Source organism: Ochotona curzoniae, unplaced genomic scaffold, assembly GCF_017591425.1.
Source record: "Ochotona curzoniae isolate NIBS_2020 unplaced genomic scaffold, NIBS_Ocur_1.0 scaffold_461, whole genome shotgun sequence".
Taxonomy (NCBI): domain Eukaryota; kingdom Metazoa; phylum Chordata; class Mammalia; order Lagomorpha; family Ochotonidae; genus Ochotona; species Ochotona curzoniae.
This window is the reverse complement of record NW_024467120.1, coordinates 6,384,403-6,456,491: the sequence shown is the minus strand read 5'-3', so window position 1 is coordinate 6,456,491 and position 72,089 is coordinate 6,384,403. Positions and strand designations below refer to the sequence as shown.

The following is a 72,089-nucleotide window of genomic DNA, read 5'->3' as shown; positions in this document are numbered from 1 at the left end:
CCACGTGGGTGCAGGGTCCCAAGGTTTTGGGCAGTCCTCACCTGCTTTCCCAGGCCACAAACAGGGAGCTGGATGGGAAGCGGGGCTGCCAGGATTAGAACCAGTGCCCAAATGGGAACGCAGCGCGTGCAACGGGAAGACTTTAGCTGCTAGGTTACCGTGCCGGACCCATCAATACTGTATTTTACAGCTCAAATTTGCTTAAAAGGGTGAATCATATCTTTTCTCTCTACTCCTCAACACACAAAGAGTAACCTCATGAGATACTGGCTATGTTAATTTGCTTCATTATGGTAATTATTTCAGAGTGTACACATATATCAAAATCAAGTTGCACAGCGTAATGCACACAATTCTTATGTCAATTGTGTCTTGATGAAGCTGAAAAGTTGGGAAAAAGAGTGAGTGCCAAGTCTGATCCCTTCTTTGCCGCTGTATCCAGTGAGTGCTGCTTTCTCTGCAGAACAGCAGATGAGCAAGCTGCATTTAAAGTGGGTGGGGGTTAGCCTTCTGTTCCAGCAAGGTGGGCCAAGAGCTTGATGCTGGTCCTCAGCAGGCAGAGGTTGTCAGCAGGCAGTGGGCTCTATGCCTCCGTGCAGTGTGCCCTGAAATTCAAAAGAGGGCAGCAGTAACTTGCACTGCTGGTGGGACCAGGCAAGCGCCGGAACCTCAAGTATGTCAGCCTATCATTTGCTGGTGTTTCAAAACTCGGGCCATGCGCAAGTTCACTGTGAAGCAAATGTGTGATTCTAGAACTGAGTGTTTCAAAGGTGAAGCACGTATTTGCTCCATGAGATCCCGTGAGCTTTGGTGGCAGTAGAGGACAAGGGTGGGCGTTTTGCCCATCATGGCAGCCTCACGGCATGCCGTTTAGTGGCATACGAGTCAGAATAAATGGCCTGGAGCAGGGTGGGGAGGCTGTCTGGTGCTGTTAGCAGCTTGGCATTGCTTCTGCAGTACACTGTACTAGCAGGACCCTTCTCACGGTGCGTGCCTCCAGGCTGTGGAGGCAGCAGTTTTCGTGGTGATTTTGGAATGCTTCCAGGAGGAAGGCTGTGACAGCAAGGTGCAGGGGGAGGACAGGTTTGCCGAAGAAGAGGCCTGAAGATTTCTGCTTGAGAACACGACCAGATACTACAGAGTGCGGGAATTCAGAGTTCATCCTTGGCACCATCTGGCTGACTACACGACTATTCTGTTTCCCGGAAAGATAATGTTGGGATGTGAACTCCAAGCACCGTTTCATGGACAAGTTCTTCTGTGTCATTTGGTAGGTGAGGGAAAAGTGAACAAAAGGAGACCTTATTTTTTTTTAAATACTTGATTATTTGACTGACACAGAGAGAAGATTTTTCCATCCATTGCTTCACTCCGCAGCTGGCCACAATGGTTCGGGTTGGACGATATGGAAATCAAGAACCTAGAACTCATTTCAAATCTCGAAAATACACAGTACTTGAGCCATAACCTGCTGTCCCTGAGGCTGTGTGTTCGCAAGAAACTTGATCAAATGTGGAGCTGGGACTTGAACCCTGGGGTTCTAGTATGGAAACGTAGGTATCTAGCTGACTTCTGAACCACTACACTCAACAGCTGCCCTGAAATCTCATTTTTAACATAACTTAAATTGGAATCACATCCAAGATTCTTGATTTTCTTTTTTATTTGACCTGATTTTTCTACAGTTGTTTTCATTGGTGATATATATATATATATATATATATATATATATATCACCAACAAAATGTCTATAAAATATCACCAATGAAATATTTTCTAGATATATTTTATATATAGTTCATTGGTGATATATATATATCCTTTCTTAAAAACACAAAGCAGTTTTAAAATAATGTAAACCCATTAAGAAGCATCAAACTGTGTAGTAATCTAGAGATATTGACTCTGAAAGTTGAACTCTTTGTTTATAATGCACACATTATTGATATCTAGAAATAATCGGACCTGATTTTTTTAACCCCATTAACAAGTAATACTATTAAAAAGTAAAGAGCTTCCATGAAGACTTGGAAAGATGCACTTTCTCTTTTTGTAGCCCTGAAATTAACAGATGCTCTACTGTCTAGATACACACCTGATTCTAAATAAAGGGTTTCTGAGAAACCTGCCTTGAAATTCTGGGCTGATTTAATCTTAAACAATTACTGCGGAGCTGAGTTAATCAGCCCCTTTATGGGTACTGGTGAACAGACGAAGCTGTTCACATGTAATAGTAAAAACCTGACTTGGCAAGAGTTCATAGGCCTGCCGTGATTGTGCAGTGCATCTTTGTATTCTCTACAATATTGAGACGGGAGATTATTTTTACTGGTGTTTTACATGTCATGAAATTAAAACTGCCAATTGATAAACAAATTGATCGGTTGTCTGGTGCCAGAGAAGAACATTGGGGCATTCTGGGGCTTTTGCAAAATTTCCTGGGAGTCCACTTGTAGAATAACATTGACCGGAGTGATCACAAGATCTTTGGTCTCCAAAGAGCTCCAGACAAAAGCTGAATCTCTCTCTCTCTTTTTTTTTCCAGAGCAATCAGCTCTAGAGTTTCAAAAAAAAGCGTTTTTGTTCTCCTAGGAGCAGAGCCTTCTCGGGGACAAGTTCACGGAGTCCTCAGATTACCAATGCAAAAAGGAATGGTTGTGCTTACCCGGGGTTTCTAAGAGGAAAGTGATCTGGGAGAAAAGAAAAAGGGAGATAAATCCATCAGAGTAAACAGGAATGTTCAGAAAGAAACAACTCCAAAGATAACAGTTTCAGAAAGAGAACAACCTGATACTATAAATCTTTGTGCTAAATATCGAAATTAATACATTCTTCTGGACCGTACGTGGGAAGGCTCAGATTTGGCCAGTAGCTTTGCCCCCTCCGACATGATTTTCCGAAGGTATATCTAAAAATCTCACAACCCCAAATATGCAAATAAATAAAATCTCACAGCGTCCGTTTCCTTATTAGTGAAAGGAGCAAATTGTATTTTACTCTAAAATTCTTCCACTGAAATCTCCTAAAGGTCACTCCAAAGAAACTCTCCAGTATTGGTGTGTGTCTACCCTGTAAATTTAAAACTAGCTTTGGTTTATCGGGAAGCACGTGATCAGAAATTTCATTAAGCAGAAATTACAAAAGTTTTCATTTCTTAAACCACCAAGAAATAAACAGACGTCACAGTGTGTTCAACCTCAGTCTCTTCAATAGCACTCAGTGTAACTGTAGTGAGTTCTGATGTTTGCAGAATCACTTCTCAACCAGGCAACAATGGTTCAGGGACCTAGTGCTGCGTGTGCGAGTTCATGGGCAGGGTTCTTCCCTGCGCACGCCCCCTCAGCACCTCTCAGTCCTGCACCACCTAGCTGTGTATCAGAAAGGTATCAAAATACTGCCAGGAGCATTCCTCCCAACCACTTAGAACAATCAACAGACAGCGGCCTCCTTTTCAATGTCCTGCAGCATCCATTACCTGGTGTGGTGTGGTGTGGTGTGGTGTGTGTGTGTGTGTGTGTGTGTTCTGCCTTCCCTCCACTGTAGTTGTTTCCTGCTGCTCAGAACCTTATGTTCCCTCAAAACTTTTATTCCGTAAACACAGATGTCATGCATGCATTGTGTGTACAGGGAAAGTTGGGGTTACGTTGTTTTGAAACAAAACAACTCCTGCACCAAGAAAGCTTAAGAAGTTTGATTTCCCTGAAACGTGACGTGCACGCCTGGAACCTAGGAGCTCGATATTGAGTGAGCACACACGCTTAGACGTATGCCCCTGCAGCCCACACGTACACGTCTCTGCCTCCTTTTTCATCACATCATCCTGGAAGAGAGGCTCACCTGTGCTCAGCATGCCTTTTCTAGGCAGCAAGCAGGTGACATGCTAATAACTCCCCTGAAGCAGTAAGATGGATAGGCATGGGAATCATGAGAGGAAAGGACCTAACAAACCTTAAGTACCCATGGGCCTGTGCGCATGACCCTTATGAGAAGTCATGGAGCTGAGACTTGCTTCTTGGTTACAAACCAAAGCATAGGGAAGGCTCAGAAAGGATCGGTAACTTGCCCAAAGCCACACAGTAACTGTCAGAGCTCAGAACCTAACTTCACAGACTTTTTTTCCGATGATCAAAAATCTTACATGATTTTGGAAAATTTACAGCTATCATTTTCTCATAAGGATTCCATGCAATTCTATCAAGAAGGTATCTATGACAAGAGATTAGATGCAATTTATCATATTCCAGTTTTATGTGCATGCTGCGTTTCATAACCATGACCATGACTTAAGGCAGTTCTTGAGGCAAGCACAGCAATGGGAGACCATTTAGTCCATGTTTCTACATGATGTTGTACGTTACCGGTTCAGATGACATCGGGGAAAATGAAGAAGTGTTCTAAATCTATTGTTTTGGAAGAATTTCATTACCGTTAAAGCAGTTTAACAGGTCTAGGTGTACAGATCTATCTTCTCCAAAAATCAAGCACTTTTTAGGCTGTTACAAAGACATGTAATGGGAGAAGGTAAGAGAAGGTAATGATTTGGAATAGCATACAAGAGGGTGGAAATTTCCTTTCTTTTGGGATTTTCTCTAGAAAATGGTATGAGTCAATGTGAAAACAAAGTTCATCATGATGACTGTTTTGACTGCGACTCCTGATGATTCTCCTGCCCCGGGCCACCCCACTGCACAGTCTCAGTGTGGAAGTAAGCCCTTCCCCGGTAGTCACCTTGACCGAGTTCCCTTCCCTAACCAGCCACTGTTTCTTTGATCTTCTCTTGATTGTATATCAATTTTTCATTTGAATATGATTAGAATTCTTGGAAATCGGAACTTGCTGTTAAATTGTAGCAGGAATTCCCTCAGTAGGTCCTAGCAACAATGTCTTAGCCTTCATACCCTGTGATCTCATATGGGTACCCATACAACCAGTTACTCTATTTCCTTTTTTTTTTTTAAAGATTTATTTTTATTATTTTTTCATTGGAAAGGCGGATATACAGAGAGGAGAGACAGAGAGGAAGATCTTCCGTCCGATGATTCACTCCCCAAGTGAGCGCAACGGGCCGATACTATGCCGGTCCGAAGCCAGGAGCCTCTTCCGGGTCTCCCATGCGGGTGCAGGTTCCCAAAGCTTTGGGCTGTCCTCCACTGCTTTCCTGGGCCACAGGCAGGGAGCTGGAAAGGAAGCGGGGCTGCCCGCTGCCCATATGGGATCCCGGGCGTGCAAGGCGAGGACCTTTAACCACTTGCGCCACCTCGCCGGGCCCGAGTTACTCTATTTCTCATCCAGCTCCCTTGCTGTGGCCTGAGAAAGCAGTAGAGGACAGCCCAAAGTCCTGCATCCACGTGGGAGACCTGGAAGAAGCACCTGGCTTCTGATTTTGGATCAGCTCAGTTCTGACTGTTGTGGCCACTTGGGGAGTAAACCAGCAGATGAAAATTTTTTCTCTCTATATCTCCTTCTCTTGGTAAATCTGCCTTTCCAATAAAAGCAAATAATAAAACAGAATAAATAAATAGACTTATCTTTTAAAAAGAGACTAAATCCCTGTCTTGCAGTTGACGGATCCCATACGGGTGCTGGTTCACATCCCAGTTGCCCTGCTTCCCATCCAACTCCCTGCTTGTGGCCTGGGAAAGCAATTGAGGACAGCCCAAAGCCTTAGGCCCCTGTGCTCACATTGAACACCTGGAAGAAGCTCCTGGCTTTGGATTGGCTCAGCTCCAATCATTGTAGCCACTTGGGGAGTGAGCCAGAGGACAAAAAAAATCTTCCTCTCTGTTTCTCCTCCTCTCTGTATATCTGACTTTTCAATAAAAATAAATAAATCTTTTAAAAAACTAAAAAGAAAAGAGAGACTGAAATGGCATATGAATATATATATATGTATATATATAAATGGATACAGATCTGTATATTTGCATTCATTTGCTAATGAACCTGTAATGGCTGCTAAGATAGGAGAACTGGGAAGTCCATCTTGGTCTCACATATGGGTAGCAGGAACCTGACTCCTTGAGTCATCCACACCGCCTACCAGAGTCCTCATGAACAGGAATCTGGGTCAGAAGAGAGTGCGGCCCCTGTGGGACATGGGTGCCTTAAACTGTGTTAACTGCTAGGTCAAGCATTGTCCCCATAAATTTTTTCCATTTCCCATCAACTTTTGAAGTGCCTTTGTGGAATTGCCCTTTACAGTCAGGTCTATAATCCATTTTGAGGTCACCTTTGTGAAAGGTGTGAGGTCTTTATCTTTTGTTCTTTTTGTGCATGGCTGTCAATTGTTCCAGTATCAGGGTGAAAGTAATCCTTTCTCAATTGAATTGCTATTGTGCCTTTGTCAAAGAGCTTCAAATCTCTTGATCCTTGGAGTAAGAATACTTTGTCCCTGCTTCTGTTGTTTAAAAGGCCAGCAGAGACCATTCCAGCATTTAATAAATTATTTGCTTAAGGTCTGAACCCCACCTTCTCAGGCAAGAACACAAAACACGTTGTGGATTAGGATAGAGAACAAGATAAACCGCTGAAGCATAAAGAAACACAGAATTTATCCTGGCCAAGTTTTGAGGTCAAAGTTGAGAGAGAAGCCAGGCTCTAGACCTGACTCTGCCATTTCACCTTTTGAACTTTTGCATCCTGCATTTGAAAATCAGAAGGCTATTAAAAGATATAGCACGGTAGCCTAGTGGCTAAAGTCCTTGCCTTGCTGGCGCCAGGATCCCATGTGGGTGCTGGTTTTAATCCCGGCAGCTCTGCTTCTTATCCAGCTCCCTGCTTGTGGCCTTGGAAAGCAATCGAGGACGGCCCAAAGCCTTGGGACCCTGTACCTGCGTGGGAGACCCAGAAGAAGCACCTGGCTCCTGGCTTCGAATTGGTGCAGCTCTGGCCACTTAGGGAGTGAATCATCAGATGGAAAATCTTGTCTCTCCTCCTCTCTGTATATCTGCCTTTCCAATAAAAATAAGCACCTTAAAAAAATAAAAGATAGGGCCCGGCGCGGTGGCGCAAGTGGTTAAAGGTCCTCGCCTTGCACGCCCGGGATCCCATATGGGCGCCGGTTCTAATCCCGGCAGCCCCACTTCCCTTCCAGCTCCCTGCCTGTGGCCTGGGAAAGCAGTCGAGGACGGCCCAAAGCTTTGGGAACCTGCACCCGCGTGGGAGACCCGGAAGAGGCTCCTGGCTTCGGATCGGCATAGTATCGGCCCATTGCGCTCACTTGGGGAGTGAATCATCGGACGGAAGATCTTCCTCTCTGTCTCTCCTCTCTGTATATCCGCCTTTCCAATGAAAAAAATAATAAAAATAAATCTTTAAAAAAAAAATAAAAAAAATAAAAGATACATTCTAGGATTCTACTTCTCAGGTCCCAGGGCTGTGAAATGTCTATGTACAAGAGGCTTTCCTGTGGATGCAGCCAGCTTGTTCTTCCAGGTCTGACCTATGAAAATTCCTTGCATTTAATATTGGCTGCCTTATCCCATATCACTTCACCAACTTAGGAAAACTAAAGTTTTGGATGCAGAGATTTGGCTGCTTGATTTCTCCCAATGCTCCCTTCCTCCCCAACCCCACAACTCCTCACACCCCAGTGGCTGAAGGCATCCCTCATCATCCTATATTTTCGTCTCAGGCACCGATGTGTCTTCATGTTCCTTTCTTTCCTGCAGACACAGGATCTGCTCGGCCTCTCTGCTGTCTCTCCTTTCAACTCTCTTTGCCTGCGGCTGATCACATTCCCTCATTCTCAAGAACGCATCGCTTATCTATTTTCCACGTTTGAGGCAGCCAAAGGCTTTCAAAGATAATGAAAATCTCTCCACTGAAGTTTCAAGCTGCAAAGAATTTGCTGGATGTGCTGGCACACAGAATTACAGGAATGCGCTTCTAGTGCTTGTGGTCTGGGATCCTCCTGAGGTCAGGAATCTACCAGAAATAGAGTCATGTGAAAATAATTCTCATAGAATACGGACTTGCGTGCATTTGGGTGTGAGTGTGTGTTCGGCTTAGTTGAGGAGTGAGGAGGAGAGCCATCAAATAATTTTTCAAAAGAGGTCACAGGTGAGTCTTCAGGTAGTGTTATTGTAACAACAGCCAAAAACAGGATTTGGGGGGATTCAGGTAGGAAAAATGGAAGGTTGCATAAATAGCATTATATTTTGGATGTGGCTAGGTTAGCTCTTACTCACAAGTGGGCAAGGTTAACTTAGCTGGTTCGGTTGACTGGACAGGTGCTCCACCCTCCATCCTCTGACCCCTTACTCTATTATTCTGCAGCCCACAAGTATCCCAACGCTGTTCCATTCTTAATGCCCTGGCAATTGATCATACTCCGTCAAGGCAGAATGCATGTTTGAGAGCTACTGCTGTGGTGCAGCTGGTTACACGCCTTTTGAGACACTGGTATTCCATACCTCTGTGCCAATTCAAGTCTCAGTCTCTCAACTTCTGATCCAACTTCTTACTAATACCTGGAAAGGCAGCAGAAGATGGGCCAAATGGTGGGTCCCTGCCACCCACATGGGAGAGAAGGACTCCTGGACTTTGTCCCAGCTGTGGCTGTTAGCAAGCATTTGTGGCTCTTTCTTTCAAAATGTGTGTGTGTGTGTGTGTGTGTGTGTGTGTGTGTGTGTGTGTGTGCATGTGCGTGTGTGTGAGAGAGAAAGAGAGAGAGGTTCAATGGCATTGTTTTACAAATATTTGTGTTTGGCGGCAAGCAGAAGAAAGGATTAGAGAGGAGAGACTCTTGATGGGTTCTTAAATCCAGTTTGTAAGGGGCTTTGATGGCTGTTCATAGTGATGTGGTTAGACTCATGTCGAAGACAGAAAAGAGGGAGGAAGGAAGATTGAGACAAGGAGACTAGGAGATGACCTTGAATCCAAGTGCAAATGAGAGAGACAATATCCTGATGAAGAAGCAGTGATGCTCGGAGGCCGAAAGGATTTGAAGGAGCTTCAGCAAGCGTTTCTGGACACAACTGAGTACAGTGAAACAAGAGCCAGTTAGGCCAATTCCGGCGATTCTGACCTATGTGTCCACAGGGGCCATTCTTTCCGTATAAATAATCCAGAAAGAGAAGTGTTTATGGTGAAGACCAGCAACAAGTCTCTTTTTTATTTGTATTTTATTTTGTACTACCTGACTTCATTTTTTTTTTAATATATAAAGAGAACCAACTTTATGTGTTCCATCAGTGTGGTTCCTAGAAGACAATTATACTTCCTACATTCTCCTACTATCCCACAATATCCCACTCCCCAAACCCCCAGCCCTGTTTCAAGTCTACTGATTTTCAGAGGTAGATGGGACAAGGAGGCAGTTAGATGGACTAGTCTGGAATTTGAGACCAGCACAGACGGAGAGCAAATTTTTTTTGCTTATTTTTTTCATCAGCAAACATACAAAGATACACACAGAGAGCCCATGGGCTGACTCGCTCCCAAAGGCTGATAAGGACAGAGCCGTGCCAGGCTGAAGGCAGGAGTAAGAACACCATGTAGGTTTCTCCCTCAGGTCACTGGAATCCCATGACTCTGCTTCCCAAAGTCTGCACTGGCCAGAGTTAGGTGTGGAGCCAGAGTTTCAGCCCAGTCATTCCCTTAGGGGATGCCGGATGTCTCAGGTCCTAGGCCAAACACCTGCCCCGGTGTACAAAAAAAAATGTGTTCCGTGCCTTTATGTCTGTTTCCCTGGTTGTCTCTAAGATTTGACAAATAAGTATATTCTTTCTTTCTTTTTTAAAATTAACCATAAGGTGAACATCAAATTCTAGGGTATGATAAATATGACAATTTGTATTTACCTGTTGCTTACTTTCAATCCTTCCGTGTGCTTAAACATAACATGGTTGGTTATAGCAGTACAGAAAATTATATAAGGTGCCTTTTCATGGAGACCCCCGATCTTGGGATTGAAGGAGAAAATGGAGAAAAGTTAACTCAGTTTACTTACTTTTTAGAATAAAAATCTCTTTTGAAGGCTTTTTCCCTGTATGCTGGTTATTTTTATTCTACAGACACACACACACACACACATCAGCAGATGCCTAATGCTTGTGAAGCAAATAATGACAACTTAAACATTTTGAACATTTAAAGTGTTTAAGTGATATTTAAAACATTTAAGACTCATTCTTTCAACTTGCATAAGGAATTAAAGAACTGAAATAATTTCCTTTGGAACCAAAAAATTAAAAAACATTAATATGCTTGTTGAAAATGCCAACACACAATTTATATTATAAAGAAACAACTGAAAAATAATAATGTCCTGTTTCTCCAGAAATTCACACATTTTGCCAATACCTATGCAATCTGTTAGAAGATCCCCTTATAAAGCATGAGATTTCTTACTAGAAAAAGAGGTTTTTGGACAGTGGTGGATTCATGTAGAAAATCACATCTTTCCCCCCCTACCCCCGTTTTAGGTTCCAAAACTCTTCAGCCATATTTAGGCAATGAATATAAAGAACATATTCTATTTCTTTTTTCCCAGAAACTGATGTGTTTACTCAGTGATGGACTCAGAGGAGCTTTTCAAATTAACTTCCATTTTTACAGCTCTCTATTCAGATCCCATGTGTGAATTTACTGTGGAGACTCACGCACGATGGAACCGACATCAACCGGCCCACTGCTGAACTACCTTGCTGTGGTGACCATAGCAACCCTTCGCTATGTGGTTCAGACCCAAGTTTCAGCACCTAGGTCAAACTTTTCAGCAGGAGCCAGGAAATGAATAAGTTCCAAAAAGGTCTTTGAGTGCAAACCATGCTTCAAAAAATAAAAACCGTTTCACTAAACATTTGGAGAACTTTTTCCATGAGTGGTCTGTGACATCAGGTTGTCTCCCTTGAACACATTGGTTCCCTTTTGTAAGAGTTTTCAAATAGTCATTGAATCGATGCTCAAGGTAGAAGTGCATGTAAAATTACAAATTCTAAAACCTTTTGGGCAACAGTTCCAATGAATAAAAGTAATATTTTAGTGACATGTTCTGAATTGTGATTGAGAGAATTCATCCAAGATTGAAGAAGGCCTACTGAAGACAGCCCTATTAAGATTCACTCTGAGTCAGGTACATCAATTCCCGGACCATGGGAAGTTGTTGCATCATCCTAAGCCTGGAGAGTTCAAGCAGATTAATATATATATATATATATACTTATATGTATATATATTCATATTTATAAAATTATCTGTACTAGCCAAAGTGACAGTTTTATTTGGCTCTGAACTTCTGTGAAAACACGTCTATTTTGCATTTTGCTCCTTTTTTCTTTAGGTTTAGTTTTCCCTGATCTTGCCATCTTCCTTAGAATGATTGCTTCCTGCACTAAAAGAGAAGTTTTCCTTGGCATTCAAACTAGACTCTCTTCCCATTCATATCACCATTTTTAAAGGCACATTTTTCTTCCCATGGTAAGAAACACTGTAAATAATTGAGGTGATCCATCAAGAGACCCGTTGTTGATCATGAAAAATTACACAATTCAGGAAAAGTCAATTAAAAACCACAAACTTCAGAACCTGTTGCTCAGTGAAGATTTATTGTTATAGAAGGCATCTCATACAAGATACAGGAAGGGGGTCAAAAACTGTTCCAAGTTCTATAAATGCAGTTAAAGCTTTGACAGGAAACTTGAGTATGATTTACACAGTATCAAAGTCTATTCGTTCTTTGAGATGGAGAGATTTTGTTTTTCTTTCTAACAGGAGATACCTACATTCTGAGGCTTTTTCCGGGAATCTTAGGAACAACACCCACTGTAGGTGGTCTTCCCTTTCAGCAGTTTTACATGAGACTCACTCTTTGGTTTTGCTCACACAAGGAAAGCCCACAAATCAGATGAGAGAAGTCAGGACATTTTCCTTTGCTGAACCAAATATCTGAAAAATTCAAACTACCTCGATAAAGATTCAAAAAGTCAGGTTTCTTTTTTTGTTATCTAGTTGCTTGCTTAAGAGACAATCAGCATTTTTAACAACCTGTAGTATATCTTACACAGCTACGTGCACTTTTTCATGTTAATAAATGACATAAAATGCTGCTTGAGTGACCAAGGGGACAGTGCCAATTCTCTGTCCTTTTCTTTCAGGGGATTTTTGTGATCAAAATTTCTCTCTCACAAAAGGACATCTATCCCGCAAAACTTCTCTTCATCTGTTTGTTTGCGGTTGCTAGCCCATCAGTGCTAAGTGTTAAACTCCATCCAAAGGTACAGGTAGGGGTGAGCAGGCCAGGGCACGAGTGACCTGCTTCCCTCTGAAATTAAACTGTCAAATAAAAAGGAGGCATCAGGCCCTTTTTAATAACAAAGAATGCAGTCAGATTTGGAATTCCAGCAGTGTTCTAGTGTTTTCTTCCTGAAGTGTGACATGAATGAATAAAAATACAAATAAACCTCAGCTAAACACGCCACGCTTTGACACCGTAGGGCTCAATATCAAATATGTCAAGCTCTAAAAAATACCCAAGAACAGTAAACTAGCCGAGCTGGGCTTACAGCAAGTGGGGATGGAGCTACGTCCCACTGACTTTAATCTAGCATTACGTTTGTTCAGTTCTGTTGAGACACTGCCACTTCAACTACCACGGACGACGGTATCTCATATTCACATAAATATTTGAATTTTGACCTCATAAAAAGTCCCCCGGGGTCTATAACACTTTATTCTGGTATAATCTGAAACAAATCCTTCCCTTTTAAAAATCAAACAGACCATGTTACCCACACAGCTGACTATTTACAAAGCACCCAATTAAATCCCACTTAATTCTCTCTAAAAATTCCATCTAACTGGTGGGTACAGTACTCCACACATTAAATGCATAATGTTCGCAAAGCCCTGATAGGTCAATCTAAGCGAGAAAACAACGCCTTCGCTTAAAAAGTCTTTAAAAAACTGCAAGGTTTTAAATAAACGAGACCGGAAAGCACAATAGAAGACAGATACATCTACTTTAATATTCACATGTAAAAGTTACACATCACAAGACACGGGACAGCAGCTTAGCAGTGACTAACATAACTCTAGTGAAAATCGGTTTTTTTATAAAAAAATAATCTAGATGCAGTCATCAGAATTTTTGGTCTAATGTTTGAAGATCGACTTTTAGCCCTGCTTAAAGGATTTGCCATTATGCCTTTTTTTCAATCTTTTCTCTCCCACTGTTGCCTATTAATATTCTTTGGAGGAAGGAAGGCAAAAAAAAAAAAAAAGTGTTCATTTCCAAGAGTCTGTCCTTTGGTAGCAAGCAGAGAACACTTTCCATTTCCAGGAGTTAAAGGATCTGTACAGACATGAAACACGTGACAGGAAGCCATCAGTGTAAAATGAAGAGTGATAGCATTTTTTTTTTTTTCACTTTGCAGACAGATTTTGTAAACTCCACGAGGTCCAGGCATTTCCCCATACCGTATGCAAAATCCTCCAGAATCCATTCGGACCTCGCTGAAGAAACAAAACACAAACACGTACTCAGGTTTTTCCACTATAAAACCTTAGGTTAAAAAGGAAAGAGCACCTGACAATGTGCATGTTCCACACGTATGCTTCAAACACAAAGACTTCAATCTAAGCAAATGGACTCAGAACGAATTTATTTTGTGATTAAATATCTCATGCAAGTCATGCAAGACCTCGATCTAGAACTGTTAATGGCGAGTCTACCACACGGGGTGAAACAAAAACGAATTAATAGCCAGGCCAAACAAACAAACAGAAAAAGACATTCGAGGTACAAAAGCTCTGCGGCTGGGCTGAAAAAATTATTTTCCAAAAGAAACAGTCCCATAGGTTTAAAAAAAAAACACACAACATAATATTTACAAAAAATATTTAATTAAAAATATCTTATAATTACAGTAGTCTATTAAAGCATATACTTTCTCACACTCATAGAACATCTCTATATATACAAGGTATGAAATGTCACTGGGTTATCTATACAATATGTAACATTCTTGCAGGGAAAAGGAAGTTCCTTGCCCGTTATAATCATCTATTTTAAACAATAGATGCAAAAAAAAATTATCTACAATGCTCTGGTATATTAGTAAAGCTTCACAACAAAAACTGAGCTCCTTGGTCACAAAGTAGGCTTCTAAAGTCGGGTTTACTCGAATCTTCTATTTATCAGTCCTGTCGTAACTTTAAGCTTCAAAGTTTAACTGCACCTCCAAAACACACAGAACTGTACAATTCACAGCGGTTATAAATGAAGAGACAAAAGAGAATACCAATGCAGAATGTATGTGAACGTGCAAAAAAAAAAAAAAAAAAAACAGAGAAAAAGGATGAAAGTTTTATTGTTTTTCCTTCCTCTCCCTCTCTCTTGGAATGACGAGTGAGAAGGTTTCTGGACGGGCTGACAAGGTTTGTCCTTTCTCGGTGGCTTTTCCACTAACTTCTGCTCTTCCCCCTCCCTCTGCGAGCGCCTGGCTCGGGCGCGGGCGGCCGCACACCTGTGGAAGAGGAATGAATAGAGGAGGGGTGTGTGAACCTTCCCGCTGCAGACTGACTGGCGCCACCGACCAAACTCAAGACATGCTTGATCAACAACCCCAAACAAACCAACCGCCGGCTCGGACAACACAGCCGAGGCCCCCGCGGCCGGGCCAGGCGCCGTGCAGGCAGCTGCGGGCGCCTGGCGCGCCCAGGGAGGCCGCCCCCCACGCCTTGGGCGGCTGTCAGCCTGCGCGGGGTCGGGGGAGGACCTGGGGCGGGGTGGGGGGGGACACTTTCCACGGACACGAGGGCGTCCTCGCTTGAGGAGAAGAGCAAGCAACAAGAGCCCGCCACAGCCTGGACTCTCCCTTCCTCGGCCCTCCCCACTTCTGAAGGCAAGTGCGGGCTCCCTGCTCGCTCTCCGGCTGGTGGGAAGAGAGAGGGCGCGCTGCCCCCCGACACTCCGCCGGCAAAGCCCCCGACCCCCCCCACCCCACGACTGCAAGCCCCCGGGGGGAGACTCCCTGAACCCCGGCCACTTGGGACGGACGCCCGCGCGCTCACCTGGACAGAGCGGCTCAGCGGCACAGAATGCTGTCGCCCTGCTTGTTCACCGCGCCGGCCTGCAACGGCAACCCAACAGCAAGGTAAGAGCTCAGCAGGCGCAGGCGGGCGAGCTCGCCACGGTCCCCGGTGGCATCCACGGAGAGCCAGCCTGGCGGCGCCCACGCCCCCCTCACCGCCCGCCTCGCGGGCTGCAGCACCCCCGGGGGTTTGGGGGGACCCTTCCCACGCCGGCGGGGACACTTGACAGCCCGCGACGCACACAGCACGGGGCCTGCCCCGCGCGTCCTCCCGGACCCGAGCTCGCCGAGCCCAGCCTGAGGCCGGTGGCCCTGGGGCGCCCGGAGGAGAAGAGGGAGGAGGTTGGCATCCTCGCGGACTCCAACCCCGAGGAGGAGGGGAGGGTGGGCATCCCGCGTCCCGCCCTCCCGGAGCGCCCCCAGCATCCCCGCAGGGCGCACACCCCCCGCTTCTCACCGGGTCAGTGTTGAGCGCTGTGAGCGGGGTCCGAGGCGGCGCGGCCGGACACGTCCCGGCCGGGTGGAGAGGTGGCGCGGGCGGCGGCGGCTGCCTCAGCAGAGCCGGGTGCGTCTCCAGCGCCAGCTGCAGGTCCAGGATGTAGTCGATAACGTGCTGCAGGATCTCCACTTTGCTGACTTTCTTGTTGGGCGGGATGGTGGGCACGAGCCTCCGCAGGCGGCTGTAGCAGTCGTTCATATCGCACTGCAGGCACAGCGCCGGCTCGTCGGCCGCCGCCTCGGCCGCCTTGCAACGCGCTGCCGCCGCTGCCGCCGCTGCGGCCGCCGAGCCGCCCAGGTTGTGGCCGTGCTCGGCCAGACAGCGCAGCGCCAGTTCCCCGCCGCCGCAACCCGACGGCGCCTTGCGGCCCGAGGGGCGCACGGGGCTCACCGCCTTCATCGCGTGCGCCCTGCGCCCTGCGCCCCGCGCCTGGAGCGAGTGGACCCGCTGGGGCGAGAGAGGCAGGCAGGCAAGGCAGGCAGGCAGGCAGGCTGGCTCCGGGCCCCGCCCGCGATCGCGCCCGGCTCCGCTCCCTTGGCTCCGGCTCCTGGTGTTCCCAAGCCCAGAAACGGACGGGAAGAGGGTCGCTCCGGATCTGGCGAGGGGAAATCTCTCAGCTCAGTGAGCGACACTCGGCCCGAACCAAAAAGGCAAGAAAAATGAAAAAAAAAAAAACCCACAAAAAATCAGCTGGGGGAAATGAAAGAGTAGCCCGCTCGCTCGGGCGCCTTACTCACTCCCTCTCCCGGCTCTGCCTTCCAGCCGGGGTAGGGAGGCGGTTCTTTTCAAGCAGCCGCACTCCCGGAACCCACTCCCCGAGCCGACTCCCGGAGCCGACCGCCGGCCGCGCCTCCCGCACTCCGCTCCGGCCCAGCCCGCCGCGCAGCTGCCTTTATAGTGCCGCGCGCTCGGGAGGCGGAGCCAGCGCGCGGGCCAGGGCGCACGGCAGCGCCCGCCGAGCCCAGCCGAGCCGGCCGCTGCGCGCGGGCGGAGACGCGGAGGGAGGCGGCGAGGGGCGGGCGGTGCTGGGCGGCGGGGAGGAGGGGAGCCGGGCACCCCGAGTGGCCAGCCAATCAGACGGGCAGTGCCACCTCGGGGTGGGGAGGATGCCGCCATGGCCAATGGGAAGGGCCCTCCATTCCGTCAACGCTGTGGGTCGCGGAGCGGAGAAAAGAGCCGGGTGGATGTCGGCTGGTCTGGGGTGTGTGTGTGTGTGTGTGTGGGTGTGGGTGTGTGTGTGTCCCCGAGGGGGAGGGAAAAGAGAGAAGTTCCTGCGAACAACTGCCGGAATGTGTGGCTGGCGTTCACTCCCCCTCTCCCCGTCGGAGCTGCTTGGGAGGGGGAAGCGCTGGGCCCCGCCCGGGGGACACCCTGACACTCCTACAGGAACTGCTCCTGGGGACCCTGTGCCAGCCCGCACCCCATCCCTGGGATTCCAGCGCCTTAAGAAACAGCCTCTGTTGGAGGCGGCGCGTTCGTTCTCTTCGGCATTTCGCCCCCTGTTTGATTATTCGCCTTTTCACAACTGCTGAAACCATAATGATGGAATGGAATGTGTAGCCTCTCTCTCTCTCTCTCTCTCTCTCTCTCTCTCTCTCTCTCTCTCTCCCTCTCCCTGTGTTTTAAGAGAACAGCTAAACCTCCGCAAAGGAAAAAGCAAGCAAGGAAAGGCATGTCGAATCGAATGCAAGCTTTTTTTTTCTTTTTAGTGAAGGGCTATATAAATAAACGTGGTGAGATTTTTCTTTTACTCATCAAGATGCAGAATCACTAAAGAAATGTAATTGCCGTGCGCGCAACACCAGAGCACATAGAGATTAAAAATGCATGGACACGGAGTATTTAAAATTCCACTATGACACATGATATTAATCCGTTGAATGTAAAATTCATACCCGTCCCTTCATTTAGGCCATTAACGCCCCGTTTCACGTATTGGTGCACCCCACTTCTAATACGACGATAGGAACCTTCAGCCCTATCACTGGTAACAAAGCATTTCAATTTTATACTTCCTGCTCCCTGGGCCCCACCCCGCAGAAAAGCTGTTTGATTCCAGGTGGGTTTTTGCGTTGGATTTGTGATGGAAACGCTGTCCTACCAGGACTCAAACCTGACAGTGAACTTTGGTGGGAACATTGTGCAGCTCCTGAGAAAACACACACACACACACACACACACACACACACACACACACACACTGCCCTTCAGCTGGGGCATGGACAGAGACACAGGCAAGATGAGGAGGGGGCTGGATTGATGCCGGCTTTGTCCCCTTTAGACAGGCTTGCAGGTGAAGCCACGTAAGCATTGTGTACTTGAGGTCTAACTGAGGGCCAGGCCCGTGGGCCTCATTTCTTCCTTTCTGCCTCCCTTCCCAGAGCTGAGATGCCTGCAACTGGCACGTGTTTTTGTGGTCATGTGGGCTCCCCATGCCTCTTGCATTACATCTCCCCAGAGCACATTCCTTTTTCCTGATGAAAGAGAGAGCAAGCCTTCCAGGCTGATTTCGCAGGTAGATGCTGCCTGCTCCCTTGCCCCAACCCTTACACGTTGCTGCCTCTAATTATTTGGAAACCGGTGACCTTCTCATTGACTTACGTGCACGCATCTAGATGGTCTCCTGACGCAAGTATCAAGAAGATCAGAGTTCCCAGAGCAGAAGCAAAGGCTTTCCTCTAAAGGTAGACACAACTTTCTTTTTAAATTATAAACACACGGAATAATGTGATGCTGACGCAGCAGTGAGAGGAAGTGCAGTAGTGGAAGCGTTGTGGAGCCATTCCTATCAGCACAGGTGCGAAGGATGAGTGTACAGATGTTTTATTCCATTGATTTTTTTCCCTCTTTCCTAGAGTTTAGAAACTGCTTCTGAATTAAAAAAAAAAAATCCGAGAGTTTTATCTGCCTGATAACATCTATGCTAACATACCTAAAACACACCCACACTTCAAAACTTTCCACATCCCGATTAACATTACATTTCGGTTTTAGGTATGTGGCACAAAAAAAAAATAATTATCCGAGGGAACTTCTGGACTTTGCTAAATCACAGGGTGCACACACACACACACACACACCCTAGGAGCGGCAGTTGCCAAAGGCCAAAGTTTCAGGTTTTATTGGAGGTGCTCTCTGTGACAGGTTTAGAGTTCATCTGAGTTACTGCAGGGGCGGGGGGTGGGGGGGGGCTGTGCAAAGGAATGGTCCTTGGCCAGGTGAGCAAGAACAACCCCCAGCCTGCTGCCACCGTGTGATCTCCAAATCTTGTCAGCAGAACGGAGACATTGCATCCTTCATTTTGAAGGTGGCAAAATAAAGTCTTTTTGAAAACATTAAAGTGCTAGCTAAAACACAATATGCAATGGGAAGAAGAGGTAGGGTCCTGGGCTTTCTGACCCTTGGAATCAGAATCCCAGAAGTTCTGGAGTACATGTTTTTGTGGACTCGGATGTGACGTCAGTGCTGAAGTCAGCAAACAGTCCTGGTACACAGGTGTAGGGTAGCAATAGCCAGATTGTGGCTAAAGCTTACAAGCTGCATTATATCTCCTGTGCAGAAAAGGAAATTGAGTTTTCCCCCTGACTCTCTTTTCTTTGACATTGATGTGCCTCAGTTGCACTTGGAAAAATACAATGGATTAGTCCAAAGCCAATGGCTCTGAAAGTGCCAAACAATGTTTTCCTCAATAGTAGAACATTCACAGGGGAATTGCCGGGAAACCCTGGTGACCAGATTCCGATATGTGCCTCTCCTCCAACAAAGAGATCTTCAGCCTCCCTCAGGATGCATTCTAGATGCAAATCAGACCCATGCTCAATTGCTGACACCCAGGCTGTTAGAATTCACAGTCACCCTGTGTTTACACGAAGCAAGGGTAACCGAGCGTATTGTGCTATTCAGCCCAGTGCCTTTTTAGGACTTCATATTTCTTTCTCCAGGGCCTGGCAGGAAGCTGTGTGGGCTCAGACACACAGAGAAACATCAGCGTTCCCATGTCTTGATCACTCTCTAGATGGACGTGGTCTCTGAAGGAGACAGGAGGAATCCCTGTGTGCTGTGTGGCAGGCATGTGCCTTGCTCCAACAGCAAATTGGGCAATGTGACAATTCAAGCTCAAGGCTGCGTTTATCAGCTATGGAGCGTAACAAACTTACTTGTGCTACCCTTGGACTGCTGATAGCAGTCCCGGAAACAGTGATAACCTCTTGGTCTGCTGGGACGTTGACGAGGTTTGTCGGAAGAGGATGTTGTATATGGAACACGGTGGGGCACAGGTGACTGTCATAAAGGCCTTACTTCAGGGGTTTTAAAAGGTAGTCTGTTTAAGTAAGAAGTAGATGGCCTTTGAGAAGCACTGAGGTGGGTCTGACAATGGGAAGAACACTGCAGCATTTGTTTTTACTTTAGGGGATCGAAGGAGCATGCTCTCTGGGCTCAGACACCTGCACCTGAGACTCCAATTTGGCTTCTGCACTTAACTCATGATGCTTAGATTCTTGCACCTTTTATTATGAAACAAGGATACAAGTTGTATCTACTTTATAAGATGTTCAAGCACAGTCACGGTTCACTATACCTAGAGAAAGGTGCCATTCAGCAAACGGTGGTAGTTATGGAGGCATCACAGTGTGCACCCATGCAAGCCTAGGTGCCGTAAGTAGGTCAGTCTCTCCACAAGGGCATTCCTCCCTGTCTGGGTCAAGAGACCTGTTAAACACCAGCTGTGTGAGGCTGGTGCCTGGGTGATACAAAATATCATTGTTTTATGTTTGTTCAAAAAGTAAATGCTAAAATAATGATGAAAAATGTGGTACACAAAATATGTAAACCAGCAATGTTACCACTAATCCAGCAGTTAGGTACTATATATATAATGGTGTGTGTTATACTTTTATCTTTCAAAATACTGGGCGGTGCGGTAGGTGGATTTATACCAGCCTCACATACACACGGGAGCAATGCATTACACTAAGACTTTATGATGCTACTAGGGAGCGGGAATTTTTCAGCTCCATTATCTTCTTATAGGACCACTGTTGAAGATGTGATGTGTTGATAATCAAAATGTTGCTATGAGGTGCTTCACTGTGTGTAATATGCAATCTATACAGTCCAATCGTACACATTCCGAAAACTTGGAAATAGATTTAAAGCATCATGTAGATTTTTCACAAACTTTTTGAAGACCCCCTCATGTGTAAGAAATTGTAACAATTTCTTAGAATAGTGTCTGGCACATACTAAGTGGGCAAATAGCATTCACATCTACTATAATTTTAGCAGGTGTTCTTCTCGAGTCTTTGATTTATTGTTTTCATTCACTTCATCTTTCCTGGGAGCAGATTTTTATTTTGATGATGTCCGATTTACCAATTTGTGCCTTTATGAGTCATTCTTTTGGTCCTGGATCTAAGAAAACTTTCGTAATACGTGGTAATAACAGCTTTCTCCTGCGTGGGTTTTATCATTTTTAGGTTGAGTCCGTTTCATGATATGCAATCTGAGTGATTTTACTGAGTGAGATGCCGAGAAGGACCCTGAGCTTGGTTTAAGCCTCTGCTGTTGTCATCTCAAAAGTCTTAGGAATTGTTGAACAGGAACTGCATGTTCATTTTTCACATTGGAATGCACACACGATGCAGCCGTTCCTTGCTGTCCGGGATGTGCATCATCTGTGGTCCCTTTTGCGGTTACTTTTCTACATGGTACATGATGTGCAGATAATGTTTTTGCATCTATAGATCCAACTGTACCGGCACCCTTGTTAAACCTCTCCCAATTGTGTTGCCTTTACACCTTTGTCAATAATGTGTTGTGCATGCGTGTACATCTGTTTCTGGCCACTGGTCTCTGGCTTCTGGCTTCTGTTCCGTTGGTCTATTTTTCTATTTTTACACCACAACCACATTGCCTCAATTACTCTAAATGAGGAGATTCCTTGGAGCAAACACTCATCATTTCACATTCAGGATTATCATTTTTTTCTCATCCCCAGTGTTTCCCAAAGGAAGAAGAATAAGCAGTCTAACAGGATTAAATGGATTCTCCCACTTCCTGAGCAAGGTGCACATATTTCCAGTGGGTACCAGATTTTGGCTTGTTAAATGCTATGTCTCAATCTGAGTAAGTCTAACTTGTCCACCTGCCAGGAGGCGGGATTCACAAGGGGTGGAGTGAAGAATAACTGCCCAGATGAAAGGCAGTAAACAATAAGACATTATATAATTATGCATGCTGCTTACTCCTCAGTGTCCACTGGTATCTGTGCCATTACCCAAAGCATGTACACTAGGCAAAATGGCCAGAAAGTTGCCAAGGAGATCATGTTCCGACTAGCTCCTTATAGTCTCTTAGTAGAAAACAGAACTGTGACTTCAAAATCTATCCAATCAATTCTCATGTTCCTGTATTTGTTTTATTTTCCCCTTTGTGGACAGTGCCGCGAATGAAATCCTCACTGAGACTCGTTGTCTTTCTAGCATACATTGTTGATAGTCTGTGAGTCTTTGAATTATCTGCTGAAGGGGTCTTGATTCTATTTCTTCTAAAGACAATCCAAAATAATTCCAAAATACAGAAAAAGCATAATGAAGTGTATTTTAACACCTACACAAAATTTGCTAAACAGTGAATTGCTTCACATCTTTGAACCGAATAACGAGTAGAAATTTGTTAACAGCAAATTTGCTTTCAGTTAGAGAAAAGACTTTTCTTTTTTTTGATGATATCTAGGTCATCATTCCTAAGAATTGATACAATGCTTAAGAAATGGTTGCACATTTTCCCCAAAGGTACATTTTTGAGAAATTTCAGTAACTCCCCCCACACCTGTAGTTGGGTTTGGGTGGGCCAATGACTTGAGGAGAACATCTGTTTGTACCTGCAGTGGGAGATGCACAGGCCGGAAACTCACTTGTTAGTGAAATAATTAAATCAGCACACTTTTTTTTTTTCACTAGCAAAATGTGCTAGAAGCACTGAAGGAATTAACAATAAAAAATTAAAAAGGATTGGGTTAACTTTTAACTTTATCAATGTTGATACTCCTATATTAAAATAGTCCAGTTTTAAACAAAATTATCTCTTTAGAAGGGATTACAGGCAGAAGCATTTTCCCTTGAATAGAATTAGATCAAATGTGTCGTCTTTAAAGACTAAAAGACTTAAATGAAATATCACTTCTTAGAAGATAATGGATAGATAAAAGTTTGGTAGAGTACTGAGTATAACTTCATTTGATGGAACCACGTTGACCGCTTTGAAAACATTTTGTTCATTAAGTTAGTATGCCTGATTCTTTGTTTACATTCTTCTCTCTCTTTTTCTTTTAAAAAAGATTTATTTAATGTATTGGAAAGGCAAAGTTAACAGAGAGAAAGAGAGAGAGAGGCAAAGACAAAGAGACCTTTCGATCATTTGCCCATTCCCCAAATGGCTATACCGGTCAGGGCTGGGTCACTCCAAAGCCGGAGTCAGGAGCTCCCTCAAGGTCTCCCATGCAGGTGCAGGGGTCTAAGCACTTGGTAGTTTTCTACTGCCTTGTCAGGTACATACACAGGGAGCTGAGTTGGAAGTGGAGCACCAGGCGGTAACTTTACCTGATATGTTGTAACACTGACCCCTGTCTGCATCATTTTCTAAATTAGATGTTATCAGGGAAAATGAGACAATTGTAAGAATCGCAGAAATACAGCATGGATGCTCATCAAGGCTTGTGGGCTTGAGACTGGAGTTTTGTGATGTCAAAGTAGTTTGTTGAACATACTTTCATTGTTGGCTATCAAATGATTCTTTCACAGGCATCTACAAGCTGTCATACATAAAAATAAGGTTTTCAGTTCTTCGAACTTTTCTTTTCAAGCCTGTACTGATCACCACAGTGTAATTCAGTGGCAAAAATCTCCTGTGCTATCAGGAAAAACGTAAGCGAGGAATAAGTCAAAAGAAAAACAGGCTCTACCGCTTTTTCTGGGAGATTCAGATGCTCAGCGACTTTATTAAATGGTCAACTACTGTATTATGTAAATATAAAGGCTTTTTTTACAATGAATTTATAAACAGTCGTTAAAACACATCACTAATATAACTTGTCCATGTTGGCCAACCTTGTGTGTGATTAGTTTTCAACATGTTGAGACACTAGTTTTACAATTCAGATGATCAGAAACATCTTACTTTCAAGTGCTTATTTACTTATAAGTTTTGACACTGAAACGAGGATAGTACCAGAATCCTTTTCCTCCATCCCCTCAGAACATGTTGGTGAGCCCCCAGACTTCTGCGGACTATTGCTTCTGTTCTGGTAAAGTGAAGAAGAATGGGTATGCTTTTATTAAAGCAGCAGCTCAATAATATCTGCAACAGGTGCCATTGGAGGGCCTGCTTTTACCGTGAATAGCAAAAAAAAAAAAAGTGTTATTCTCAAAAGTGGAATGTAGTGGCTATAGTTGTATCAGCATTTGCAGGTAATTCCAGGTCTGAAGGAGAAGGAAACATAAGAAGCCTTCTTACATCACTGTGCGTACAATATCAGAAAGTCCAATTAACTTTGTAATTATAGACTTGGTGAAGCTTAATATCACTTTAGTATAAGCAACCAAGAGAGTACACATACTGTGGTGATGAAGGCACCGGTGCTGTGTTGGTAATACTAATATTTTGTCTTGCAAAACACCCAGCACCCATTTTAAAGCATCTAGTTTGCTATGCACATACCATGTACGTTATTATGCCAGCACAAAAGTCTGTATCACTAGGAAGATAGCAAATAATGAATGTTTTCTTGAAATACAAAATCTGGCTGTAGATGATCAATTCTTATTTCCATAAACCACCTGAGAAATTTAGTCCCACTACTCCATACTCTGATGTAGAGATGAATCCTAGCTATCTTCAGCATTGCTATTGACCTGTTTCACTTTAGACACTAGCTAGTATAGACCCTAGTGCTATAAAAAGGATTCGCAATAAATCACCTCCTATGCAGCAAAGCGTTATCAAACTTAATCTTCTAATTAAAGCAGAGAAATAAATAGCCAGTTTCTCCATAATTATATTACTTTCAGTTCATGATTTAAGAAAATGTATGCATTCACTCTTGCATCTTTTAAGTAGCTTAGGTTCTTAATTCCTGAAGAAGTGCACATGTATGGCATTGCTTATTGACTATCTAATAATTTGTCCTAGATTCTTTTTTTCTTTTCAGAGATCAAAGTCTCTAGAGTAATAATGTTATCTTAGTCTAATAGCAGTACCACATCCGGGGTCATTTATATGGAGCTGAACGTCACTGACACAGTTCCAGACATTGAGAAATCCAATGTGAAGATGCTGGCAGCTGGCAAACATCTTCTTGATGACTTGTCCTTAGGTTGAAGGATTCAGAGATAGAGAGGGCATGAGAAGATCAGTCTTTTATAAGGAACTTAACTCTGTGATAAGACATTAGTCCATCTTTCTTTCTTTAACTGGAAAGGCAGATCAGGTTTACGGAGTGGGGAAACAGACAGAAAGATCCTCCATTGCTGGTTCACTCCCCAAATGGTCACAATAGCCAGAGCCCGAGCCGATTTGGATCCAGGAGCTTCTTCTGGATATCCCATGCAGGTTCAGAGTTCCAAGACTTTGGGACATCCTTCCCTGCTTTCCCAGGCCACAAGCAGGGAGCTGGAAGGGAAATGGAACATCCAGGACACAAATCAATGCCCAAATAGGATCCTGGCACTTGTAAGATGAGGACTTAGCCATTGAGCCATTAGGCTGAGGCCAAACTTTCAGCCTCTTAATTCTATTGCATTACGGATCAAGTTTCTAATAAACAAACTTTGGAGGATAGAGTTGAACTCTATGATATTCGTATATATTATTCTGGTCGATAGTTCCTAGGACAGTGTTCTGTGAAAGTATGGATTGATTTAAGGATTGCTAAGCTAAATCTCACTTTCATCATCAAGATTCACTGGAAAAAATGTCGTATCATTGAAGAAATGACCAGGATTATAAGTAGGCTACTACTAGCTCCCAGCTGTTGTGCAAAGCCATTTCCTGGGTGTTTGTGTAAAATGTTTGGTACTGCCCCATTTTATTTGCTTTCAGATGGTGCTGATTCAGCAACTGCAGGGGCACATTTTGAAAAACAATAGGCTAATTACAGTGAATTTAGCAGTAGATTTAATAAGTAAACCTTGCCTGTATAGGATTTTATCACGACTTTAGGTAAATGTAGGACAATCAATGTAAGAGTTTCTTCCATGAATAATTAGTGCAGAAATTTTGGGAGTTAACCACCATCCTGGAAATGAACTAGGGTGGGGACAAAGTGGAGATGGATAGTGATGCTAGTGGTGATGGAAAATGGTAGCTGTTGTGTGTTGAACTGTGTTCAGTTCAATACATTGATTCAGTTAGTATTTGCTGGCTCTGTACTTCAGTATAGCTCTGCTGATAGAAATGATACTTAGTCTCGCAGTAGTCTGAGCGACAAAATCTGAAAATAAAATGCTGAATGAAAGCAGTCAATCTTTGCCATCAAGAGGATAAATCTAGATGAAGTTTAAAAAGAACAAAGTTAGTCTATGACATTGATAATCCATATCTACAGCTCTGTCACTCTCTGCGTCCACAGGTAGACAGATACACTGAGCTATCATTTAAAGTACTCATCATTTACATAGAAATGTCGGTGTGTGTTATATTTTAAGTTTAACATGAAGCCAGGCCTGATTAGGGATAGGAATTGTCAAAATAAGTGTACACACACACAACCAAGAAGAGCGGGGTAAACTGGTTCTCCAAATATAGCCTTCCAGGAGGCAGAGGAGGAGCAGAGTTCAGCTGGCCAAGTTTTGCTTTAGAGAACTCCCAGCCCAGCATAACCAACTACTAACTTAGGTATCACCACTGCCCAAAGCCAGAAAGGGCGGAGTCCGGGTTCTGACAATGAAAACTCCTGACATAGTTTGATGGGAACAATGTGAGGTCACTCCCTAGAAGATCTCAAAATTCAACAGTTTCAAGTCATGGAAAACTTTGTCTTAACACTCAAGTTAGAAATAACACAACCTTTTATGAAGCTGAACTGCACAACTCCTGGAATGACCCAGTTATCTGAAGAAAGAATCAGCAGCTATGAGGAAAATATCTACAATCGACAAGATATTCTGAGCCCTCCTGTGTCTACTGCGCCCATGGGATGAGCCACACATGTTCTTCTTTGTGGTCAATTCAGTGAGAAACTGGAATGGATTGATTTGCAGGGTTTAGCTCAGCTTACATGTGCTATATTTCCCACTAATTAACTTACATGTTGCTATGAAATCTTGCTGTCAAATGAATTGAGGTTGCAGGTCATTATGACCTGCCTTTTGCAAGAATATCTATTTCCTAAAGTTAATTTTTATTTATTCATGCTTATTTGAAAGTCACAGAGATAGAATGAGATGGACAGAGTGTTACCACTTACTGGTTCACTCCCCAAACGCCTGACAGCCAGAGCTGAGTTGAGGCTGAAGTCAGGAGCTGGAGACTCAGTTTCTCACCTGGAAGGCAGAAGCCCAATCATTTCAACTAGTATTCTAATAGGAAACTGGAACTAGGAGCCAGAATAATGTCTACACACAGGCATTCGGATAGGGGGTATAGGTGACTTAACATCTAGGCCAAACTCCTGCTAATTTGTAAGCAGTAACCACTAGAATGGGGAAAATACCTCCTGGCTGCTGCACTGAGACTGTAGGAGGCAGGAAGAGATTGAAGGAGGGGGTTCCTATAACACAGGCTTTGGCCGGGCTGAATGAGGGGAGAAATTGAAAAGTTATTGGCAATACCTGCTGCTTCCTGAGGCATGCATTAGCAAGAAACTGAAATTAGATGCAAATCCAGGAGTCAAAACCCCACGCACCCCCCATGCGGGATGCAGATGTTCCGAGTCCTTATACACTGTATGGAATGCCTGCCTGCCCCTCTCTCATTTCAGAAGCTGGGGAGAAGAGTAGGAAGCATTTAAAAGGCACACAACAGGAGAGGTTGTGAGCACGGTGTGTCTCAGCCGGGTCAAACGCGGCTAATATGGTGCAGGTCAGAAGAGGCTTCAAAAACACGAGAAAAGTCCATAGAAAGTACCAGGCCTAACTCATCTTGTACCCTTGGGCAGCAATCATAGGCAATAAAAAAGACTTTTAAATTTAATTTATCCAGAATATATAGACAGACATATCAGTTGGGATAAACATAGTATCACTTGTTTATGAATTCAGGCTGATAGGGTACTATTTAGTAATTTCCCCAAAAAAGAAACCTGATTTTCTGTGTTTTCCCAGAAAAAAAGGGGGAGGAAGTTAACACAGCTACCCAAACTGCTTATTTTCCAAGAAGAAAGGACTATAGAAGAATCTTTTCCAAGTTTCTAAGTACAACCCTTCTCCCTTTTTCTTACTCACTGTGGGAATATGTGTCAGTTTCCTTGTAAATAGGATCCATAAAATAAGTGAATGAAACCCAACACGATGTCTATTGATGAAGGGACATTCTTTTTATTATTTTTGGAAGATTTATTTATTTTTACTGGAAAGGTAAATTTAGAGAGAGAAGGAGATACAGAAAGAAAGATAAGATCTTCCATCCACTGGTTTACTCCCCAAGTGACCACAATGGCCAGAGCTAAGCTGACCCAAAGCCAGCAGGAGCCAGGCGCTTTTTTCTAGGTTCTCCCATGTAGACACAGGGTCCCAAAGCTTTGAGCCATCCTCTACTGCTTTCCCATGCCACAAGCAGAGAACTGAATGGGAAGTGGACCATGTGGGACACAAAGCAGTGCCCATATGGGATCCCAGCGAGTGCAAAGTGAGGATTTAGCCACTGAGCCATCATGCCAGGCCCATGAAGGCACATTTTGGACTCATTCCAACTCAGCTCCTTGTGGCAATCTAGAAGTTTCTGAGTATTCTCTACAGTTCATACACATTGATGCTGAGACCTGTGTTTTAAAACTCCTGTCATTTTCTACCTTCCTTTCATCGCTGCCAACTCCTGAGAACATTCAGACATTTACCCAGGTGGTCTGCAAGGTCACCTGTAATGTTTATCCTTTCCCAGTTATGGTCAGGAAACAGCTCAACAGTCACCTGGGAAGTCTGGTTATGGGTTTAATCTCATGTGTGCTTTGGTAAGTGTCAGACAGAACCTTCCCATGGAGGCCATTCCCACTGGTACCTCTTCTCTTCAGTCCTTACTGCTTGTGGATTTCAGAATCTCTAATTTAGAGAATGATGCTTTTTTGCCTTTTCTCAGATAGAATATTCTTCCTGCTGGTCTATTTACCTAATAGCCAGTGGTCTTGGAGAAGAATGCATTGCCTAATTACTTTATTATTAGGTGGAATATGCAGCAATTTGGCTAATTAATATTTCATGTCACTTTTCACATTTTTAGGAGAGTGGTTCTCAGTTGTGCAGGTTTTATAGACAGAAACTTTGGAAGTAACCCGGTCAAAGATACTTCCTGCTATGTTAGACTGTGGACTTACTTTCATCATGTTAACTGATTTAATTCACATTAAGCCAAGTTTTTGTTGTTGTTGTTGTTGTTGCTCTTCATTTAGTATTCAAGGAGGACAGATTACTTCCCAATAGCTCTTCTAGCTTAGCAAGTGATCCTGGGAATATCAATTCTATGTAACAATTTATTTAGCAATAGGCATATGACACAAAACCCTGCCAAGTTTCCCTTCAGTGACAGCATATACATAAAGTCCAGCCTGGAGGATGAAAGGAAGCTTAGAGGCCCCCGCATCATGAGGCCCTCACAGTGTATATCACGTTGTGCTGATAAACCAAGGATGAACCTTGGAGTGGATTTGTTTTCACTGCAAACGACAGACAATGATGGTAATTCTTACCACTCTCTGACTCATTCAGAAAGAAACATTTGATTTGGAATATTTTCAAGTATGCAGAAAAGTTGGGAAAATAGCATGGAAATCTTCTCTATATTCTTCTTCCTGTCTCCCTAGATGGTAGTTCTTATGTGAGTGTGGCACATTTGTGAACTCACAGAATATTAGTGAAACGACAGCCTTCATTTGGATTTCATTTTTCTATGAGTATCATTTTTCTGTTTCAGGGTCCGATTTGGGCTATCAAAATTAGATGTATGAAGGTATGTCAGAAAGTTTATGGGAAATGTGGATTCTGAAAAAAAAATGGTGTACAGATTTCAAGATTTTCTTTTGTTCCAAGATATTGTTTAATTCTATCTTCATAAATATTTTTAGAATTTACTTTATTTGTATTTATTTCACACGTTTACTTTATTTGAAAGGTAAAGTAACAGAGAGAGGAAGTGACACAGAGGACTAAATGTTTCATTTGCCAATTCATTTCCTAAATGGCTGCAACCGTTAGGGCTGAGCCAGACCAAAGCCAGGAGCTCTGTAAGGGTCACCTAGCTAGGTGCCTGGAACTCAGCAGCTCCTTCTTTTGCTGCGTTCTCAGGTGCATGAGGCAGCTGGATTGGAAGAGGAGCAGCTGGGAGGTGCTTCAGTATGGGATGCCAACACTACAAGCAGTGGTAGATCCACTGTGACATATTGCCAGCCCTAAAAAAAATATACTCTCTTCTAGAAAAACTTTAACAGACATATACTTCTGGAGTTCTATACCTATACTTATGGGGTATTATATATTTTGTTGTGTGTGTATATTGTGTACATTGTGTAATATCCAATCCAATATTTTTATACTTTCAATCATTTAATATTCATGTTTAGTGAAAACATTTAAAATCCTTTCATTATGTTTAAGTAGAGAAATATATGGTACATTATAATCACTTACCATGCAGTGGGAACAGAGACCTTACTCCTACCTAGCCATCATCTAGAACTCTTCAGTTAATCCCTCTCATTCAACTTGCTTCCCTAGATGCTGGTGGTTAGACTCTAAATCAGACTGCACATGTGACACAAAGAAGTATTTCTTCCTTTTTTTTTTCTTTTAAATGATACAGTTTCATAGGCCCTGGAATATCCCCTCGTTCCTAAGATGCCTTCTTCCACTGGCTTCCCCTATATTATCCCAATAATATAGTTCTTCAGAAACAGTCATAAGTTATTTAAGTGCATTCTGACATTGTAGGTTTGGGCAGTGGCAGAGTCCAGCATCCTATTATCAAGATATATTTTAACAGTTTCATTGGGAGGTCATCTTTGTCAAATCATCCTTTTAAGAACACATGGCAGATTTTTTTCTGACTCTTTAGATATACTCTGATATCTTTGTTCATATTATTCATATCTTTGTTCATATTATTCATCATAGAGCATTGTGGGGATGGTTTTTATATCTCTCTCCCTACTGAGGTGAGCTTCTGTAGGTCAAGTCCTGTGTTCTTCTTCACCTTGTCATTGTCAGCATTTAGGACAGTGCATGGAACTGGGTGTCTGTTCAAATATTCAGTGAGTGACAAATGGAATGAATATTTGCCACTTATGGATCTAATGCAAGGAGATTTGACCTTTCCATCTGAAACCAGCCAATCTCTGTGAACTTAATTTTTACAAAATTCCATGTGCAACTATTTCATTAGTTCAACTAAGGAGATAAAACTCAACTGAAGAAGAAATAGTCTTTAAGTATTGGGTATGGGTCACAATTGTTTGATCATGCTGGATATAATCAAAATTGTGAGTTGGTAAGTAAATAAAGATGTTCAGGATTATAAGTTTGTTGCAATATATTATAAAAAATAATGTGTGATTTATTTCAACTGTAGTATAGGGACACAAATGTCTTTAATTTTGAGGATTATCAGTAAGGCTAAACACAACCTGTGTTGTTTCTGGATGCGAGCTAATCTTTTGGGAAATGAGCTTGAGTTAGTCTGTTTGGCTCCTGTTGTGAAATTTGTTATTAGTAATTTGAACTACAGGCTACAAAAATAAATGCCTACCCAAACCAGACAAGTCGTAGAAATGAGCAAAGTTGATGAGCTTAAGAAATGTGAAGAATTTTTGTTAACTGAATTTTGCCTCATCCATCTCAAAGTTGCAGTTCTTACTCTGATTCAGCACATGACTGACGTGCAGAAACTTAATTTTGCCATAACTTCTAGTTTTATTTTTTTTCTAAGGAGTCATTTATTTATTTGAAAGTCACAGTAATAGGAAAGAGGAGAGAGAGGCAGGGGGAGAGAAAAAGTCAGAGATCCTCTAATCACTGATTCACTCCCCAGTTGACTGCTGAAGGCCAGGGGTGGGCCAGGTCAACGACAGGAACCAAAAACTCCACCAGGGCCTTCCACGTGGCTGTAGGGGCCCAAGCACTTGGACCATCCACCACTCATTGTCAGGAGCATTAACAGGGAGCTGGATTGGAAAGAGAGCATCCAGAGCCAGCATTCTTGAGATTCTAGCATTACAGGCAGTGGCTTTAGCTTTTGCACCACCACACTTGCCCTATCTTCACTTTCTTTCTCTTCTCTTTATGCGAAGCTAAGTACCTTAATTTTTATTCAAACTATATATTTTTAGAAAAAAATTAATACCCTGTGTGGGTATATCCTGTCCAGCAGAAATGGATTAGATTGGCTTTAGATGATTCTTCCCAACTGAGAGCAACCAAAGCAGCTGAAGTAAATATTTATAAAAATCTGAAATGATTGCAGAACCAAACAAAATTATGAAGAATTGTGGAGTCAATATCTGGGTGAATGGCAAGTCGAGAGTGGATGTCTCAGTTTGTTTCTGTTGCTATAACAAAATGTTTGATATGGGTGATGCATAGAGAATAAAGACTTATTTTGGCACATGGTTCTCAGAGGGTGGGAAACCCAAGAACCATGGCCCCACCATCTGTTTTGCTTCCACTGAAGGCTCCATGTACTGACAAGGTCAATCTCACTTTATAATGATGTCGTTTTCCAGCAATTAATCCAGCTTGCAAAGAATTGCATTGATTCCTTTGTATAATTTAATCCTCCCTTAAAGTCCTCACTGCCTCTCAACATTTGGGATCAAATGAGAATATCAAGGGTGATGTTTAACCTATCAGTTAAGCTGCCTGTATCCCACATCACAGCATCAGGGCCTAACTCTTGACTCCATCTTACTGCTAATTCAGACTGTAAGAGGCAGAGCTGATGGCCCAACTGGACCGATGCAGGAGACGTAGACTGTGTTCCAATCCCAGCCTTGGGGGACATTGGTGGAGGTTATTGGCAGACAGCTTCCCTCTTTCCCTCCCCCTCCCCTTCTCCTCTTTTTCCTCTGTCAACAAAATGAATCAATAAAAGTAAAAAGCCTATGTTTTAGAGGGGCCAAATCATATTGAAGCCATCCCAGAGGTAAAGTTGCTATCTGGGTTTACTGAAGGTATTGCTGGTTCTGAAAACTCCAGATCAAAGAATGAAAAGAACTCTGAAGGCTTTGGATATTCAGGGAACTGGGAAACCAAAAGTTGAAGGTCAGTGTTTGACAAGGAATGAGGATCCTGGTAAATAACTCTGTCAGTTTAGACTGCCTATACCGAGGCAAGGGTTTTACTTAAGGAAAATGAACTACTCTTATAGTAGCATATGAAGTCTGGCTTGCGACGATCTGCAATTCCTGAAAGGATGAAAGTCTTCTAGCCTAGCTGCTGCCAAAAGCACATGTACCATTTGTGCAGGAGAATATAGTATCACAGAGTCTCTTGGCAATTTTCACACACGGTGCATGGTGATAAAAAAAAAATTACCAGAAACGGTTGAGTGGGGAGTGTTGTGGCACAGCACATAAAACAGCTACTTGGGACTCTAGCATTCCTTATCAGAGTGTTGGTTCGAGTCCTGGCTACCCCACTTTTGATCTGGCTCCCTGCCAATGCACCTGGGAAGTCTGCAGATGATAGGGCAAGCACTCAAGTCTGTGGCACCCAGGCGGAAAATCCAGATGGAATTCTTGGGTCCTGGCTTCAGATCGGCCCAGCCTTGGCTCTTGTGGGCATTTGGGAAGTGATGCAGGGAATGGAAGGTCTGTTTGTGTTGTGTATCTCCCTTTCCCGCGCCCCCCTCTCTCTGTCAACTTGCTATTCAAATAAATAAATTTGAAATAAAAAGGAAAGCATCAGGCATGCAAGCAGATGGAATGTGATGAGAAAGAAAAAGAAAAAGAGGTCTACAATGAAATCCAGATAATGGGATTTTCAACCACTACTTACACTTTAAGAAGTTAAATAACAAGGTTACTGTAGGAAACTAAGAGACTTATAGTAACGAAGCAAAGGAAACTTTCAGAATTAAAACACTGAATGAATCATAAAAAATACTATAGATACAGCATAATGATACCAGTGCCATAAAATTGGGGATTGTCCTGTTTTATAGTATAGCATAAAGGATTTGGCAGAAATAATGAAACCAACTTATATGGACTACAAAAGATAACAAAGATTACAGACGTGAAAAAAAATGTTGAGCCAGGTGGAGTTGAGGGAGATTCAATCAGTTTCAATAACACAATAAACCTTTGGCAGCTCTTGTACATGTGAATTCACCAACTAAAACCACCACCCCAAAATCATGCCCGAAACATCTTTACAGGGAAATATGCAGAGGCAGGAGAGTAGACGTGATCATTTTTAATGGGATCATACAAATTGAGTCTTGACTCCAGGATCTGCTTCTCATTGGATAGGTGACCTTGAGCAAGTCCCTAGACTCTGCTCTTTTTAAGCTTCTCATTTCTAAAGTATGGATAGTAACTGATGTATTAAAGTTGTTAGGAAAACTCTCCAATGCAGATCCAATCACCAGGCACACCCTTAGAGCAGGTGTGATGAGTCACTCCCAGGACGACTAGCTCACAGAGCTTTCTCATCCAGCGGTATTTTCTCCCTGTGCCTTTAGAGGTCTTTCTCTCCTATCTTCTCCAGCTACATCCATTTCTTTGTTCTCTTTCCTTTTGTTTTTTAAATTTTAAGAATGAAACAGAGAATGTCATCAATTGCCATTATCTAGAGGTGAATCTAGCTTTATGCATCTCAGGGGATTTGCACCGGACCTTGGAGTGGCCTTTTTGCTCTCCTCACAGTATGTCAAGGAGAAAGTACCAGTATAAGTTGTCCAGTCAAGCTCAATACCTAATAAGGGTTTATTTCTTTGACAAGGAAGAAGCATGATAGCTTTGTAGTGCTGTGATTAGCCACTGTCCCCATGGTAAGCAGAGTCCTGAGCCAGAAGCAGAACCTACAACGGTGCAGTGAATGACAATCTGCCTTTTGAATTCATTATTTGGACATCTATTTTTCCTTTTTTAGCAATCTTTTGTCAACATTTAGTTTTAAGTGCAAAGTTCTGCTATCCCTTACCATGTAAAAAATTCATGAGACATGCAACGTGGAAAAATAGGAAGTCTTTAATGCAAGTTAATTTGAAATAGGCCTCATGGGTGAAATGCTTTTTAATAATTATTTTTTGTCAAATGATTAGACAAAATGCATATTAGAGAATAATTTTAGAAAAATATATACACACTTTCAATTTTCATTGTATGTACTTCAAATAGTAACACTTAAGAGAGTTTTAATATGTTTGTGCTCTTTTATATGAAGAAGCAGCTGCACCTGTATGCTTTACTGAAAGATCTTTAGATATTATGCACTTGATTTCAGTGCATTTGCAGCCTTGATTTTTTACATCTCATTTTTACAAGTATGAGTTTCCTTCAGATTAAAAAATCTGAACAAAGGATAATGTTCTTGAAGAGTAGAGTCTTGTGTTATTTTCTGCCATGAGGTATTCATTTGTCTTAACAGCATGCTTCCTAAAAAAATCACAGAAAACTCTGTTGAAATAGACACCCCTATAAAATATTTTATCAACTTAGGTAAATAAAACACATTCTACAGTTTTATGTCTCATGAGAAGAAATACATTCTCTTTTACTGCCTATTGCTTCTTCCTTATTGGAGATAGAATTTTAACCCACTCTCTAGGGATTGTCTAGTTATTAAAGGCAGGCACTCCACTGTGGATCAGGAGGACGTCACGTGAGTGAAGTCTTGCATCAAGGAGTTATTGGGTTCATGGGCCCTGGATACCTTGCAAGATTCTCAGAGGAGACAACTTGAGAGCTTAGTTTGCTTAAATTTTTCTTCTCCTTTTAAAGTTATTTGTACCTTTATCATTTTAAAATCATTTTGTTTTCTATCATTCATTTTTACTTATTTGAAAGAGACAGACAGACAGCTCCCACCCATTGGTTGATTCCCAAAATGTCTTTTATAGTTAAGGCTACCTGGGCCAGGCTGAAGCCAAGAGCCCAGAGTTCAGTCTGGGTTTCCCATGTGGTTGGCAAGAACTCAAGTACTTGGACCATCACCTTCAGGATCCCAGGGTACACATTAGTAAGAAGCTAGAATTGGAAAAGGAGAGGAAATTCAAACCAAGGCATTCCAATATGGGATGCAAGGGTCCCAATGTCTTAATTAAAGACACCAGATGCCCATCCCTATCTTCAGATGCACAGAAATATTTGAAAGATAATGCAGAGAGATTCCACATACTCCACACTATTTCCCCCATTATTAATGTATCACCTGAGTAGGGTGGATATATAATTGAATAAATACGGACATGCTATTAGATGTGTTATTAATAACTGATATGTCTCTTTGACCTGATTTCCATCATGTCTCCCTAATGCGCATCTGCTTTTATGGGTTCCCAGCCAGGCACCAAGTTACCTAATCTCCTTAGAGAACCCGTGGCTGTTATAAGGAGTAATTTATTTTCACTTGAAACAGCGAATCTGATCATAGGCTGAAAGTCATGCCATGTGGCTCTTTGTCCAGTTGATGCAGAATTCCCAATTGGTTATGGAGCCCTTTAGTGAGGGTGGTGGAAGGTTTATCTAATGAGATGCCAAAAGAGCCCCTGTTGGTAGTTGGCCTCCAAGCACACTTGCCTAGCACCTCCAAGCAGCTGTTGACTTTTCACACCATTGTCCTGTCTGTAGGCCTCGATGTTTGACCTTTCCAAACCTTTTCCAGTCTACCTCAGTTACTGACTGCTGCTTCCAGATATTTCTTTATATAAAAAGTCTTTACAGTTTCTTTTACCTAGTAGTGGAGTCCAAAGTTTTATCAAACAGAACTCTTGTCCTTCTTACTCAAGGTCAGAGAGTCTCCATCTTCAAAAAACTTAGATATTTCATGTTCTTGCAAAACCCTCAATAATTCCAAACATAGCAAAGACGAGAAAATTTTGTTGCTATGTCAAAATAGATTCAATATTCATATTCTGCCAGACACAGTCACAATAACAGAGTTTGTATTGTTAACAGAGATGTGGACAAGATGGAAGAGGAGCTCTGAGGAAGAAGTGCACCTGTTGCCTTGGCAATGGAAGAGAGAAAAAAAGAGGGATCGCCAGAGACTGTAAGTCTTCTTCATGTGGATCAGAACTGAATATTCAGAGTGTGCGGTGAGCATCCCAAGGAGCTGTGATGGTTTGAGTAAAGATGCAGGGATGGGAAATCGACACTCTGTTCCAGGAACTGCTGGGAAACTTGAAGCCATGCAGAGTAAAGCGACTCTTTGGCAGTGGTGTGGCATGTGACTGGGAAGGAAAGAGGGAACCTTCCAGATTAGAAAATGCCTTTTATGTCACTGTAAGAATTCTCTTGGGTGGTGCAAAGTTAGGTCACCTTGCAATGAGGTTGGATATCTAGATCTAAAAGGGTTTGCACGAGAAAGTTAGAAGTTCATATACTCAGGAAATGAAATCTACCATTCAAAGTGTGGTCATGGTCAAGGGCAGAAAAAGACCCCATTAAAATTTTGCCTTAAAACAAATGAGAAAGTTCTGAGCATGCTGAGCATGTAGATTGACTAGGAGCGGGCACTGCAAGATTCATGACTGGGTTGTCCAAGACGTTGAAATGTTGGCTGCCTAGACATGCTTCAGTCAGAGACAAGGCCAAACGGCTATTTGCCCTCTAGTGGCAACTACACAGCATTTTCTATTTTTGCTAGAAACAGGACTAGACTGCACAACCAGATAAGACCATGTCCGGAAGCTGGTGGCCATTATACTTCAAGAAGCTATTTAAATTAGTATCTAGATTCCATGGAGAAGCATGATAGGAGTTAGTTAAAATTGGAGAGAGTAATGGTATTGACAAAACTCTAACACACACACAAGGCTGGATCACTTAACACAATTTTTCTCTATTATGGCTAAAAGAATATGACAAGAGTGTAAACCAGCCATATTTTTGGCTAAGATTTTCAGCCGTGGTGATTTATTCTTAAGTTAACAACGTAGAAGATATCTGCAGATGGAGAGATCAAGTTCTCTGACATTCAGGCATACATTTTAGTCTACCGTCTCTATCCGCTTCGATTTTATCATTGCCGTATAGAGTACTTTGGCCACCACACAGCAATGAGAGTGTCTAGTTCATTTCTTTGTTTTTCTCTTTCACCCCCTGCATCAGTGGTTTATACCCTATCAGAGTTCATAGCCTATCAAAGGTATCAATTTTCAATCTTTCAATTGTATAGTCTTCTGAGAAGTCATGCTTTCTCTTGCCTTAGCTAACAGCATTTCGCAGAAGCATCTCATTATTTATGGATAAGGGTAAGTCACTAGAATAAGGTAACATTACCGCTGCTCTGCTGTTGCCTCTACTCACATGAATAGATCCATAATTGATGCAATGGCCTAACTAGCGTTGCACTTAAGAGCAAATCTAAGGTCATACCTCTGGAAGAACAAATTGTGTCTTTATGTTTTGTTAGATATTAAGTCAAAGCTTATCTGTCAAGAGGTGCACTTGGAGCCTGGGTGGGGGGAGACAATAATGTGTGGGAAAGAGAAAAGCAAGCAAACCAAGAGGAACACAACTGGCCAGGCTTGCTGCTAGGGAAAAAAAAGGTTTTGGTGTGTTCTTTCTGAGTCTCTCTTGTTGGGGTAGGTTCATGATTGGACACAGTGTCAGCCTGCTCCTGCATTCATAGGTCCTCAGAGAAACCCAGAGTGTTTGAGAAAGCATGGTACGAAACTGATTTAGGAAATTCTAGAGTGATGAACATCCAACAGTCAAGTGAAGGTTTTCCTGGAATGTTTCGGTCCAGGTTTCCTTCTTTTGGAGGTGAATTTGATCTCAGGGCATTCTCTCAGCAGAGTGGGTGATTACTGATGGGGATGCGGAGTGATGGACATTGAAAGACATTCATCTTTTGTGGCTAACAGAGGATAAAAAGTAGGTTGCAAAATATAAGTGTAGTGTGTAATGTCATTTTTATAAAAGCAAAACCTATCTTTTGATATATATATATATATGTACATATATGTATATTTACATGTAGAAAATCATTTGGATTTGCTCTGCCACCATGGATTGATTTAGCTTGTTGGGATTGTGGGTCTTAGTTTCTCTTCCTCCATCATAATTAACTGCTTGCAGTTCTATATATTTAGCCTTTTTTTAAAAAAAAATAAAGGATATAAATGTTTTCTTAAGACAGAAAAGGATACTACATTTTAGGTAGGTATTCCCTTATAAATATTATGTGATCATTTGGGGTTTAGTTATTTCATTGGGTTTTATTGTTCCAAGTACTACAGGAGGTATACAAAACATAAAGATGAACACTAATCTGATCTTAGTGCATCACTGACTTTTTCTATGAAAATGTGAACAAAGAAAAAAGAATTTATACAGGATTGATGTACCCCATGGCTTTTAAAGCCTCTACATGTTTTTAAGAGGAAATAAGGTTTAAGTAGGAATTAAAAGCACACAGAAAACTTACGTGAAATATTCACAATAGACAGGAACTGTTAAAAATGCTTACCACAGCACCTAGAACAAGGTAAAAGTGCAATGAATCTAAGTCACTGTGAATGTATTGATTGATTACACATCAATGGGAGAAAGCAAACTTCTTCAAACTGGGACAAGAAAAATGAATAGTCCCTACATGCAATTGCTAATAAACATTAAACTATCTAATGGTCATGGGAATGAATGCAAAGTAATAGATATACACAGGTTTACACATGAAATGAACAAACTATGAAAAAATATTTTCAGAAATGGATACTTTTACAGCACTTAAGAAAATGAATACTAATTTTCCAGCTGGTAATCTGTCATCATCAAAAAGTTAAACGTATTTATATCAATCAATTCAGAAAGTTCATGGCTAGGACAATGTCTTAAGAAAACAATCATGAATGTTAACATGCATTCTTCAAAAGATCCAGCAATTTCAATTGTGGAAACTCCATGTATGCATGGATAAAATGGCACAGATATCAAGTTATCTATGCAGTTCTCCAATACAAGATTGGAAACAACCCAAATTACCATCAGTAGCAGTCATATAAATAAATTATGGTACTTCTTTACAATGGAGCACTACGGACAAGGCAGTACTAACTGACAGTGAAGTAGTAACAAAATGAGAACAGAATGTGTTCATATAGAAAGACACCCTTCCCCTATTTTTAAATGAAAAAAAATATAGAAAAACTCAGAATCTATTTGTATTTACTTGTATACCCATACAAATATCCTGAAAAGGCACTCAAGAAATTAATGATGGTGACTTCTAGGGAATGTGAGCTGTAGGATGGGAATGGGAGGGAGAAGAGTTTGTTTGGTTTTTGAATCATGTGAACTTACTAATTTTTAAAACAAAAAATAATATTTTTTAAAAAATGATTATGTATTTTAAAAATACATAAATGAAAAAATTGAAATTTAAGGAACAGTCACAAAACACAACTGCAAGGTAGTCTGAGGAAGCCAAGCATCTTTATTTTAAGATTTATTTATATATTTATCAGAAAGGCAAAGGTAAAGAGAGAGAAAGAGAGAGACAAAGAAACACATCTTCCATTCGTTGATTCACTACTCAAGTGAATGCAATAGCCAAAGCTGGGCTGATCTCAAGCCAGGAGCCAGGAGTTTCTTCCAGGGATCATCCTCTGCTGCTTTCCTAGGCACATTGGCAGGGAGCTGGATGGGAAGAGGAGCATTCTGGACTGATAGAGTGCCACAGGCTGCAGCTTAACAAACCATGCCAAAGCAATAGCCCCCAGGCACATATCATTGAAATGTCTAGATTGAATCACATAATACCCAGTTTCCTGTGTTTATTTCTTCCACTTTGAAAACACACAAAAATGTTCTTTCTTTAGGTACTCTTGTATATAATAACATAATTGGCGTTCAATTACTTTTAGCAGAATAAAGTAAGATTTGAAAGTTGAGCTTGTCGTTAAGGGAAAAGTCACAAGTTCTTCTCACTCTGTATGTCTATACTTTGTTTCCACTGAGTATTTTTGAGAGAAAACTCATGAAAGTTCCAAGTCAATTCTGGTCCAAGTATTTCTTTCAATCAGTTCTCATCCAAAAGAGGCTGTGAAGCAAGATTATTAAGGAAAAGACAAAATGCAACGAAATAACTTCCACGTGTCACAGTGTGACACTGCAGTGTCCTACAGACTCCTAAGGCAGGTGTTTGGTTCTATCGGAGTACTCACCCATCACCTGTCCTTGCAACGAGAGGCCACAAGCAGGCTCACAACCAAGGGACAACAGTTCAAGAGGGAGAGGATGCCCTGGGCTCAGAGATGTGCTCTTGGCCATCAGAAATCGCCGTGAAACAGACCAAGTGTTAGTAATTAGTGCTTGTGTAAGAGTGGGAGCTGGTGACCACCTGCCCTTAGTGATTCTCACCCAGGGAACTTGGTTAAAAAGGCCTTGGCCAGGACTGCACCCCCAGACTGTGATGAAATTCTCGTGAAATAGAGCTCAGGACTTTTACTTATAAAGTAACGATGATGTGAAATCAGCATTTCTATTGGCCTGTCAGAAGGCTGGAGCATTTTTCCCCCCATTCTGTGACAGAACAAGATGCAGTAAGCAGCTCCTTCCGCATTGTAATTCAAACATACATAGATGTTAATTTAGGTTAAACCTTTCTACTTATTTTTTTTCTTCTGTCTCAGACTGTACCCAAAGCTTCGTGCTTGAACTATTAATACGGTTTCCTTATAGGTCTGGCTCTTATCTTGCTTTCATTCTTCTGTCCTATTTTCACCTTGTACAACAAGGACAAATGATTTTTTTCTCCTATCAGGGGTTCTGCTGTTTATTTATAAGATACGTGCAAACCGAGTTCCCCAGCCAAGGCTTCCACTCTGTACTCAGCCGTCATCCTGTGAAATCCCGCAGCTGCTCAACTCTATTTTTCCTGCCCCAAATCAAGCAGAGGCCGATAACCTCTAAGGCTGTCTTCTTAAAAAGTCTGGCTTCCCTGGTTCATGGTCCTACTACTAGCCGTAAATACGCACTCACACGAGCTCTCTTTTCTAAAATGTTTCTTAATTGAAGCTTAAAAAAAAAAAATCTTAGACTTGGCTCTTTGTCCTTCCCATCCAGGGCAGCTTCCTGGCTGTTTAGCTTCCTGGGAACTTTGGGCTCAGACTCCTGCTGGGGCATCCCGAGGCTCTCAGCACATCCTTACCTTCAGCTCTCCTGGGTAGAGCCCCTTTTGCAGGGGGAGGGCCAGTCCAACCAGAAAGGCTTGGGTGCTGGCTGCCGGGAACCCCGCCCTCTATCAGAGTCTGTATTTGATTCAGATGTAGATGACTTGAATTCATGGCACGCTCCAAAACTGGGCCTAGAGCTGCTTATTAGCATTTTTGTGTGTGTCTGTGTTTAGTTCATTTCTCACTTGCTTATCTTTAAAGATATTTTTTTTAGGTCAGGGGATCTTACCTAACTTGAAGAAATTAAAGACTCAAGGGAAACTTGTAGTAAATACTGTTCGCATGGCTGCTTTGTTGAAAAAAGGATGGGCTGTGTACCAAATACAAGTGCAGGAGCAGTAAACCCGAAGTGTGTTCTTAGTGGTTGAGATATAAGCATCCTGGGCCGGGCAGCGCTCTAGGGTCTTGGGGAAGCAGCCAGGCACACATCCCAGATCCAGGAGGCCCCGAAGGGGAAGGCACTAGGGCGCCAAGGCCAGGCTTCACCACTATCACGCTCGCCCCCCTTCCAGTTCCACTCAGTGCACACCGTCTTGGCCTCCACAACCACCGCGCAGACCTCCGAAGGAGATGTTTGGGACTTCAAGGGCAAGTTCTGACTCTACTCAAGCCTGTCCCCAAGGACTGTTTGCTCATGGTTTGTAGATGGCCTCTGGATGCTGTCCAGCCCTCACCGCGCCTGTAAGGCCGCTCAGGGCCGAGGATGCTAGAAACATCCCAACGCCATCAGCAGACTCCTGGAGGATGGGGGGGGGGGGCAACCTGTGCTAGGCACAAGTCCATGTTCTGGTATTGTCCTGCGCTAAGCCAGAGGCGAGGGGATGGCCAAGGGAAAGCCAAGCGACAGGGGGCTCAGGGTCGCCTGAGGGGGCTCGGGGTCGTCTGACGGGGCTCGGGGTCGCCTGAGGGGTTTCGGGGTCGCCTGAGGGGCTCGGGGTCGCCAGAGTCAGGGTCGCCAGAGGGGGCTCGGGGTCGCCTGACGGGGCTCGGGGTCGCCAGCGGGGGCTCGGGGTCGCGCGCGCGTGCCCGCGGGCCCCAGGCCGGAAGCGAGGATTCCGCTTCCTCCCCCCGCGGCGCGCGGCCGCAGCCGAGCGCAGGAGCGCGCGTCCCCGGCGGGCGGGGCGTGGCCTCGCGGCTCCCGGCGCATTCCGTCCCCCGCCTCCTCCCGCGCGCCCGCTCCCTCCCCCGACAGCTGATTCATTGGCTCGGCCGCCCAGACTGCCTGGCGCCGGCCGCGTGACGTCACCCATTCACCCAGCCCGCCGCCCCCCTCCGCTGGCGCCGGCCGGGCGGTCGCCATGGTAACGCCGACGCCAGCCCGCACAATGACTTCCAGCTGGAGCGGCTGGGCCAGCCCGCGCTCGTTGGCTCGCGCAGGGCTGTGGAGCGCGGGGACGGCTTTTTTTTTTTCTTTTTGCTTGCTTTCTCTCTTTCTGGCTCTTGTCTTGCTGTTTTTTTTTTTTCCAGGCTCCTGCGGGTTTCCCCTTTCGGGAAATGCGTTCGCTGTAGTTTTCTAGGGCTCCGGTCCCACGGGTCTGCGGCGTCCATGCAGGCTTGCACGCCCCGGTCGCTGTCCCCTTGGGCCAGGCGCAGCCCTGCTAGGCGCGGCGGACTAGCTGGCCTTGGGTTTAAGCCTTTGCTGCGCTCATACCTGCAGGTTGTGCTCCTAGGGAAACTCTTCGTTGCGAACGCGGTGATCCTCAACTGTTCTTCTTACAGCCGCATATCAACTTTGAAAGCACTGTCGCCGGTTAACAGTACTTACTTTGCTTTTCAGTAGAACTTGACAGTGGCACGAGCTTGGGAGCTGGGATTTTAACGCTTCTCTGTGGAGACATGTTAGCAGAATACAAACGTGCAAGGCAGTGCGAGTTAGCGTGGAGCGTGTCTGAGCGTCGTAACTCGAGCGCTCAGACACACAGATCGGTGACACTCCCCCAGAGCCTTTGAGTCCTAAGGTGTGCAGGACAGGAGATCGTGATGTTGTGTTTTCACTTTTTGTGCCCCCGTGTGTGCCGGATTTCTTGATTTCCAGCTTCAGAAATGGCTCTGAGTTTTTGCGGCTTCGCGGCTGAGAAATAAACGAAAGCCATGCTGTAAACGAACGTAGGCTGCTTTTTGGTAGAACTATGAACTCAGCGGACACAACCCCCCGGCTCAGCTCACGCAGAGATACTTGGCGTTAAAGCCCTCTGGCGCCGTTGCGCTGTCGGTTCAGATTCCAGCGCAGGCTTCTTTGTTATTATTATTATTTAAAATTCTGATTTGGTCGCATCCTCAAACACATTTACAACCTTTGAAGGTAAGGAAGGACTCTTCCTGAACCTTTATCCTTGTCTCCCTGAAGAAACCCGACGGTGGGTTTGGTTGATTGTGCTGAAGAATGTTTAGAAACCACACGAGGCGTTTAACCCATCAAATCATGATTTGTTGGCTCGAAGCAGCCTTCCCATATGTCTTCCACACACTTCCCAACCGCCTCAGCCCAAAGAGATGACAAGGTAGTCGTGGGTGATCAGGAATAAAAGCAATTCATGCCTTGGAATTGGCAGTCAAGACAGGAATATTTGCTCTTCTCATGTTTTCCAGGGGTCACTGTGGGTGATAACTCTTTGCTAACAAATAAAAACACACTGATTTTGCTGCCCATCTCCAATGAGAATTCGGTGAGACAAATTTTCTTCTCAAATTATGCATATTTAAGTGTGATTGGAGATGGTAACATTGACAATAAACACGTTGACTCCAAAGCACAGTCTCTCCGGCTGGCATTGATGTCCATGACACAGTGAATGGATGATTTCCCCCATCCACGTTTATACGCATTCGCTTAAATGTCAGGTTTCCACATGGGGGAGGGGGGAAGCCCTCCAGTGATCAGAAATCAATTTGTATATTTAGTTTTCTGCTGTCACCAGACTACACAGGGGTGCTGCCAGCTTACAGTTTGAATAATGGCAAGGCTCCCAGTGGTTCCCAACCCTAAGTTAGTTATCCCATGCACTTGTCAAAATACAGTTGCCTAATATCCTCTTCTAGAAACTTCCATTGCCATGGTTCAGGGTATAGACTGATTGCCAACTTTTGTTGTTGTTGTAACTTTTTAATTTTGAATGATAGATTCACAGGAAATTGCAAAGACTTTTCTGTTGAAAGAAACTGGTGCTTCTCGTCCCCTTTTCAGCTTCTGACACAAAAATAAAGCCAAGAAAGTGGCATTGACATAAATGGCGCCAGTACTACTGTGCCGTCTCTCTACAGTTACTGTAAGGAAATACAGAGCTACTGCAGAACCATGCACATCTTATGCAGTGTGGTCACTCATCTCCCTGCACACACCGTCCCTCAGGCCCGTCCTCTGCTCATCTCTTCTCTAACCTCTGTAATTTTGTCCTTTGGTCAATGTTGTATACATCGATTCTTACACTGCGTCATATTCTGGTATTCACACAGCCCTCCTGAGGTCTGTTCAGGTTGTGAGTGAAGTAGCAGTTCATTTCTTTTTATGGTTGAATGGTGGCTCTTCCAAGGTCTGAGAGTGCCAGGGATGAACCGATCACGTGTTGCAGAATATTTTAGTTGTCCTGGCAGCCTCGTTTAATTCTTTTTCTGTACTGATAAAGTTGTAAAAGCATGTGCAGGTGTTTATGTGGACACAGATGTCTCTGGAAGAAAAGTTCACAGTTGTAATCTCTGGATCATATGATAAAGATACGGTTAATGTTTTAAGAAACTGACATTTTCAGAAGTGTTGTGGCATCTTACTTTCCTACCAGCAATGTAAAAAAAAAAAAAGTTCCAGTTTTTCCACATCCTTGCCTGCATTTGGTACTGGAATTCTGGGTATATGTAATGCTATCTCACTATGTATTTTCTTGGGTTTTTTAAATAACTAATGGTGTTGAACTCCATTGTATGTCTGTTGGCCCTTCATGGGATCCCAGGACATTCAAGGCAAGAAATTTTGCGGCTAGGCCACTGCGCCAGGCCCAGATTGTATCTCTTAAGAATCATTCTTTTAGTATTGTGTGTAAGAGTTCTTCACCATGACATGTGTTCTAGAAATTTTCTGTTTTATTCTTTTAAGATGTTTTATAATGTACACTAAAATCTATGTTGTGAATTAATTTGTATATGAGTTGTCGGATTTGGGTCAATGTTCCTTTTTTTTTTTTTTCTGCTGGTAAATATCTAGTTCATTGAAAAAAACCCTATCATTTCTCTACTGAAGTGGTTTTCCATCTTTGTTAAAACTCAGTTGTTCCCAGAGTTCAGGTGAGTCTGCTCAGCGGTGTGGGTTTCTGAATCTCTCAGCCAGGTGGCTGGTGCTGGGTGAACCTGTGTTCAGCCAGGCTTCCCACTGGGGATCCTAGTTCCCCGTCCACTGCTGCCAAGCTGTGGGTGAATCATGAGCTTGTCTAAGCTCCAAGGTCTGAGAATTTCCTCCATCCACAGTGATCATGCTGTGTACGGATCTTGGATAGCTCTGGGCATGCTCAGAATCATGGTTCCACCCACAACCACCACGTTGGTGGGCAGAATCCAGGTGAACATACTCAGAGGTATGGGTGTCTGAATCTCCCAGCCACATGGCAATAGCTGGGAGAACCCATGCTGAGCCAGGCTTCCTGCTGGGAATCTTAGCTCCCCCTCAACCACTGCTAAGCGGTGGGCAAATCCTGAGCTGTGGGCAACCAGAGCACCAACAGTGCCAAGCTTCACCCACTGGCCACCTGGTGGCGAGCTCTGGGGTCTTGGGAATCTGGAATTATTGCCTAGGGACATCTGTGGATAGGGCCACAGTACATATAGGCGAGAAATGAATTCTGAGGGACACTCAATGACAGGGCCACTGTACTTGTGGTTAAGCAAGGGGACTGAGACATGGTGATTTGGAGGGAAGAGACTGGAAGAGCTGTATGGGTCAGACTGGTACACCAGCCCACATGTGAATCTGGAGTTAGGCTTGTCAGCATGGGACATTGCTGACCACCACATGCTACTCAATGTAAAAGCTAAGGCTGGGGGCCTGTCTAGCAGGAGTAGATCCTGAACCTAACTGAATATCGAAACAAGTGATGGGTAACATTAGCAAGGGCCATGACACTAATCAGCATGCAAGAGAACCAGGTCCGGGGGTATATTCTGTGGGGGATATGTGGACCAAACCCGTGGAAATGCAAGTCCTGCTAGTTAGCTCAAAGGTTAGGGTGGTGATGGGCTGAGACAGGTGTGACATGGAACCTGCCAACGTTCACAGGTACAGGGACCAAGAATAGTCTGGACAGGTACCAGTATGTGCATCCTTAAACAGAGTGTGGGGTGAACTGGGCCGCAATTTTCACCAGCTCATACTAGACCGACAAGGAGGGGTAGATTATGCTTGGCAAGGCCTAGCAACCACTGGCATGCATGAGATCTGGGTCTGGGAGTAGCCCAAGTGGGGGAACTTGGGAAACTCCCCTAGGGGGTCATAGCTCCCACTGGTGAGCATATGGTCCAGGTCTGTGTATTCGGCAGGTTGGGCAAAGTAGCTCCATCTGTTGGCTAATGTGTGGGTTGGTTTTGGAAGGGGGCAGACCAGGCAGGGCTGAGCAAACCATAGCCTATTGATAAGTGCAGAAACCAGACTGGAGCTTGGGTCATGCTAGGCTAGGCTATCACACCTGTTGGTTTGCATGAGCCATAGATGGGAGTAGACTGAGCAGGGCCAGGTTCCAGTACCCACCAGTAAGAGTTGGGACTGGGGACAGCCCAGGGAAGGCCAGGCTACAGCATCCAAGGCAAAGGCCAGGACAGGTGAGGAGCTATGCTAAGTTGGGTCAGAGCCACCACTGGCATGTGTGAGATCTGTGGCTGGGAACAGGCCTGGTTGGGGAGCAAGGAGGATGCCCTGGCTGGGTTGTAGTTCCCGCTGGTGAGTGTGCAGGCCAGAGTGGGGCTGCTGTCTAGTCTGGGCATGCAGTGTTCCTTGGCACAAGTATGGGCTGGTTTTGGGGTGTGCCAGACTGGACTAGACTGTAGCACCCACTGGTGCTCACGAGAACTGGGGTAAGTATAGGACTTGCTAGGCTAGATCTCTGTGCCTGCTGAGACCTGTGTGAGCTATGTCTGGGTGTGGACCAGGCTTGGCTGGGTTATAGCATCCAATAGTAAAAATTGGAATGGGTGAAGGCCAGTCAGGAAAGGTCATTGTTCCTGCTAGGACAGAAGGTGGACTAAGTAGGACTGGCTCATGGACCTACCAGTGTGTGTGAGATCTAGCATTGGGACAGGTTCTGATGAGGAGCTTGGGCAACTCCTCTGTCGGGACACAGTCCCTGCAGGTGAGTGCAAGAACCATGATAGGGAGCAGCCCAGACAAGGCCAGGGAATGGTACCTAGCGGCAAACATTTGGCTCAGATCAGGGGTGAACCAGGTTGGGCTAGTTCATATTACCTGCTGGCGAATCCGAGCACTAGAATGGAGTGTGGGTTGGGCCGTGTTGGGTCACAACACAAGACAGTTCACATGAGAGCCAGGACTGGGTGCTGGGTAGGCTGGGCTAGGCTGTAGTCCCCACCAGCACGAGTTGGAATTGGGGATGGGCCAGGCTCAGACAGGTACAGAATCTACCGGCAAAGGTCGAAGAGAGGCAGGCCGTGCCAGAATGGGCCACAGCACCCAACGAGTACATGTGAGATCCAAGGGTTTAGGGGGTAAAGCTGATAGGGGGAATATGGAGGGCTACCCTCTTGTACCACCGTTGCCACTGGAAAGTGTGAGTTGTAATGGGGGCAGACCAGGCCGGGCAGGGATGCAACACTTGTCAGCCTCATGTGGGCTGGATCAGGGGAAAGTCAGGCTGGGTTGACTGTTCCTACTGGTGCATGCATAAGTCAGAGTGAGTGTGGGTTGGTTGATCTTTGCTGCAGCATCAGCTGGCAGATGCTGGCATGGGGGAAAATTCTGTCAAACTGCAGAATCACCGGGAAAGTGCAAAATCCAGTAAGGAACCAGTGGACTCCTCCCTTTTGGTTGCCACTCTGACTGGTGAGCATGATAACCAGGAATGGGGCAAGCATGACTAGACAGAGTGGTACTTGCCGGCATGTGTGTGGGCTGGATAGTGGGGCTAGTTGGGTTGAACTAGGCTTCAGTGCTCATTGATATGTATGAGAATGGAATGGGATGTGGGACAGACTGGGCCAGTCTGCTGTACATACTGGCAAGGATGGGAACCAGAGTAGTGGGTGGGCCTGGTGGGGGTTATTGTGTCACTTTGGTAAAGCTGCAGCTTCCAGTAGTGTACGTGAAGGCCGAGTATATGATGGGCAGGTCAGGCTGGGCTATAATATCCATTGGTCTATGTAGGAGACAGGGCTGGAGATAGAACTGATCCAGCAGTTGCAGCCACTAGCATGTGCATAAGCTAATTGAGGTGACAGAATGTGCTGGTCCCTGTATTGGCAAGCACACAAACAAGAATCAGATCTCGGATCACCTCAGATGAAGTTTATTTGGGGATTCCCCCTCAACAATTGCTGAACTCAAAACCCCAATCACAGAGAGAATTGCAGGTTCCATGGTCTGTGGAGTGCATGTGTCAGAGTTGAACCTCCTCAATGGCTTAGAGCAGTGGACAGCATATTCAGGTGCACACGGAGGATATAACAGTACATTGGAGTCTGCAGAGGACACCTGATGGAGGACAGATTAAATGGATCATCTGCCCCAGCCACATGTTGACAGTGAAGATCTGGGCAGACTCTAAGATGGACTATATCAGCCAGTGGGTTCTGGAGAGATTTCGTTGTGCTTGGAGTGGTGAGATTGGCAGTAATTCAGAACTGTTGAACTATTGAACCCCCCTGAACAGGACCCTGGGAGCATGCCCCACACTGGGGACCCTGGAGTGATGTCGGGTGGCTGCCCTCTATCCCAGGGTGCAGAGGCATTTGGGAGGCTGGGTGTGGCTTCTTTTTTTGTCTCCTCCCTTCCCGCAGATACAGGAAGGAGAAAAAGAGAATGTTGAAATGGTGATCTCACCCACCTTCCTGTAGCCCTTGGCCCTAATCACCGTAACCAACTATATAGAATTCCTCAAAAATAAAAATAATTAATAATAAAAAAATCAGTTGATTCTATTTCTGTGGGACTGTTACATGCTTCTCTAGTGGGTTCCTTTCTTTGATTTGTTGCATCTGTGTCTCCACCAGGCTTACACAGTCTTGATTACCATGGCTGTGTACTAGGCCTTGATACTGGTTAAACTGAATTCCTTCCATAATATTTCTTTAATTTTTTTCTTTTAGTTGTTTTAGTACCATTCACTTAACATACACATTTTAGAGTAATCTTGTGTGTATCCATAATAAACGTGTTAGGATTTTGTTAGAATTGTGTTAAAACTAATCTCATTTTGGGGAAGAATTAACATCTTTGTGGTTTTCTGCCAGTCTATGAACATCATATAATTCCCAGCTTATTTAGATATTGGATTTCTTTCATTAACATGTTACAGTTTCCAATGTAAACCAAATTTTGTTAGCTCTAAATTTGTGGTTCATTTTTTTTTTGACTAATCGCAGATGGTGTTATATTTTAAATTTCTGTTTATACATGTTTGATACTAATGTATGCGATGGAATTGACATTTCTGTGTTAATCTTTTTCTCTGTGATGACTCTGAACTCACTTATCGAGTCTAAGTCTTTTTTTGTGTGTGAATTTGCTTGCTTTGTGTTTGGTAGGTTTCTTGAGGTTTCTTAAATAGAAAATCATGCCATTTGCAAGTAGAAACGATTTGGGTTCTTTCTTTTATTTTACTTTTCTGCTGTATTTTGATTAGCCTGTGTAGTACCATGCTTAATAGTGGCAATCAGGTGAACTATCATTGTTCTTGATCTTAACAGGGAAAAATTCAAATCTTTCATCATTAGATATAATGTTAATTGTAGGTTTTACTTTTTTAGCAATTCAATTTTTGCTTTTATCAATTTTATTCTGAGTTTTCTGAGAATGAATGTTGAATTTTATCAAGTTCTTTTTCAGAATTGATTGGTAGAATTATGTGATTTTAATCCTCAGGGAATTAATACAATGGGATCCATTGATTTTTGGGTATTTAACCAGCCTTTCTTCCCTAGAATAAGCAGTACTAGATCTTAATGTTAAGGTCTACTTGCTAATGTTTTGCTAAGAATTAATGATTAATTGCCATATAATTCTCTCATTCTCTTTCTCTCTCACACACACCCACACATACTCACACATGTACATACATTTCTGTGTTGTCTTTGGTTTTGATAAAGGATAATATTTGCCTATTGAAATGAGTTAGAAGATGTTCTTGTCTTTTTTTTTTTTTAGGAGAGCATATATAGTATTGATGCTAATTGTTTAAGCAGTAGAATTCTACAGTGAAGCAGTCTGGCCTGCAGGTTTGTTCTTTTGGTGTTTAAAATTATGGATCCTATTTCCTAAATAGTTGCAGTGTTGTTTAAATGCTCTTATTTCAAGTCTTTTGGGTGGGGAAGGTTTGTGATTTTGAGGAATGGATTCATTTGATCTAAGAAGTCATGTGTGTGGTATTCCCCCAATAGTCTGTTGATGTCTGCAGGCTCTGAGTGGTATCCTGTTTCATCCCTGGTAGCAACAATTTCTGTTTTTTCTCTCTCTGTTGTCAGTTTTGTTAGATTGTCAATTGCATTGATATTTTCATGATTTCATTGATTTTCCTCTGTTGTTTTTCTGATTCCAGTATCACTGATATCTGTTCTTTATTATTTCACCCCATTGCTCATTTTGGGTTAATTTTACTCTTCTTTTCCCAGTCCTCTTTGGGCACTGTTTTGTGATCTGGATGCCTCACTTCACACATAGCTTCAAGCTGATGGTCTGGAAGAGCCAGGAAGGATGACTTAAAGCCTTGCTACCCTGTATCCATGTTGGAGACCTAGCAGAAGCTCCTGGCTCGGATAGGCTCAGCGCTGGCCATGGTGGCCATTTGGGGAGTGAGGCAGTAGATGGAAGAGTTCTCTTTCTTTATCTGCCCTTCTCTCTGTAAATCTGGTTTTCAAATAAAAGTAAACAAATAGATAAATACTTTCTCTGATCCATTCCAGGGAGGAAGAAGGGAGGATCGTTTTTATTCCTGCCAGTTGGGTTGTAGGATGTGTAATGTTGTGTAGGATGTCCACATGTTGATTATGAACTCCATCGATATGTGCAGGTGGGGATCCTCAGTACTGGTTGATGGAGATGGTATTCCCAGCTCCCTGCTTTCCTTCCCTGATACCATTCAGGTAGAGGTGTTAGGGCATAGCCTGTGGCAAGGCCTGAAACTGGGGCTCCCTTTTGGGTTGTGCTGGTAAGGATAAAGGTTTCTCTCTGGTATCTGATTGGAATTGCACAGTGATAAACCGTTACTGTCTAAGGTTTACTTAGCATTTATCTAGAGAGAGCAAGCTTTTGTTGAGGCCTTTTTGGTCAGTCCTTGTTAGTGCTGCTAGGTTGTTGACTCCTTTAGCACCTGGTCTGGGACATTTTAGGCAAAAAGTAAATCCAGGGAACTGATCACCATGCTGCTTCTTTCATTTCTCGGTTCTCAAGTTCCCTAACTGGTTAGAGAAAGATCTTCCAACCACTGGCTCATACCTCAAGTGGCCGCAGCGTCCATAGCTGAGCCGATCCAAAGTCAGGAGCCCAGAGCCTCTTCTGGGTGTCATGAGACTGCAGGGTCCCAAGGCTCTGGGCCTTCCTCAACTGCTTTCCCAGGCCACAAGCAAGGAGCTGGATGGGAAGTGGGACATCCGGGACATGAACTAGTATTCTTAGGGGATTTCAACACTTGCAGGTGATTGAAACATCATGTTGGGCCCTAGTGCATTGATTCTTAAAAAGTGCAGCATGGTGGCCTACTGCCTAAAGTCCTTGTCTTGGATGCACCAGGATCCCATATGGGTGTTGGTTCTAATCCCGACAGTTCCACTTCCCATCCAGCTCCCTGCTTGTGGCCGGGGAAAGCAGTCGAGGACGGTCTGAAACCTTGGGACCCTGCACCCACGTGGGAGAGCTAGAGGAGGTTCCTGGCCCCTGGCTTCGGATTGGCGCAGCACCAGCCATTACAGTCACTTGGGGAGTGAATCATCGAATGGAGGCTCTTCCTCTCTGTATCTCTGACTTTGCAATAAAAATAAATAAATCTTTTTTAAAAATAGTGCAGTCAGAATTATGCCTATCTGTGTGACACTGCAAGGTTGTAGTCTCTTCTCTTCATTGTAAAAGGGTCTGTCTTTCTATGTCAGTTGGATTTATAACCATTTCAAACATTAAAGTTTATTTTTATTTTACTTGTTTGACAAGAAGAATGAGAGAGAGAATTAGAGAGGAAAGAGAAAGAGAGAGAGAGAGAATGAATCCCTCAACTATCAGTTCAATCCCCACAGTCTCAAAACACCTAGGGTTGGGTTAATCCAAAGTTAGGAGCATAGAATTTAATCTTGGTCTTCCACATGGTGGCCAGGACTCAAGTACTTGAGCCACCATCTGTTGTCCCCCAAGCTGAACATTAGCAAGAGCCTGGAGTAGAAGTAGGGTAGCAAGGACTCAAAACAAGCATTCCAGTGTGAAATGCAGGCATCCAAAGCAGTGGCTTAAACTCTGCAACATTAGAATGCTTGCTACTTTTTCCAAACGGTTTTAGGGTTTTAGCGTAAGTGGATTTTGATTTTGAAGATGGCAACAAAATCCTTTTCTTTGGAAGACAACTGGACCTAGTAGCACAAACCAGCTTTTGGAAGCAGAATATACGCAATTCAATGAGCTGTTGGGCAAAGTTGTTAGCTTTTATAAGGTCAATAAAAAATAACTCACTGTCAAGAATAAATATCAAACATAACAGACCCACCACAGTGCATGACTAACACATAATATATGTTTAAATGTTAATGCTTTTTTTTTTCCTGTGGTCATGCTCTATTTATCATCTGCATAGTGATTAAGGAAGCCAAACACTTGAGGGTGGGTGTTTGAATTAGAGGATAGATACTGGAAGCCTTTTAATGCCCAAGCACAATAATTTCCAGAAAAAAAAAAAAGGCTTCTAGAGATAATATCCTTTTAAGAACAAAGATATGGAATGTTTTTCCTGCCTCAAGGTAAAGTATGGCAGGATAGTAATAAAGTCAATAAGAAAAACGATTGCATGTGCAAAATCAGTATTAAAAATGACTGGTTTTAATGTCACTGAACGGGACAGGAAATAAAGCTAGAGGCAACAAGTGAAAGACTGGGAGGAAAGTTAGGGGTTTAAGGTTAGGGACCAGGTCCTAACACAACAGAAAATCCTTTCTTCATCTCTGCACTTTCAAACTACTTTTTGAGAGTTCATTTGGTTTACCTATTCCCTAATCATTGGTGTAGTTGATGGTTCTTTCCTCTTCCTCCCAGCGGTGAATGCTAACTGAGAGTTTCGAAGTCTTATGAAACAGGTATAGGATCTCCAATCCTTGTCTACAGCTCCACTCTCTCTTTGGAGCTCCAGGCTCACGGATCTCTGATTATCACTGGATGTCTTCATATGCACCAATTCCCCTACTTCATTTGTCTTCTGTTCCATTAGCACCGTCACTGTCATATTCACAAGCCAGAAACTCTCCATCTCTTTATCTTCTGTTTCCTATGACACGTTGAAATAAAACTAGTTCCCATGGATGAAGCATCCTCCTGGAGTCTCTGAAAAATTAAACTCAGCACTGTGGGATTTCAACTTGGAAGAGTGCTGCTAAGAACAGAGACTGTTCTCCTTGGTCTTAAACCTGATGTCCCATTGCACTGTTTTAATCCATTTTTTATGGAGTTCTTATTTGTATTTTGTTAGCATCATCCTTCGTGTCTTGTTATTGGCTAGCACTGGACCTTTCAGTGTTTGTGTGTTTTCTGGAACCTCACGTTCTCTTCCTCATCTCTGCTCTTCTCACTTTATTTTTTTTTCTTTCAGTGATATGATAATTGCTGTTATAAAGTTGAAGTCTTATTTCTCTCCCAACACTTGCTGTATTAGTTAGCATTAGGTTCTGATGAAGGAAGGTTTAGTTTCTTAGGGAAGCAAAGATTTTTTTTCTTGCTCCTGCTAACATATCCATGATAATTTGGCTGTCTTCTTCTGCTAGATTTGAAAATGGCTTATGGCTACTGTCTAGAGTTGATACTTGCTGTGGCATAAAGGTGGGAGGAAGCAAGATATATGCTGCAGTGGCTCTGGGAAGCTTCTGCCTGGCTGTGATACACTCCAGCACATCATCTTCCTAGGACCAACCCCCCACACGTCACTCTTTCCAACCTCAAATGAAGTGCCTTCTTACTCAATGCCACAGAGGTACAAAACTGGAATTGCTTGTGATATCTTATTGTGAAATTCACTCATGGCTCTTCTGCTGGAAACCCAGCCTCCCTCTCTTCCTTCTGCCTGCTTTCCATCATTTAAAAAGCTCAGGAAAAAAATATCAATGAGAATGTCCCCAAAGCATCTAGTATGACAGCGTGCTTGTAATTATTGTAAAAGAAAGACAGATTTGCTTCTGCGCTGCGCGGTATCTGCAAAGCTGGTGGCTCCAGATGTGATGTGATGAACGGCAGTGATCCGAAGCAGCATAGACAGTAAGAGCAGAGGCTTATATGACCGCAGGCAAGTTAGAATTCTAACGAACAGCGAAAACTGTGTCTCTTCGCACCTATTCCGTGGCTCTAGGGTGCTGATTCTCGCTGTTACCAGTAACGCCAATCACCATGGCAATTGATGAATGTGAAAATGCAGTATCATATTTTTTTCCTGTAGTGGTTTGTTTCTGAAGGATGCCCTCTCGTTTGTTGGTTTATCCCTGTGCTATTCTGTTAAAGCTAGGCCACAAGAAAACATTCTCTCTTTTCTGCAATCTCAATGCTTTTTTAGCAGGTCTGTTTTTAAAAAATAAGTCTAAATATTGACACCTACCAAACCAGTACGCCGCAGTCCATCTGTTATACGGGCATTCATTTTAAACCAAATTCCTTTGGTGTCTCTCTCTATTAATCTGCTTATGTTAAACAGATTCTTAGGACTAGATCTTTTGAAAGAACACATTATCACAGTTGATGCTGTGTCTTGATAGATCCTTACAGTGTATTGTGTTTACATCGTGATGGTGAGGAACTGTTAGGTATGAACTAGGGCTGTGGATCTCATTGTACACCACTTGCTAGACCAATGCAGAGAGTAAAGCAGAGGAACAGAAATAAAATCCAATCTGATGTTTATGTCAATGGTAAACACCAATACATTTGTCTTTATGTGATTATGGAGGCTGACGTGGTGGTTCCACAATATCCACAAGGGCACCGGTTCCTTTTTCCTCTGCAGGTGCCAAAATCTGAATTCTCATTCCCTCATGGAAGATGTCAGGATGTTACTTATGCACATCCTCCCATACACTTTATAAATCTCTAGATTCCTCATAATGACCAATACCTTGCAAAATCTATGGAAGCAATTGTTCTACTTCATTTGTCAGGGACTAATGATAAGGAAAAAAAAAAAATCTATGTGTTCAGTGCAAATGCTTTTCTTCCCCCTCCGGAATACTTTCAGTCTGTGGTTGGTTGAACTCACAGCTGCAGAATTCATGAATACAGAGTGCTAAGCATGTATACGGACCCATATGCACGTAGGCACATGTGTGTATGTGTCCATGCATGTCTGTATGCCAACTCAAGCCATGCTGTCCCCTGCCTTATCCCCTCTCCTGTTCCTCCATGCAGTGGTTCCTTTCATTCACTTCCAATGCTGGCCGCCCTTGGGTCCCATAGACTCAATGGGCATCGCTCCTCCCACCTTATTTAGATTAGGTAGAAAGTTATCTCACAATTTTGTAATTTTGGAAAAAAAAGAAATAACCTTATCACCATTTGAAACAAAGCCAATGATTACTTTTTAAAAGCTACCTGCTTTCAATTAAGCAGGAAATTATCTAAGAAGCCACTTAATTTGCTCTGGTCCGTAGTCCCACAACTACTCTATGCTGAGTGGAGCATGAAATTAAATATGTAACAACCATCCTAATGGTGGTGTTTCAGAATGCCAGCATTTTAGAATCTTAAAGATGGCAAACAGCAATAAATTAAAAAATAACATACAAATCAAAGAATATGGCTGTAGTGGTTTTGAGAAAAATATAAAATATTATTTATATCCTCTCTATTCTTGGTAAAAATTGTTGTCTTTCTAAGTTTTCAATCATTTATTAATTTTAATGCAATCTTCTATTAATTTTTAAGAGTAACAGCAGTGTGGGGGAAAAAAAATCTGTGAGGGTTACAATGAAATGTATTTTTGCCCATGGAAAGTTTTACACGATTTTCTTGGGTCCAAATATAAAGTAGATTGTATAAAGATATACTAAGCGAAAGAGTCATAATCCATTTCTACCATTTGTTGAAGAAATGCTAGTACTAAACCAATGTTGGAGGGATTCATATTTGTTTGAAGCTGAAAAGACATACTGTTTGCAACTGAGAAACACTCGATGAGCTCTAGTTTATGCAGGAAATTTTAGAAGCATTACTAAAATGACACTCCAGGCAGCACTTAACATTGTTGTAGATGCTGGAAGCTTCTCAGAGCCTCTGATTTATTTAAAACATTTTTTTTTTCACAACTTTAAGACTATTTTTATACTGGATAAATCTTTTCAAACACTAATCATATTATAAACAAACTTTTTTTTTTAAATCTCGGAATAAATGTGGATGAAAGTATCTTTGTTCTTTTAGAGTTACTTCTTTCAAACCAGCCCTTTTCTTTCTTTTAAACTAGGTTAGACATTCTGCCAATTTTACCAGGAGATTCTGACAAACAAATAGAAGAATTTGACTGGGTTTCTTTTCCCTTGTGAGCGAAGGAGGGCAAGTTTGAGCTGACACAGCTAACAAGTTTCCACGTTACCCAGGCACTCATTTATTTGATGCTGAAGATGCTTCATAGTCGAGTTTCTGCCTTTGCATCTGCCTACGCTTAGCGACAGTATTCAACAAAATCTCTTTCAATTTCTAAAACTCTTACTTAAAAAATTCTTTGCCAAACAGCAAAAGGACCTGATGGCAATTCTCAGAGCTTTGGCTGTTTTTCTTGGATGGGCGCTCTGCTCCTCTGATGTTAATTCTTGAGCTCTGTTTTCTCAGGGAAGGAGCACTGGCCCTGCTCGCAGAATCCTTGCATGGGAAGCTGTGTGACCTTGACTGGGCTGCCTGTCATCTCTGAGCTGTTTCTCTGAGGCAGTGTTTGACATGTACACTAGCGAAAATGAGCCCTGTCAGGATGGAGGGGATAACTTCCAACAAGCTTGGCGTTGAAGGGTGTGGCTGCTCCAAGATGGCCTCCTTATCAGGATGCAGCACATCCTGTGACAAGCACTTCCTGTTTGCAGATCCATCTGATTCAGCAGCCTGATGAAATGGATCCCATTCTTATCCCATTTTACAGATGAGGAATTTGGAGCCCAGAGAACTCATGAGGATATCCTCACTGTTTCAGGCGGGAAGAATGGTAGGGGTGGCATATTGTGTTTGACATTTTCCCCTGGGTTTCAACCAAAGATTTTTCTCCCACTGCTAGGACTAACTTGTAGTAACATCAGTGTGCACGGTGGTTCTCCTCTGCAACTGTTATCCCAGGGCTGGAAATGTCAGTGAGCAAGTGAAGAAGACAGACTTGCAGTTGAGAATTTGTTCTTGGGATAGCCAGACTTTGCTGTGATAAAAGATATCATAGAACAGTCCAGGTGCATTGATTAAACAAGCACTAACATACACACTTAAAGATTAAAAATACGTGCCTTTCTAGAGTGGGGAGGGCAATTCATTTAAAAGCAAGAGGATTTACTGTTCCAATGAATTAGCAGACCATGCCCATGATGTGTGGTGCTGCCAGTGTGTGTAGGGTGAAACCTGTGGCTGAACACTGTCTGAACACAGTGTTTCCTGGCAGGAAACAGATCTGTATATGGCGTTGCATCTATAAAATCAAGAATCTGAATTAATGATGTCCAAAAATGTTTGGTAGAGTGATAATTTCAAGAATTAATATCTTTCCTAAGAAATATGTGGGGGAATATTGTTTTGTAAAGAACTTAGGCAATGTTTTTAAAAACCTCAGGCTGGTGTCATGGTAGTGTAGGCTAAGCTTCTACCTGTTATGCTGGCATCCCCTATAGATGGTGGTTTGTATCCTGTTCTGCTTGCGATCTAGCTCCCTGCTTAGGTCTGGGAAAGCAACAGAAGATGGCCCAAGTTTCTGGGACTCTGCACTCATGTGGGAAACCTGGAGGAGGAAAGGGCCAGTTTCGGATCAGGCCAGCTTTGGCTGTTGTGTCTATGAGGGTAGCGGGGTAAGCCAGTGAATGGAAGAGCTCTTTGTTTTTGCTTTTTTTCTATGACTCTGCATTTCAAATGAAAGTAAAATAAAAAAAAATTCTTTTAAATCTCAACCTGTAGGACACATATTATTTAAAGGACTGAATCTAAAGAAAAGACTTAAAAAATAGTTGGAATCCTGAAATTTAAAATCAGTCCAAAGTAGCTGAGCAGAGATGTCATTTGATGGTGGAGATGTGGGACCTTTCTTTCTTAATCAAGTATCCACTCCGGGGACCTTATGAGAGGTTGCCTGAAAATAAACTTACTTTCAAGGAGTGTTAAGCAACCCCAAACTGATACAACATCCCAGGTTTTCAGCATGGATTGCTGGAAGCTCGGGGTTTATGCCATCTGCGGGGCAGGCGTTTGAATGCTGGACTTTCCTTGCCTTGCAGAGTCCAGGCAAGCAGTAAGGGAGCTACAGGTTCATGACAGGTACATTTGTATTTGCAACTAATAGGAGTGTTTTAGATGCTAAATGAAACTTCATAATGTTGAAAGGAAAAGATATTTTTGAAGATTTATTTTTATTATTTTTTATTGGAAAGGCGGTTATACAGAGAGGAGAGACAGAGAGGAAGATCTTCCGTCCGATGATTCACTCCCCAAGTGAGCCGCAACGGCCGATACTATGCCGATCCGAAGCTAGGAGCCTCTTCCGGGTCTCCCACGCGGGTGCAGGGTCCCAAAACTTTGGGCCGTCCTTGACTGCTTTCCCGGGTCACAGACAGGGAGCTGGAAAGGAAGCGGGGCTGTCGGGATTAGAACCGGCGCCCATATGGGATCCCGGGCGTGCAAGGCGAGGACTTAACCACTTGTGCCACCGCGCCGGGCCCGGAAAAGATATTTTTAAACAAAGGCAGGCACTATGAAATATTACTGATCAGTACCATTGTATGAACCAGTAAAGGAGTATGTTGTTAAACAATAGCTATGAGTGAGGGTTATTCTGGGGTAGTTGGCTACTTCTCTGCTCACATTGCCATCATCGGTTTTCACATGGTCAAACGTGTATACAGAATTTTCTAGATATGTACCTGGAATTGTATTCGTCTGTATGTAGTACCCTTTGGGAAGAACTGTCAGCTTTCCACTATGGGCCTTTCAAGCCCATGAATATGGTATAGACCTTCATTTGTTTGTGTCTGTTTAACATTTCCTGTCTTTTTTCCCAACATTTCTTGTGTAATAGTTTATAGTTTTTAATGTAGAGATATCAGAGACTTTGCTACGCTTGTACCAAGGTCTACCCTTGACAATGCTGGTTTTGATGATGTTTTCATGTGTCCATCTGACTAGGATACAGTTCCTAGCTGTGCAGTCCACCTTTGCTTTGGATCCTATTGTGAGGGTATTTTGTGTATGAAGGTAAACCCTACAGGCAGATGTTTGATCTAGCCGTTAAGATAACACGAGAGATACATCCCCTTCTTCTGCTTGTCTGTTGGAGTGCCTGAGTTGGAGGTTTGGCTCTGTTTCTGATCTTAACTTCCTGCGGATGAAGGCTGATGGAGACAGCTGCTCATGGATGTCTCAAGTACTCAGATCCCTATCACCCACCTGGCCTTGGGGACTCTGCACCGGTGTGGGAGACCCAAAAGAAGCTCTTGGCTCCTGGCTTCGGAAGGGCTCAGCTCTGGCCACTCGGGCAGGGAAACAGATGATGGAAGATCTTTTTCATTGTATCTCTCTCTTTGTATCTCTCTTTCTCTGTATATCTGCCTTGCCAGTAAAAATAAAATAAGTCTTATTTAAAAAAAAAACTCAAAAATTCACAAGGAGCATGCTTAAAGAAACAATTTATTTTCTATTTATAGTAGCCTGCTATTTATGAATTCCCTCTCCATGGAATGAAGGATGACAACAAATTCTAATGGCTTAATTTCCATAGCCAGAACTAGCAGAATATTTTTGGACAGAGATTTGTGTCAATAACTCCTGCATTATAATTTTTACTGAGACCAAGAGTATGTGTGAGCAGAGTGCATCCCATGTGTTCCTTGCAACCTTGCTCTCCGAGAAAACCAGATATCTGTGGTGCAAACATATCCAAGCTAGCTTTTGTGTGAACAGTGCTAAGGCATGCTGGGTAAAAAACTTCACCCAAAGAATTATTTGGGGCAGGTATTTCACATTCCTAAGACATAAAGAAGGATGGAGTGTGAAAAAGATATTAGAATAATCTTAGGTGAAGCAAGGGAGGAAGGAATGGCAAAATTTTGTGCTTATAACCTGGATTACTAAAAAAAAAAAAACAAACAAAAAAAACCCCTAACTACTTTTAAGGAAGGAAGACTGTGTGGGAGTAGAGACGGGGTGAACCAAAGGTCCATCTAGAAAAGACCAGGGAGAGAGATGGGGGCTGATTCTGCTTTCCAGTGTAGCCAACAGGAAGACTTCTGCTGTAGTTACAGGTCTCAGGTGCAGGCTGGAGGTATTCCCTCAGAAGCAGCATTTCATCCATCAGTGTACATTTTTACCACCCTTGGATTTCGCAGAAGGCTGCAGAATCAGTTGTATTTTTATGTCTCACATCATTTAGGGAAGTCACTTCCTATTCTCTTTTTCCAGATCAGCTGAGGCCAATAACTTGCCTAAGATTTCCAAGGAATCTGTGAGGTTTCCTTCATCTAAGATCCATGTCTTGAGGAGAAGCACTTCTATTTTCAAAATACATTCTGTATAAATCTCTGCTTATCTGATCATCAAATGACACACTGAGGTTGCTATGGCAGGTACTGTGATGACAAGGGCACCTGCATAGGGAAACTGAGGCTCAGAAGGGGGCGGCACCCTTGTTTAGACATAGCAATTAGAAACCTTGGGCCATTCTGTTCCTAGGTCAGGATGGAACTTTTCACACGTCATCTTACGCTCTGGGCTTTTACTCAGACCCTCTTTCTGGAATGCACTTGCTTGCTGATTTGTTTTTACACATCAACTTGACTAGGAACTAGGGGATGCCCAGAGAGCTGGTGAAACATCGTTTGGATTTGTCCGTGAGGGTGTTTCTCAGAGACAAGTTTTTCCATCAGTGGGTTGAGTAGAGCAGATACCCCTCATCAGTGGGAGTGGAAATCATCCTCTCCATTGGTCATTTGGAAAAAGGGCGAATCTCCTCTCTGTTCCTAATCTGGAACATCTACCTTCTGCGCCAGAAAACCAAAGAACCGGACTTTCCTGGTTCTCTGGCTTACAGGTGCAAACTCAACAGGTTTTCATCTTCGGTAATTCGGGAAGTCAGATCTCAGAATGAATCTGTGGTGAACCCTTGATTGTGGATACACACCTCCACCTCTAACACCTGGAGCTGATCAATGAGGAAAACAGTGATGCTTACCGTGGCTGGACTGGGGCTGAACCGGGGCTGGTCCCAGTGTGGTGCATGACCATCTGGAGCTGTTGGAAGTGAAGCCTGCCCAGTGCTCACCAGCTGAGAAACATCGGCCCGTTTGGCTGGGCAGGGAGCGCCGTTTGGGAGTAGGGAGCGTGGGGCGTTGGGTGTGCCATACAGGTTCATTGGGTAAAAAGAGCCCCATGTTCAGCACCTTTGATTCATTCATTCATTTCTCAACAGGACAGAGGCCTGTTCTCTCCTTATCTGCTGAACGCCTTGCTGTTAGGGAGAACCTGCACTGGCATCACTCTGCCACTGGGCTGCTCAGCGGTCATGATCATTGCCAGTTGTTGACTGAATGCTTACTGAGAGGAAGTGCTTTTCTTTGTATTGCTTCATCAAGATCTCTGAGGTTATTTTGAAATGACAGAAAGGGAATAGGAAACTGGGTAAGGTAGACAGAGGAGCCTTGAAGCTTCTGGGTAGTACTATGCCAGGGCAGAGCCTGGGCATGCCACGTAGAAATGGGCATGTTTGACATATCTTAATTCCATTTATTTTTAACCAGGGAAGCCAGGAGGGTCCTTTATTACTGTATTTGGGAAACACGTTTTGCCCCGCTGAAGATGACACTGCTAAGCTTCCTTCGGGAGCAAGCTGAGTCTTGCTTTCTTCCTATTAATTACCTATGCAGGTAGTCTGACACTGTTAACATTGCCTCATGCCTGGTCTCTCCCAAGACTATTTAATGGTATCCTAAGGTGAAGAAATTTCTTTTTAAACGTTAGTGCTTAATGGACTTTAACTCAAAGGAACTGAACTACCTAGAGTGTAGTTAGCACTGTCTAGGGCTTTCTAAAGTGTACAGATAGGGGCCTGGCGGCATGGCCTAGCTGTTAAGTCCTTGCCTTGAACGCGCCAGGATCCCATATGGGTGCTGGTTCTAATCCTGACAGTTTCACTTCCCATCCAGCTCCCTGCTTGTGGCCTGGGAAAGCAGTTGAGGATGGCCCAAAGCCTTGGGACCCTGCACCAGTGTGGGAGACTGGGAGGAGGTTCCTGGCTTCTGGCTTCTGATCGGCGCAGCACTGGCCGTTGTAGTCACTTGGGGAGTGAATCGTTGGAGGGAAGATCTTCCTCTCTCTCTTTTTTCTTCTCTGTGTATCTGACTTTGCAATAAAAATAAATAAATCTTTAAAATGTACAGATAAATGAAAATTGGACCCTTGCTCCCAGACATATTTAGCTTTAGAAGGAAATGTTATACTCAGATGGAGCAGTTGAACATTCTTCTAGACAAACATGTGATCATGAATATATGAACAAAAAACACAAAGAGAGGACAATGAACTATTAGGTAACATTTGAATAGTCCCAAGGAGTGTTTGATACAACTTTATCCTGGCATTAAAGATAACATTATCTGAAAATATTAATTTGTTTCTTGAGAGGCATATTCTAGAAAGGACCCATTTTGTTATTTAATTATATCTTTCCCATATGAATTTAAGTGGAAGTGGTCAAGAAGAATCAGCCATCATAATTTAATAATTCTTTGTAAAGTCAAGTAAAAAATACATTTTCCATGAATGAACACAAAATAGTCATGTATATATATATGATTTTTGTGTTTGTGTATACATATATATATACACGTATATATGTATTTTACAAAATAGTAATTCTGTAGAAGAATCAGTGATGCAACAGCATAAAGCCGAAAGTTTGGGGGAATTAGAATTAAGAAATAAGTTGGGGTGACCATTGTGGCACAGAAGGTTAAGCTGTCACTGGGGTGGGGACCTGCATTCCATGTTAGAGTCCTGGTTAATCTATCCTGGTATACTAAAAGTTTCACAACTGTTAGATATTATTTTATCAAGTATTTGGTAGCAATATTACCTCTGATGAAACAATTGGTTGTGCCTTAAAAAGTGGTTAGATGGGTATGTGTTATAATGCATACTGGACTTATGTTTGATTGGGATCCAAACGGTACATTTTTCATTGCAAAAAAAAAAAATCGTTGTTTTTCACATCCTATATTTTGGTCAGTAGAGTGTTCTGGAGAAAAGGGATAGCTTCGTGGCCCAACTCAATAACTATAGTACATCAGGTATTTACTGGTAGTTATTTCACCAGCCTGTACATTTTTGAAAGCCCAGATATCCTTTTCAGTAATTTAAAAATCTTTTCTAGGTACTTGTTTATATTCAAAGTCTGTTATCTTGCAGGAGCATTCCACCAAACATGCACCAGGCATTTTTCTTATGTTTTGACTTGTCAATATGCAATGTATTTAAAATTTCCCAAAGCTTCATTTTTCTTTGTAAAATTTCAACACATTTCATATGCTTTGATAACAGATAATGCCTTGTTTTGCAGTTACTTTGAGGAAAATGACTTTTATGGTTTTGTAACTTAAGCATATTGAAAATATGTTAATAAGCTTGTTGTCCCAGAGAAGTATCTTTGCGTCAAACTCAACAGGGCGTTTAATGAAACTCAAAGATGATAAAGATTCGTTTCCTAAGCACCACTGATATGAACATGTTGAATTACCTGCCCAGGTACTAAGTCTTCTAGCCTTTCTTGCCTTGCTCAAGTGATTTGCATTTTACTGAAGGTAAATTCTTTGCAGGTCAGATCATTGTGTGCAAGATAAAGAACAATTTTTGAAAAGTTAAGGAAAGCATGAATTGTTAGGAGTTTTTCACCGTTTATACAAGACACTAAACACCAGCAAGCCGCACAGGACATTTTTACTAGGTGCAGAGAGGAAGGAGATGAAGGCAGAGAGGGGGCAGAGAGAGAGAGAGAGAGAGAGAGAGAGAGAGAGAGAGAGAATAAAAAAGAGAGCATGGGGATGGGTATTGGGACTACCGGGCTGCAGGGATTGGTGGATGGGGCTGTCAAGTACAAAATTAGGCATGTCACTAAATAGTGCAAGGCTTTACAAAAATGAAACCGAATCCAAAACTTAGGGAAACTGGAACTTCATGGAATAGACACCAAAGAGAAACAACTATTTAAGCTGTGGTGGGTCTAAGATGGTGGGGGTCTCTGGCTGATGTTTGAGGAATTCTTCACAAGAACTAAATAGTAAGAGTAGTAGAGTAGAACAGACTGTCTACTGCTGAGTTTGTTGGCAGTTTCTTCCATTGCAAGGCATCCGATTGTGTTATTTTGCGTCTTACTATATACTTAACAGTAAAAAATAAAAATCAGGAAACTGTAGATGCTAATAAAATGGGAGAAGAAATCCACAATCCATTCATGTACAATTGCAGTCAACATTTTAATGTATGTGTTTGGATCTCCTGTGAATTAAAAAATATTTGAGTTATCGAGGAATGTTTTATATCATTTAAAGTTTTTTCTATTATTGATTGTTGTGGAGTCATAAGTGACTCTAACCCTGCCAATAGAGTCCTGGATTTAAAAAAACAATTTTGGGGATAATATATTTTGAATTTCCATTAGAGTCAAAGGCTGTACGTCACAGTAAATAAAGAGTTCAACAAATAAAAGGGATAAAAAAGTGAGTGCAAAGCCATAGTTCAGTAGAAACATAAGAAAAAGCAATAAACAATAACCACATGGGATGATGTCTGTTTCATTCATATGATGAATATAGTCATAAGTCATTGCAGCTATAGTAGTAGAGCATTCTAAACAATTTGAGAAAGATTTAAAACAGTTTGACAAAGCGTATTTCAGCAATAACTGACACATACAGTTATTACTTTCTATTTTGTTCTCATTTTTTTAAAAAAATATTTTTCTTCCCACACACAAGGAAGATCATGCAGTATTTTTTGTTTGTGTCCAGTGTATTTTACTTGACATGATATCCACCAGTTGCAGTCATTCAGATAGAATACATTAGCTGCAGGGGCCCAAGCATTTGGGAATCTTCTGCTGCTTCTCAGGCACATTAGCAGGTAGTCAGATTGGAAGTGGAGCAGCTGGTGCCCATAAGGAATTGTGGTGCCACAGGTGATGGCTTTGCTCCCTGTACTGCTGTGCTGTCCCCTCAAGCAGTGGCTTAAGCACTATGCCAAAGCTCAGCTCTGTATAATGCTTGCATGAGCATTTTCCTAGTGATGAAACTGACAAATTTTCTAGTCTTTATTTGTTATCTGTTAGTCTTCCTTAAAGCCATTTGCGTGTTGTTCTCTTTTTTTTTTTCAAGATTTATTTTTATTTGAGAAACAGAGCTATGGAAAGAAAGATACACACACACACACACACACAGATTTTTCCATCATCAGGTTCACTCCTCAAACGACAGCAATGGCCACAGGTAGGCGAAGCCACAGCCAGGGGCCAGGAGCTTCCTCCTGGTTTCCCATGTGGGTACAGGGGCCCAGGACTTTGGCCCACCCTCCGCTGTCCTCCCAGGCCATAAGCAGGGAGCTGAAACAGAAGTGGAGCAATCAAAACAGAAACACGTGTCCATATGAGATGACAATGCCACAGGCAGAGGCTTAGCTTAATATGTCACCAATTGCTTGCTTTTCTTAACGGATTTTAAAGACTTTTTTTTTAATGTGTTGTGTATATAGGTCTTTTACATATTTACATTTTCCCCCAAATTGTAGCCTTCCTTTTCATTTTTTTCCCAATATTTTGTTTTTTGAATAACAAAATTTTAGCAAATATTTCAATTTTGATAATGTCCAATCAGCTTTTTTGGGGGGGCAAATTAAAATATTCTTTCTTGCATGTAAACATCTACTATATTCTAGCAAAGTGATTGAAAAGATCCTCATTTCCCAATATTTTGCAAAAGTTTTACAAACATGGCAAGGTCTGGTGTGATGGCTCAGTGCCTAAATCCTCGTCTTGCCTGTGGTTTATGTCCCAGCTGCTCTGCTTCCCATCCAACTCCCTGCTTGTGACCTGGGAAAGCAGCAGAGGCTGGCCCAAAGCCTTGGGATCCTGCACCTGTGTGGGAGACCCGGAAGTGGCTTCTAGCTGCTGGTCCTGGCTTTGATATGTTCAGCTCCGACCACTTGCAGAGAGAACCAGTGGATGGAAAATCTATATCTCTGCCTTTTAAATGAAAATAAATAAATCTCTAAAGAAAACAAATATTATGGTATATTTGTAAGAAAATTATCCGTGTGTGTGTATGGATCTACATCTAGACTCTAATCTGTCCATCTGTCCTAACATTTCCTGTTATCACAATTACTGTAGTTCTTTTTAGATAATGTTTTTGAAGATTTATTTTTGTTTGAGAAGCAGCTTTTACAAAGAGAGGAGAAACAGAAAAAGAGGTATCTTATTGCTGGTTCACACTCCAAATGATCACAATCACCGGAATTGAGCTGATCCCAAGCTAGGCGCTCCATCCTGGTTTCCCACGTGGGTACAAGGCCCAAGACTTAGTCCATCTTGTGTTGTCTTCCCAGGCACACCAGCAGGTTTTGGACAAGAAGCAGAGCAGCTGGGATATGAACTGGTGCCCTTATGGGCTACTGATGCCGTAGGCGGAATATTACCATGCTATGCCACTTGTGGCGGTCATGCCCCCACTGTAGTTTTAGCTCATGGAATCAGGCTGTGTTAATCCTCTTAACTCTGTTGTTTCTCAAGATTGTTTTGGCTCTTCTGGGTCTTTTGTATTTCTGCGTGAATTTTAGAATCAGTTTGTAAATTTCCTTTAGAAAAGAAGTTTTAATCCACAATGTGTGAAGAACTTTTACCTAGAATATAAAAAGAACTTTTAATAATTAATGTACATTTAGAGCAAGGAGTAGAGTTAGAATGGAAGCAAAACTTTTCTTTAAAACTTGTTCTGTGCTGTTCTAGCACTCTGTCCAGTGCAGTACTAGATTAATTTAATTAAAAAAAATATGCGTCAAGTTGGTGATCCTAGAGGATTTCAGATAATTCTCAAAATGTGTAGATGTGTGAATATATTTTGATGCTCAGCCCTTGTTTATAAAACTAGTAGATGTATCAGGCATGGATCATGATGTGTCCCATTAAAAATAGTCAGGTAGACTGGTGGCTAAGATGCCTATGTCCCTTTGAGAGTACTTGGGTTTGCTTCCCAGTTCCTACTCAATTTCCGGCTTCTTTAGACTATGGGGCAATAATGACTCAAGGAACTGGGCTGCTGCAACCTGTGCGAGATATTGCGTCATAGTCCCAGCTGCCAGCTTTGTCTCAGGATCTGCCTTGGCTATGAAAGGATTCTCAGGGATGAACTAATGGGTAGGAACTCATTTTTTTTTCAAATGTAAGTAATGTTTTTATTAATGAAATGTCAAGGTGTCCCCATAGTACAATTATCAAAGGCAAAATTTAGACTTTATGACTGCGATCTCATTTCTTCTCCCACTATCTGTGTAATTTCAATACTGAATGCCATAGATTTGTTCTTACTGTGATGCAACTGTGATTTCTCTTGCAAAAGTGTGGTGGATGTTAGAAGATTGCTTGAATACATTTATTTTTCTCATTTTTCCAGTATCTATTTATTTTTTAAATTATTACTTTCCATGATGCGGTTTTGTAGGTATAAGGAGTCCCCATACATCTCCTGTTCTTCCTTCTGTATCATCCCATCCCACTATTTCCCCCCATATTATTACAACAGTATAGTCTTTCAGCAGTAGTCACAAGTAATCATTCTGCTATTTAACAGTACCATGGCATTGCAGTACAGGCAGTGGTACGGAATCTAGTATCCTATTGTCAACGACTATTTAACAGTTTCACTGGGAGTCCTCCTTTTATTCTGGAGGAGAGATACATGGTGAATAGGAACTCTGTCTCTGCCTCTCAAAGCAAAAGAGATGCACAGACACATCCTATGTCGTCGCTACAACCAGAAACCAAAGGGTTCTTTCTTGCACATGGTGTAGCAAGTTACAGTTCTTGCAGCTACAATGCCATAGCACTCATCACCAACACTGAGATCACAGTGTCCTGGCCTTCACGGTGGCAGTTATAGGAATGATTCTCCCTACCTAGAATCCACTGTTCCCCTCAACAGTTACATTATCCCAGAACACAGGTCTACTTATATAATGCCATTCTTTTGCTTCTCTTTTTTCGTATTGGATTCTTTGCTAGTTGATAGAAACTACAACTAGCTTATTGAGATTTTAGCCTGTGTGCTCTTAAGAATGCATATTTTAGGCATATATAATGCTTGCGGGTCAGTTGACAATTGCAAGCCACTTAGATTATTACGCTCTGAGTATCAAAATTCAAGCCCTTGAAAAAGGATACCTAATGCAATACATTCTGTATCCCAGCATTGTTTTTGGTGACCAATGTGTTCATCAGAATAAGTGTACAAAAATTATACACTTGTCAAAATCAAAATATTAAATGCACATTAGTTCTGAGTAAGATCCTGTGTTGACTTCTCATTTGTTTTATTAGTGGAAAGCTTTACGCCACTTTTAAGTCTAATAAAAAAAGTAGCTTCTTCTCAGACTGAAGTTAACTGCCTTGTGCAGTTCTTCTGTGTATGCATGGGAGAGAGTCTACCAGCTCATGAGCATGTGCCACTGGCATGACTTCTGTTCAAAGAGAACAGCTTATGGTCAGGAATGTCCCTGAACAGGTAGCAGTTGATATGTGGTGCTTAAACACTGTTTCTGTTCTGGGTGAGTTAGATGAAATCACATCAGCAGGGTATTGGTACTTACTGTATTTCCTTCTGAATTAGATTTGTTGTTATTCTGAAGCTACAAAACTAACCGTTTCTAAGAGATATATGCAGTAAATGCAAACATTGGCAGAGAACCACCTGACATAATTGCCAATGTTTGCATTTACAAAAGGCAAACCATACAACCTGTAACAACATAAAGAGGGTATTACCAAACGGAATTATAAATTTGGATTGCTATCAGGATGATTTTGTTGCTCACTATTGTTAACAAAGTATTTAAGGATCTGTTATAGGTAGTATGTAAATTAGACTGGTCTAGAACTAGTTAGGCAATGGCATTTATATTCAATTAAGCTCCATTTTCCACAAATCTCCCTGGGGGACCTGATACACACGCAGCTAATTTTGATGGTGAAAGAGAGTTAAGTCTACATTTAGGGCCCTTTTTAAAAATCAAAGTATGGAAAATTTGTACTTTAGGAACTGGCACAGTGGCGCACAGGCATCCCACTGGGGTGCTTGTGGAGTCCTGGCTGCTCCATTTATGATCCAGCTGCCTGCAAATAGCCTTATACTAGAAGATGGCCCGAGTACGTGGGCCCTTGCAGCCCACATGGGAAACTTGGAAGAAATTTCTGGTTCCAGCTTCAGCCTGGTCCAGGCCTGGCCATTGTGGACATCTGGGGAGTGAACCAATGAATGGAATTCTCTGTCTCCCCTTCTCTGTCTCTATAACTCTGACTTTAAAACAAATGAATAATTCTTAGAAGCAAAAAAAAAAAATAAAGATTTACGTATTTATTTTTACAACAGTTACAGAGAGAGAAGGGGAGATAGAGAGAAAGAGAAAGAGAGAAAGACTGAGAGAGAAAGAGAGAGATCTCCCATCTGCTAGTCCACTTCCAAAATGGCTGCAACAGCTGGAGCTGGGCCAATCTGAAGCCAGGAGCCATAAATTTCATTTGGGTCCATGGGGGTGCTGGGTGCCAAGGATTTGGACTATCTTCTGCTGTCTTCCCGGGTGCACCAGCATGGAGCTGGATCAGAAGCAGAGCAGCCAGAACTAGAACTGGCATTCAAATGGGATGCCAGCACCACAGGGGGAGGTGTAACCTACTGTTATTCTGTGGCATCAGCTCCTAAATATTATATAGAAAAAGAAAATCTATAATTTATAATGTAGGTAGCTCAACTTTGCATAAGATCTTAGAACAGTAGCTAGGAGAATAAATTTGGGCATTCAGTGGTCTTTATTTTGTTCAGATGGAAGTAAGTGTTATCAGACCCAGCTCATTCTTCCGAAGGCCATCAGTGCTTTCTGCATAGTGGCACACCTGTCCTTCAGGACAGGCAGGCAATCCCTTCATCTTTACAACCTGTACTACTTGAGAAAGGTAGGGCTGCCTGCTTTTAGATTTAACAAATCTTTTTTTTTTTTTTTAAGATTTATTTTTATTATTATTATTTTTTTCATTGGAAAGGCGGATATACAGAGAGGAGAGACAGAGAGGAAGATCTTCCGTCCAATGATTCACTCCCCAAGTGAGCACAACGGCCGATACTATGCCGGTCCGAAGCCAGGAGCCTCTTCCAGGTCTCCC

General features: G+C 42.9%; 1 protein-coding gene and 1 long non-coding RNA gene across 2 annotated transcripts; one reads left to right on the top strand and one right to left on the bottom strand.

Moving 5' to 3' along the window:
* Window positions 1-13,367: 13,367 nt before the first annotated feature.
* On the bottom strand, window positions 13,368-15,958 carry ID4 (inhibitor of DNA binding 4, HLH protein). Its single transcript, XM_040967678.1, has 3 exons — window positions 15,493-15,958; window positions 15,016-15,074; window positions 13,368-14,468 (listed from the first exon to the last, which is right to left on the bottom strand). The coding sequence occupies exons 1-2, from the start codon at window positions 15,931-15,933 to the stop codon at window positions 15,030-15,032; spliced, it is 486 nt and encodes a 161-aa protein (XP_040823612.1). The 5' UTR covers window positions 15,934-15,958; the 3' UTR covers window positions 13,368-14,468; window positions 15,016-15,029.
* A 16,863-nt stretch (window positions 15,959-32,821) lies between these two features.
* Window positions 32,822-48,561, top strand: LOC121147718. The gene is made up of 3 exons (XR_005882468.1): window positions 32,822-32,835; window positions 40,815-40,820; window positions 48,482-48,561. It is a non-coding gene; the product is annotated as an uncharacterized LOC121147718 (long non-coding RNA).
* Window positions 48,562-72,089: the final 23,528 nt, after the last annotated feature.

Coding starts and splice junctions, on each gene's coding strand:
- ID4 (XM_040967678.1), bottom strand. CDS start 15,933: ATGAAGGCGGTGAGCCCCGTGCGCCCCTCGGGCCGCAAGGCGCCGTCG. Junction 15,075..15,492: donor CAGCGCTCAACACTGACCCG/GTGAGAAGCGGG, acceptor TTGCCGTTGCAG/GCCGGCGCGGTGAACAAGCA.